A 72,089-nucleotide genomic window follows, 5' to 3' on the forward strand; every position below is an offset into this window, starting at 1 on the left:
TGCATCTATATTCATGAGAGATATTGGCCTGTATTTTTTTGTTGTTGTTCTGTATTTTCCTGGTTTTGGTATCAGGGTAACACTAGCTTCATAAAATTAATTGGGAAGTGTTCCATCTTCTATCTTCTGGAAGAGGTTGTATAGAATTGGTATTAAATCTTATTTAAACATTTGACAGAATTCTTCAATGAAATCCTCTGGGCTTGGAGATTTCTTTTTTTGAGTTTTAAAATTACAAATACAATTTCCTTAACAGTTACAGGATCTACCAAATTAAATTGACTTACAATAGGGTTATGTCCCTATAAACCTATTCTAAGTTGGAAATATTGTGAGTCAAAAATGCATTTAGGGGCCAGCCCCACGGCTGACTGGTTAAGTTCACGTGCTCTGCTCCAGTGGCCCAGGGTTTTGCCAGTTTGGATCCTGGGTGTGGACCTAGCACTGCTCATCAGGCCATGCTGACATGGCATCCCACATAGCAGAGCCAGAAGGACCTAGAACTAGAATATACAACTATGTATTGGGGGCTTCGGGGAGAAGAAGAAGAAGAAGAAAAAAGATTGGTAACAGATGTTAGCTCAGGTGCCAATCTTCAGAAAAGAAAAGCATTTAATAAACCTAACCTACCGAACATCATTGTTTAGCTTAGCCTACCTTAAACGTGCTCAGAACACTTACATTAGCCTACACTTGGGCAAAATCATCAAACACAAAGCCTATTTTGTAATCAAGTGTTGAATATCTCATGTAATTTATTGAATACTGTACTGCAAGTGAAAAACAGAATGGTTTTCTGGGTACTGGACTCTGCAGAGCGTCAGTTGGTTATTCTCATGATGGCAGTGCTGACTGGGAGCTGCGGCTTGCTGCCACTGCCCAGCATCGTGAGAGAGTATCTTACAGAATATCACTAGCCTGGGAAAGATCAAAATTCAAAATTTAAACTACAGTTTCTACTGCTTTTGAATCATCAAGTCAAAACATTGTTGTCAAACCATCGTAAGTCAAGGATTGTCTGTATCTTTTCCATATTGGGTGAGTTGTGGTGGTTTGTACTTTTGGCGACATTGGTCTATTTCATCAAAGTTGTCGAGTTTATGTGTGTGGTATTATTTATGGCACTCCCTTATTATCCTTTTGATGTCTGAAGGATCTGTAATGATACCCTGGCTACATTTCTCATATTGGTAATTTGTCTTCTCTAATTTATGTCTTCTTTCATGTTTTCTTTGTCAGTCTTGCTAGAGGTTTGTTAATATTGATCTTTTCAAAGAATCAGCTCCTTGTTTCAATGATTTTCTCTACTATTTTATTGTTTTCGATTTCATTTATTCCTGCTCTTATTTTTATTATTTTCTTCCTTCTGCTTGCTTGGGGTTTACTGTGCTTTTCTTTTTCTAGGTTCTTGAGGTGAGAGTTTAGATTATTGATGTGAGAATTTTCTTCTTTTCTAAGGTAAGCATTTGTGCTATAAATTTCCCTTTCAACTCTGCTTTTAGCTGTGTCCCACAAATTCTGATACATTGTATTTTCACTTTCATTAGTTCAACATGTTTTCTTTTAAACTCTAGTCCTGGACCCCACCCTCAGAGATTCTGATGCAGTAGGTCTAGGTGGAACCCAATAATTTGCATTTCTTTTTTTTAGTGAGGAAGATTGGCCCTGAGCTAACATCTGTGCCCAACTGCCTCTATTTTATATGTGTGATGCCTACTACAGCATGGCCTGATAAGCTGCGCATAGGTTCGTGCCTGGGATCCGAACCAACGAACCCCGGGCCACCAAAAGGAGCATGTAAACTTAACCACTACTGTACTGGGCTGGCCCTTGTATTTCTTTTTTTATTTGCAGAGAACGATTCACCTTATGGTAACACCTGTTGCCAATCATCCTCCTTTTTTCTTCTTTTTCCTCCCGAAAGCCCCAGTACATAGTTGTGTACAGTTTTAAGTTCTTCTGTTTCTTCTATATGAGCTACTGCAACCATAGCATGGCTACTGACAGATGAGCAGTTTGGTTCTGCATTGGGGAAGGGAACCTGGGCCACTGAAGTGGCACATCGAACTTAAACTGCAAGGCCATCAGGGCTGGCTCTCTTTGTTTTTAATTTCCCTTGAGACTTTCTCTTTGATCCAGGATTATTTAGAAGTGTTTGCTTAGTTCCAAGTGTTTGGAGATTCTTCTGTTATCCTGGTTACTGATTTCTAGCTTGATTTCACTGTGGTCAGAGAACATACTCTGTATGATTTCATTTTTTTCAATTTGCTGAGATTTGTTTTATGGCCCAACATATGATCTATCTTGGTATATATTCCGCTTGAAATGAATGTGTATTCTGCTGTTGTTGAGTGGAGTGCTGTATGAATGTTGATTAGAGCATGTTGTTTGATGATTTGTTGAGTTCTTCATTTCCTTGCTGGTTTTCTGTCTAGTTTGTCTATCAATTATCAAGAGACGGGTGTTGAAGTGTCCAACTATAATTGTTGGTTTTTTAATTACTCCTTTCACTTCTTTTGTTGTTGTTGTTGCGGTAACATTGGTTTATATCATTATATAAATTTTGGGTGTACATCATTATATTTCAATTCCTTTGTAGATTACATCATGTTCCCCACCCAAAGACTGATTATAATCCATCACCACACAGGTGCCTAATCACCCCTCTCACCCTCCTCCCTTCCCCTTTCACCTCTGGTACCACCAATCCAATCTTTATCGCTATGTGTTGTTTGTTGTTGCTTTTGTCTTCTATTTATGAGTGACATCATATGGTATTTGACTTTCTCCCTCTGACTTATTTTGCTTAGTGTAATACCTTCAAAGTCCATCCATGTTGTCACAAATGGCCGGATTTCATCATTGCTTATGGTTGAGGAGTATTCCATTGTGTATACATACATCTTCTTTATTCATTCATCCCTTGATGGGCACCCAGGTTGCTTCCAAGTCTTGGCTATTGTGAATAATGCTGCAATGAACATACAGGTGATGTATCTTTATGCATTTGTGTTTTCAAGTTCTTTGGATAAATACTCAGCAGTAGAATAGCTGGATCATATAGTAGATCTACTCTTAATTTTCTGAGGAATCTCCATACTGTTTTCCATAGTGGCTGCACCCCCACCAGCAGTGTATGAGGATTCCCTTCTCTCCACATCCTCTCGAACACTTGTTGTTTCCTGTTTTGTTAATTATAGCCATTCTGATGGGAGTGAGATGATATCACATTGTAGTTTTGATTTGCATTTCCCTGATAGTTAATGATGTTGAACATCTTTTCATGTACCTGTTGGCCATCTGTATATCTTCTTTGGAGAAATGTCTGTTCAGATCTTTTGCCCATTTTTAAATTGGGTTGTTAGGTTTTTTTTGTTGAGATGTATGAGTTCTTTGTATATTTTGGATATTAACCCTTTATCAGATACATGGTTTGCAAATATCTTCTCCCAGCTGTTAGGCTGTCTTTTTGTCTTGTTGATGGTTTCCTTTGCTGTGCAGAAGCTTTTTAGTTTGATGCTGTCCCATTTGTTTATTTTTTTCTCTTGTTTTCCTTGCCCCATCAGACATAGTGCTTGAAAACATGCTGCTAAGACTGATGTCAAAGAGCATAATATGTTTTCTTCTAGAAGTTTCATGGTTTCCGGTCTTACATTCAAGCCTTTAATCCATTTTGAGTTAATTTTTGTGTATGGTGTAACATAATGGTCTACTTTCATTCTTTTGCATGTGGCTGTCCAGTTTTCCCAACACCATTTATTGAGGGGACTTTGCTTTCTCCATTGTATGTTCTTGGCTCCCTTGTCAAGAATTAGCTGTCCATAGATGTGTGGGCTTATTTCTGGGCTCTCAATTCTGTTCCACTTATCTGTGTGTCTGGTTTCGTGTCAGTACCATGCAGTGTGGTTACCATAGCTTTATAGTATGTTTTGAAATCAGGGAGTGTGATACCTCCAGCTTTGTTCTTTGTTGGGGGGGTTCCTTTGGCTATTTGGGGTCTTTTATTGTTCCATGTGAATTTTAGGATTCTTTGCTCTATTTCTGTGAAAAATGTCATTAGAATTTTGATAGGGATTGCATTGAATCTGTCAATTGTTTTAGGAAGTATGGACATTTTAACGATGTTAATTCGTCCAATCCAAGAGCATGGAATATCTTTCCATTTCTTTGCATCTTTTCAATTTCTTTCAACAATATTTTATAGTTTTCAGTGTACAGATCTTTCACTTATTTGGTTAAGTTTATTCCCAGGAATTTTATTCTTTTTGATGCAATTGTAAATGAGATTGTATTCTTAATTTCTTTTTCTACTACTTCGTTGTTAGTGTATAGAAACACAACTGAATTTTGTATGTTGAGTTTGTATCCTGCAATTTTACCATATTCATCTGTTATTTCTAAAAGTTTTTGGTGTATTTTTTAGGATTTTCTATATATAAAATCATGTCATCTATAAATAATGACAGTTTCACTTCTTCCTTTTCAGTTTGGATCCCTTTTATTTCTTTTTCTTGCCCAATTGCTCCGGCTAGGACTTCCAATACTATGCTAAATGAGTGGTGAAAGTGGACATCCTTGTCTGGTTCCTGTTCTTAAAGGGATAGCTTTCAGTTTTTCTCCATTGAGAATAATATTAGCTGTGTTTTTGTCATATATGGCCTTTATTATGTTGAGGTACTTTCCTTCTATACTCATTTTATTCAGAGTTTTTATCATAAATGGATGGTCTATCTTGTCAAATGTTTTCTCTGCATCTGTTAAGATGATCATATGATTTTTATTCTTCATTTTCTTTATGTGGCCTATCATGTTGATTGATTTGCTGATGTTGAACCATCCCTGTATCCCTAGAATAAATCCCACTTGATCATAGTATATGATCTTTTCAATGTAGTTGATTAGCAGCCTGATAGACTTTGGCCTTGAATAAAACATTAGCGCTTCCTGTGTCTCTGCCTGATGGTCTTTGGTTTTGAACTGCAATATCAGCTCTCCCCTGGGTTTCCAGTCTATTGGGTCATCCTGCAGATTTTGGATTTGCCAGGCTCCATAGTTTAATGAGCTAATTCTTTAAAATGAATCTCTCTCTCTCTCTCTCTCTACATATTCTATTGGTTCTGTTTCTCTAGAGAACCCTAACTAATACAATATCTATATCTATCTGTATGTATTGAAAATTATGAGTTTATACCAATACTTAATTCCAAACAAGAGAAAATTCTAACTTTCTCTCTTTCTATATTTTAACTCCCTTCTTTGATAGAAACTTGGCTCCCACTGTTCTTAATATACGTATTTACTTGTTCAATTCCCCTTACAACAAATTTTTGAGAGATGGTAGAATACATTTTGTCAATTTTCCAACAGACAGAAGTAAAGTATCTTGAGGATGGAGTCATTTCTCTTTCTAATTCTCATCAGGTGCTGTATAGACTTGGGGTGGTGCTGACTCTGCCTCAAGGGAGATGTTCTGGGAGAGCAAGATGGGAAGCTGCCAGGGCTGCCAGGGGCATAGCACGTGTCCTTGGGGGTTTTTAAAGCTGAGTCATGGAAAGTGACAATAATGATTATAGCTGCATTTGCACAACATTTTAAGGTGCTTTAACATACTTATGTTACTTATTCCTAACTCTAATCCTGTCAGATGGTCAGGACATTCTTTATTAGCCTATTGTGGTAGGCTCAATAATGGCCCTCTTAAAGATATTCAGGTCCTAGTCCCTGGAACCTGTGAATGTTAACTTATATAGCAAAACGTACTTTCCAGGTGTGATTTAACTAAGGATCTTAAGATGAGGAGATTGTTCTGGATAGTAGTGGGCCCTAAATGTACATGCATCCTTGTAAGAGAAAAGCAGACAGAGATTTGACACAGATAGAAGAGAAGGAGGCAGAGGTTGGAATGAAGCAGCGCAGGCTAAAAGGTACCAGTAGACACCAGAAGCTGGAAAAGGCAAGGAACAGATTTTCCCCTAAAGCTTCCAGCTGGAGTATGGCCCTCCTAAGGCCTTGAATTTGGCCCAGTGATAATGATTTCGGACTCATGGCCTCTGGAACTGAGAGAGAATAAAATTCTGTTGTTTTAAAGCCACCAAGTTTTTGGCAATTTGTTACAGCAGCTATCAGAAATGAAGACACTCACTTTTACAAACATAGAACCTGAACTCAGAGAGTATAAGTGACTTGCTTAAGACCATATGTCTAGCAGGTGGCAGAGCAAAAATTCAAATCTAGGTCTGTTGACTTTAAATGCAAAGCTCATCCATAGTGGCTGCCTCCTCCACTGCTGAGCCCCTCCCCTTCAGTGAGACAGAGAGGATAGCAGCAAGACAGGAGTTGTTGTCATCCTTGGATGCTTATTAGAAACACTAGGGGGACTTTTAGAAAATACCACTCTAGGTCCCATCCCAGAAAACTGAATTGGACTCTTCAGTGGCAGGACCCAAGCAAAGATATATATATATACTTACATATATACATATATATAGACACATATATATATATATTTTTTTTTTTAAGGATTTTATTTTCTCCCAAAGCACCCCTGTACATAGTTGTGTATTTTTAGTGGTGGGTCCTTCTAATTGTGGCACATGGGACGCCGCCTCAGCATGGCCTGACGAGCGGCGCCATGTCCGCACCCAGGATCCGAACCAACGAAACCCTGGGCCATGGAAGCAGAGTGCAAGAGCTTAACCACTCCGCCACGGGGCCAGCCCCTCAAGCAAAGATATTTTTGAAAGCTCTCTAGGTGACTCTAGGGTGCAGCCAAGGTTGAGAACCAGTGGCGTAGTGATACCAAGTTCATTCCATATATTCATGTGTACGAGAAACATGACTATTTTTCTACATCTGAACTTGAATTCTATTATTAACCCTTATTACATCAAGTGCCAGAAAACTAACCTCTGTTAAATCAGGATCTATCTCTCTCCCTTCTCCTTAGATCTAGGAGATAGATGCAGAGACAGGTCAGCAGAGACCCTCTAGTCCTTGGTGTTGCCATCTAACTAAGCTGGCATCTATCGATACATCCTTCTTCCCATGTGCTCTGGGACACTGCTCCTTACAAGCCTATCCTTCCTTGTTCCTTCCTGCTGGCTCTCAGTCCTTTTTTATATAACTCTCAATGGTTCTGGACGCCCTTGCAGGCTTTCCCAGCTCTTGTGGGGTCGGTACTAATTCTGGGAATACGACTCAACTCCATCTGCAGGGGTGCACCAGCCTGCCAGAGGTTTCCACTCCTTTGCCACCCCTGTGCTCAAGGGATTTTGGGTCTCCCCCCAGTGCTCCTTGTTTTAGATTCCCAAGTCTCTTTGGAGGTGAATTGTGCTTCATCCTGGACACAGTGGCCTTGGCAAGTGCACAGCACAGGGACGCTCATCAAGAAACCATCAGACAGTGTCTTGTTTCCCTTTCACTCTCCTCTTTACATCTTCTCTAGGGGCAAAGTAATTCCAATTCTATTTCTGAGGCTTAAAGTTTCCTTGAGTCCTTCTGGACTTTGGCTTTTGAAATTCAAAGTTCAGTCTCTTGCAATTGGAAGCCCTTGCATTTGGAACTCGAAACCCGTCCTCTGCTGGCCTGCACATTCTTCCCTTTAACTAATGAATGCTATTAAGTAAATGGAGTGAAAAGTAAGTGGTTTGAGAAAATGATAAGAGGATATGAATCTCAGTTTATTGTCTTAAATTCTCATCCTGCCATCCAGAATTGGCTTCAACTATTGTGCTGGAACAACCAAGTAAAAGCTGTGACACTGGGCAAGTTACTTATTGTTTCTGAGCATTAGTTTTCCCTTCTGTAAAATGTGGTGTTATTGTGAGGATTAATAAGAAAACATATGAGTTTCTCTTTCTCTAGGTGGTCTAGATGAGTGTTTCTCTTTCTATCATCTCTGAGACTTCAAGAAAACTAAGAGAAATCTTGTGTAAACATTTAGCTGTTCCATGTTGTGTTACTGATCTTCCTTCACTCCTAAACTTTAGTTCAAAAGACTACAGAACTTCCTTGACTTATGCTGGGGTAACATCTTGATAAACCCATTGTAAATTGGAAATATTGTAAGTTGAAAATGCTAACACCTAGCCTGTCTAACATCATAGCTTAGCCTCGCCTACCTTAAAAGTTCTCAGAACACTTCCATTAGCCCCCAGTTGGGCAAAATCATTTAACCAAACCTTATTTTATAATAAAGTGTTGAATATCTCACTTAATTTATTGAATACCATACTGAAAGTGAAAAACAGAATGGCTGGATGGGTACAGAATGGTTGTAAGTGTGTCAGTTGTTTACCGTCACGATTGCGTGGCTGTCTGCAAGCTGCGGCTCACTGCCACGGCTTAGCATCATGAGAGAGGATCATACGACATATCCCTAGCTCAAGAAAAGATCAAATTTCAAAATTCTAAGTACGGTTTCTACTAAGTACGTATCACCTTGGCACCACCGTAAAGTCGAAGAATTGTAAGTTGAACCATTGTAAGCTGGGGACCATTTGTATATATATCTGTTAACTGTTTCTCTCACAGAGGTTGGATGGGTAAAATGGAATAAAGTGAAAACCAGAGAATTCTGAAGATGTCTCACGGCAAAATAAAGGATAGAAAACAAAAAAGAAATGTATGTAACAATGGCACTAAAAACTATGCGTTCAGTAAATGGCTATTCATCTCAGCCCTCAGCAGAAGTTCAGTGAGCAGATATATTGAAAGTTGTTTCTGTAGCACTTTGTAATTCTATTAATTCTATAGTTAACAATAGGACAGTTTAGCTAAGGCTTTGCTTGGGCATCAAAACTTGGAGAGTTTAAAAACTTTAATGATTTTAAAAGACTGAAAAAATTAGTCTTCTCCCCCTCAGGAAATTTCTTTCCCCTTTTTCCTGCATTCCACCCCACCTTTCATGTCTTAGTAGAAGGCAAGGTCAAGGCAAAGATCAAGGACAGGAATGCCATTGTATTTGAGGAACAGCTCTTTCCCTTCTTCTTCCCCAAGCACTCTCCCTTCCCACCCTCCACCCTCACCCCAGACATCAGCATTTATTCTACTTAGCATATTCTGCTATGCTTTACTGCTCACTACTAGTTTCTAAGGTCCTTGTAGATAGGGATTGCAAAAGTTTTTGCTGTGAAAAGAGTAGTTTCTTGGGAAAGCAATTTCATTTTTAAAGACTGATTGTGTAATGATGAAACACCCAAGCAAGTAGGAGGCCCATCTTCATTTTACCTCACTCAATTCTTTAATGAGGTATCAGGAGGTACAGAGCTCTGAACATAATCAAGAAGCGCTTTCGAGGAGGGGGGGTGTACCTCCCCCCTTGCTTAGGCTTCCAAAGGAGCTGGGCCCCCTGGGGACCTGCATGTTCTCTTTCTCACTCGGTGCTCTTATTCCATATTTCTGCTGCTGCTGTGTCTGCTTAATTTAAGCCAGGATCGCACAGGACATAGCAGTGGAGATGTTTCCCTTAATGGGTCACCTGTGACCTGGACTTGGCGTGTGAAGCAAAGTTAACCCAGTCAGGCTCTTAGCAGGGTTATAGCCTTACATCTTATTTTAGTACATTGACTTATTCTGGGTTTACCCACAAGCCCTTTAAATAACTGGCCTTGGACTCAGATGGTTGGTTGCCTGTGGTACCTCAACTACTGTGTTTACTATCAATTAAAAAGAGCTGGCTTGAAAATAAAGTGCGCAGTATTCATATCTGATGGGGTACGTGTTTCTAACAGAAACTGATAAGTCCCAGCCCCGCTTATCAGACAGAATATCCAGACTTTATATGATTGGCTCTGATGGGCAGTAGAAGGGTGGAGCAAGAGACATCTGAACTACCAATGTCTGTTTCCCCCTCCTTTTCTCACTGCGCAGAATATCTTAGTGATGAAAGAAGCCTTGAGGTCAGCCCCCCTTGAGTGCCAATGGAAAGAAAAAGTCCTTAAGAAAGTCCTGCCTTTAAGAACTCAAGAGATTTTGGGAGCTGCAAAAAGCCCCTTTCCATTCTCTAAGTTAATAGGCTGCTTGTTTTAGATTTGCTTTTTCTTTATACAACGCTATTCTGTGTATCGAGTCATTGTGCATCAGAAGTAGGTGCCAGAGGCTGGCTAATGCTTGTCAGCAATACCTACGTACTCCTAGGTTAAGATCTTGCCCACGGAAATCGCTTTGACACATTTAAAGCTTGATGTCCAGCGCAGAAGAGGTAACCAGTCGCTCGTCCAGTGGTCAATTCTTTGATGGGGCACATGTCATCTCAGGGTTTTCCTGCACAATGTGTGCATCTGACTCATCTACAGAACTCTACGAAATACAGATGTCCTGACTCCATTCCTTGGATGGGGTCTGGTGAAGGTATTTTTCAAAAAAGCTTCCCAGGCACTTCTGGTGCGTCGTATGGATTGGTACCTAGTGGCTGGCCATCTTCTCTTTGAGCGCCGGAATCGCTCTGTTTTATTCACCGCCGGATCCCAAAGGCTCAATGCAGTGTTCAGCACAAAGCAGACATCCAGTACTTATTTCTTGAGTGAACCCCATCTTACAGATGAGGCAACTGAGGCTCAGAGAAGTTAAGATCACATAGGTGGCGGCGCTGGTCCTTTTTCCACTACATCTCCCCAGGTCATGTTTAGGTTGCTTCTGGCCGTAAGTCGGATACTGAGGCTGCGGCGTCCAGTAGCAAAGGTAGCTTTGCTCTACACCCAACACGTCCACCCTCTCTTAAGTCAGTCAATTTCTGTCTGTCCAGCGCAGGGCGACTCCCAACAGCGGAGTTAACCTAAGGCCCCGCCCCAGTGGGTGGGGCCAGGAGCGGTGAGCGCGCCGGGAGCTGTTTCGTCGCCGGCCGTCTAGCGCTTCTGCGGCTGCGCGCGGCGCCCAGGGGACGGGGTCGGACTCAGAAATGGCGGCGTCCATGTTTTACAGCCGGCTGTTGGTCGCCGCCACCCTTAGGAGCCACCAGCCTCGGACAGCGCTGCGAGCCGCTGCCCAGGTATTGCGGACCAGCCCGCCATCGCTTCGAGGGTCGGCGGGAGAAAGGGTGAGGTGGGAGACCTGGCTCCTGTGGGCGAGGTGTGAGGGGCCCTGAGGCCAGGCTCGGGGTCACTTCGAGTCGGTGACATTGGGTGACATGGGGTGTCCCGCCGGGCCCGCGGGCGGCTTGCCCGGGAGTGCTCTCCGCCAGGACTGCGAGCGGGCCCATGTTGGGGCCACTCTGCTCGGCCTTCAGTCCGCGGGAGCTCCGGCGCCCCTGCTGCGGCTGGTCACCGGGTTTCCGAGGGGCGGCGGGGAGCCAGGGTGGGCTCGGTGGAGGGGAGGGGGCCAGGGCAGTGTCCGCTGCCGTTTCCGCGTCCGCCCAGGCCCCGGCCCCTCTTTGAGGAGGGGGAAATGCCCTTCGGACGTACTTTGTCTGCTTTGGGAGCTGTCATGGGTGGGACTGACTGCGCTGGAGCAGCAGGGCTTGCTGACCGGCCTTTTCTGGGACGAGGCAGGGAAGTTTCCCACCTCCCCATCGTTTCTGGGTACTGTTCTTTTTGTTCTAATTGTGTATTCACACAATTAACAAATTGTGGTAATACGATGTTACTTACTAGCTTACCAGTTGAGGAAGTAAGAAAATGATCTCCTGGATCACCTCGTTTCTGGAGAGCGTATAGCCACAGTTTTTGTTTGTTTTTTGAGCGTTTACTGTGTGCTGGGGCCTGTGCTAAGCGCTTTACATGTAGTCTCTTCTTAGGCTTTTCAGTAACACTGTAAGGGAGCCGTCAATATCCGCATCATTGATGAAGAAGCTGTGGCTAGGAGAACAAGTAATTTGGGCTAGGACAGGAAGCAGGTAACATCAAAGCTGAGGTTTAATTTCAGAACTCTGGCTCCAGAGCCTGTGTGCTTGAATCTGCTCTACACTTTTTCCAGAACTGAAGAATTGGCCTGTTCTTCCCAACGTGGACACCGAGAAACTTGTGGCATGGCGTGATCGGCTTCATAAGTCAATTCCAGAGTTTTAGGTTATATTCTTAAGTAACCTCAGACGTGCCAGAAATGAATTGATTTAGATTTTTTTTTTTAAGCTATTCATGCTTTCAACCTAGACGTAGTGAATTCTGTGAGTTTGCTTCCTAACGGGAGCAAATTGTCATGTTGTGAAAGTTTGTATGTTTTTAATGTTTTTCCCTTTTTCTTTTTTTTTTTTAAAGATTGTCTAATATGAGCTAACATCTGTTGCCAATCTTTTTTTTTTCTTCTTCCCAAACTGCCCCCAGTACATAGCTGTATGTTCTAGTTGTAGGTCCTTCTGGTTGTGTTATGTGGGAAGTCCCTCAGCGTGGGTTGATGAATGGTGCCATGTCCCTGCCCAGTATCCAAACCTGCCAAACCCTGAGCCTCCAAGGAGCTCGTGAACTTAACCACTCGGCCACGGGGCCTGCCCTGCCTTTTTCTTTCTTTTTATTTTATTGTATTTTTTAATTCTTTTTTTCTTTGGTTTTGTATGAGAGGGAGGTTAAAAAGGTTTGGTTTACAAACCTTGAACTTCCTTCTTATGGGTCTTAAAGGGTGCTGTCTGATTTTTAGGAAATAAGAAGTTGGTGAACAGATTTGTTTTCATCCTAATCATAATCTTTATACTTTTGGAAATTCCTTTAAAAGTCTTTGTCTCTCTGTATGAAGATAACCTACTATATTGTCTTAAACATCTTCTCTTCCACTCTTACCTTAAGTAATATAGCTTTAGAGTTTGGAAGGACCTTAGTCTAACCCCTTAGATGGGCACACAAAAGTACAGGGTCTTGGGAATCTTGTTCAAGATCACACATTGAGTTTGGCAAATTTTCTTAAACATTTTGTTTGGTTCTCTGACCCTCTTCTAGTTTCTCTGTATCTTTCATCCAGTGTATATTTAATAAAAATAGTTTAGGTTAAGAGCAGAGTAAATAATTTAAGGTAGTTTCTTGTTTGTTGTGAATCGCACTCCCCAGTAACTATGTTTTTCCACTTCTGAATATGTATTTTTTTAAACTAGGTATGTGATTGGATGGGTGGTGGTATAGGGATTTGGCCGGGAATTGGTGGCCTTTTTTTTAAATTAAAGTAAAGTTGACATACAAGTTTATGTTAGTTCCAGGTGTACAACATAGTAATTTGACATTTATACATATTACGAAATGAACACCACAGTAAGTCTAATAACCATCTGTTATTTATTTAGCTTAATACCCTCTAGGTCCATCCGTGTTGTGACAAATGGTAAGATTTCCTTCTTTTATATGGCTGAGTAATGTTCCATCGTATACAGTCATGCATTCCTTAACGATGGGGATATATTGTGAGAAATTCATCCTTAGGTGATTTTGTGGTTGTTCGAACATCACAGTGTGTACTTACACAAACCTAGATGGTTACCGCTATACACCTAGGCTATATGGTACTGATCTTATGAGACCGTCATTGTATATGTGGTCCATGGTTGACCTAAATGTCGTTAGGTGACGCATGGCCTTATATATACCGCATCTTTTGGCACTAAGAATCTTCTCAGTGATAATATCAAGAAGGATAAATACTTAAATGTGGGAATCCTTGTGATTATGCAGGAATTTGCATTATCAGCATAACTCAAAGTGATGATATTTCAAATTACGACTTCTAGTGGTTCAGGGAAGGGATCATCAAATTTTAAAAACTCTTTAAAGTGGTATAAAAGCTATCAGCAATACCTTGTGAGTACTGCTAATTCTTTGTAAATACAGGTATTTGAGAGAAATCATAAAAATTAGAATTTTGCACCATGGGTTTATCCTCAACTTTTTTTGGAAAAATTTCAAACTGATAGAAATACTCCAATAAGTACCGTGAACACCTGTATTGCCTTTACCTAAATCTCACCTTTTCTGTATTTGCTTTATCTTTAAAAAATTTTATGCATATATATTTATATATATAGGTGTTTATAAAATTACGTTCGTTTATTTTTGCTGAACCATTTGAGAGTAAGTTGTAGGTATCGTGGCACTTCATCCCTAGGTGTTTCAGCATATGTCTCTTGAGACTAAGGACATTCCATTAAATAACCAGAATATAGGTATTATATTTAGGAGATGTAACATTGCTATAACACTAATATCTAATATATAGTTTACATTCGTATTTCCCCAGTTGTCCCCAGAGTGTGCTTTATAGCTGTTAGATTTTTTTTTTTAACTAAGATCAGGCCTCTGTGGTGTTTTCTCTGGTCTATCCAGCTAATCAGGTGCCACCTAGTGACTGTGATTGCTCTTTTATGTGGTGCAGCTGTTTATACGTGTCTGCGAACTCTGGCTGGGACCAGTCGGCCTTATTCTTTTAATGTCCCTAGCACAATGTCTGGCATATAGGCCTTCAAAAAATGTTTGAGTGTATGACTATTTTTGCCAAGCTTATGCTGGTACTCCCCTCCCCTTATTTTTATTATTATTTTGAGGTACAATTTATGTGAAATACATAGTCTGTGTACAATTTGTGTACAACTTAAATGGGTAGCTAGATTTTTATGTATGTATACATCTGTATAGCCATGACTCAGATGAAGGTATGCAATGTTTTCAGCCCTCAAGAGGCACCTGTGTGCTCTCTCCATGTCAGTATTCCCCAACACAAGGTAACTACTAATTCTGACTTCTATCACCATATGTTAATCTTGACTGGTTTTGAACTACATAAAAAGAAATCATATAAGTATGTATTCTTGTACTGGCTTCTTTCCCTTAAAATTATGTTTGTGAGATTAATCCATTGTTGTATGAGCAATAGTTCTTTTTTGTTATTGCTCTGTAATATCCTGTTATATTAATATACTAAAGTTTATCTCTTCTCCGGTTGATGGGCACTTGGGACATTTCCATTTGTTGTCTATTATAAGTAAGCCTGCTATGAACATTCTTGTATATGCCTTTTTTAGACTAAGCACCCGTTTCTGCTGGGATTTCAGAAGGTAGATGTATCCTGAAGTTTGGGAGGTTGCTGGCTCTTAATAGTAAGGTGCCGCTAAATTAGGGAATTGAGCTACCCAGGTGAAATGTTATCCAGGATTTTAGCTTACCAGTTGAATAAGAAATATGTTGCTATTATATGTGATTGACTGTTAGACTAGTGGTTTTCAAACTGTAGTGTACTTAGGAATCAACTGAATGACTTGTCACAAATGCAGATTTCCTGGGGCCCAGTCCAGAGATTCTAATTTTGTAGATGAGAGTGGGGCCCTCGACTCTGCATTTTAGAAGCACCCTGGGTAATTTTGATACAAATGGTTCATGAACCCCCTTTAAGAAACAGACTGTTTATATGAGACTCCTTTAAATTCAGTTCTTGTGATATTGTGTGTTTCAAATGAAACATGTTTCAATATTCTGCAGTCTCTGTGGAGACAATGGAAATGAATGGAGAACACCTAAATGTGTGATTCCAGTGCAATCTTTCAAGGCTTTCATACGCTTAATTTGTTTACAATTTGCCATATAAAGTTGATCAGATTGAGGAGTTTGGAAAAAGGGAGGGAGTTGTTTCTACATGTTGTTAGGGGTTAAGACTAGGTTCTAACTTAGTGGGGCTTTGGGACTAATAGATGCCAGAGATCTTACTGATCTTCATCTTTCCTTCAACACTTCTCACTGTTGTGGCCCTGCCACAGGAAACTGAAACGCCAGCTCTCATACACCTTTCTCTTTCGGCTATGACTTAGAAGCTGGTGGAGGGACGTCTTATTTCTTTTTCCTACTTATTTCTTTTTGAAAGAATATTTCTTACTCTGCTCCACTGAGGGACATTTTAGTGGAAAAAACACTAAAATAGTACTTCCTCTTATCCTTTGTTTTCTCTCTCTTTACTCTTCTTACCATAATCTGGTGTATTATGTTTGCTTATTGTCTCTGTCGTCCTGGCCCGCCCTGCACACCCTGCCCCCCAACAAACATGCATTAGAATGTAAGCTTTAGGTATAAGGATTTTGTTGGGTTCACTGCTGTATTTCCACTGCCTAGGTGCTCAATAAATATTTGATTGAGTGAATGAATGTTCTACATAGATTGAAAAAGGGAAGAGTTTGTAGTTGGCAATGCTTTCTGGAAGCCTTAGCAGTTCAATTGTGAAGGACAAACCCCTGAACTGGGTTTGTAAAGGAGGTATCAGTTAAGGGAATCATTTAGAAGGAATGCCTTAAAGATGACGTTGCAGTTCATTTCTCTGAGATGTTGTTTGCAGACTATTAGATGGAAAGTTTCATGGAGGAAGTTTACTGGAATGTGATCTTTGGATCAATACCTGTGGGAGAGTGAAGGAAAGATCATTGAGTAGAGGGGGAAGTAGAACTGTGATGCAGTTGTGGTAGGACCTCTGTCATTCCTTTGGGAGACCTCCAACTAGGATGGTCCTTCTGAATTGTTCCAAATTGGGGTAGAGTGCCAGGTCTTTATATTCCTCCCTTGACCCTCATTGACCAGTGATTGGATGCAGGCTGACAATGGGAAGGAGGTGTGGCTTTGGGCAAGGAGGCGCCAATGAGAGAACTCAGCTGAGAGCTGTCTTCAGCCAATACTCCTGGCAGCTGGGTCTATTTATGCCCTGGTCTTAAAGGGAGGATCTGGACAGCACAGCACAACACAGCATGCACTACAGATGAAGCAGGATTTCGAGTCTTGAGTGTATGAAAGAGTAATGATACCATCTCATTCAATTATCCCATATCTAGTGCCAGGCAGTTTGTTAGGTGTTGGAAGAATGGTGAAGAGAAGAAAGTTGGGAAGGATTTTTGGTTTGTTGGAAAAGATGAGACTGATTTCAGATTTGTTGAATTTAGCATGGAGGTACAAATGCTCTGTAGGTCATTAGAGGCATGGTAGTAAAGCTCAAATGAAATACGAAGACTAGAGATGATGAGGAAATAGTTAAAACTACAAGGATAACATTTGATATTTAGCTGGAAGGTTAGCTTTTAGCTTTATGTTGTAATTTAGGTACTCTGAATATTATATTTTGAAGATTTAATTTAGCAGTTTTATTATAGTCATGAACAATCAAGTACTCTAGATAAACAGTATTTTGAGAAGGTGTTTTCAATAAGAATAACTGCCAAATGACTGTCATAAACATGTCCCCAATTTCTCTAGGTTCTGGGAAGTTCTGGATTATTTAACAACCATGGACTCCAAGTACAGCAGCAACAGCAAAGGAGTCTTTCACTACATGAATACATGAGTATGGAATTGTTGCAAGAAGCTGGCGTCTCCATTCCCAAAGGACACGTGGCTAAGTCACCAGATGAAGCTTATGCAATTGCCAAAAAATTAGGTACTAAATTAAAAAAACTTGTGACACCTTGACATGGGAATTCTGAAATGATGTGAACTTTACTTTTGGTTTAATAACAACTTTTAGCTTTTACTTTATTTTTTAAAAAATAAATTTTATTTACTTAAAGAGGAAGGTTGAACTTTAAGATTGTTGACATTCGAAAATTATTATGAGATTATTATGAGCTCCCACAGTGCTAGTAATTTAAGAATCACTTATTGGCATGAGGAAGCTGGAGTCCTATTTTTAGTTAGACAATAATGATAAGGAAGGAAATTTTGTTTACTACTCTGTAATTTAAAAGGCTGGTGGTGTGATGATTCTTCAAGGAATTGGTGAAGGAAAATCTTCACTGTTTATGTGGTTGTAAAGAGAGGTCCAATATCCCTCTGCCTTTTTTTTTGACATGAAAAAATATGGAACCAAAGGGGAAAAAAAAGAAGTTGAGTGCTAGAATGTAAGCTCCATGAGAGCAGGGTGTCTTTGTCTTCTTTTGTTCACTGATCTATCCCAAACTCTTAGAAGAGTGCCTGCATTCTGGAAGAGTACCTAGACACTTAGGTATCAATAAATATTAATATTTGTTAAGTGAATTACGTAGTTGCCCTTCTTTGCAAGGAGGTTCTTTTATTGATAACAGAAACCTTAATAGCTTTTGTTAATTTGAATTTATATTAGTCTCTTAATTAAAAAATAAATTTGGGGCCAGCCCTGTGGCTGAGTGGTTAAGTTCGCACACTATGCTTCAGTGGCCCAGGGTTTCACTGGTTTGGCTCCTGGGCGGGGACATGGCACCACTCATCGGGCCATGCTGAGGCAGGGTCCCACATAGCACAATCAGAGGCACTCACAACTAGAGTATGCGCAACTATGTACTGGGGGCTGTGGGGAGAAGAAGAAGGTGGGGGAGGGGAAGAAGATTGGCAACAGTTGTTAGCTCGGGTGCCAATCTTTAAGGAAAAAAAATAAATTTTGACTCTAGAAAGTGTGTTTCAAGTTACATTCTTAAAGATTTAATACGAAAACATAGAAAATAAGTAATGTACTAGGAATACACTGCATTTTCTTTTTAGGAGTATTTAAATCCCACCAATTTTATGTAGGTTAGCACAATCTCTCTTGTATATACATTTGTTTAATAGAGCTTTAGATGTGCTGTCTTGAAGACAGCTTTTATTAATTTTTCAAGAAAGATATGGAATATTTAAAAAGATGTTTAAAATTTTTAAAGTTTCATCTTGGTTTATACTTGTTTCTACAGTGGGTTTTTCTTCCATAAGTGAGGGCATGTGTAAGTTGAGAAAATTGTCATATATTATCAGCTATGTTTTTGAATGAGATGACCGTGACTTCCTTGACTTGGAAGCATGGTTTTTCTTTTTGTTAATCCAAGAAATTCTTTTTATTCAGATTATAAGCAAACTTCTTTTTATTCAGAAAAAGCCTTGTGTAAGTTCATACTAATTTCAGTGAAATTTTTGTTAATTAATAGTGACCTGTAGTTTGGACTTGTACATAGTAAAAGAGGTGCATAATTTTTACCTTTGAAACACCATATAGTAGAGGCTCTTAAGGGTCAAGTTTTAAAGAAAACTCATGATTGTATTTTGTATTTACGTAGTATTTCTTGTAAAGGTACTTTTTAATAACTACCTCCTTGAAATTTAGTCTTACCTATATGAACTAAAGATTAATTTCTAAAGAAGACCCAGCTATAAGGAGGAAGGAAAACTTGGAAATGTAATTGAGAAAGTATAAGTTTTTCTTGTTCTACCCTTCTTTCCTTAAGGATGAATTTCTGACCCTTTGACTTTGTTCTTTTATTTTTGTTAGTCTTATCTCTTGAGTGATGCTTTTTTTTTTGTTTACCAAGTCTTTCTGTTATAATAATGCTGAAGATATAAAATGTGTTCCATACAGATGTTAATAGGGCCTCATTTATATATAATGAAGTCAGTAAATGCTATTTTTCTATCCCCAAATTATTATAATTGGTTTTTAGTTAATTTTTCACATATTTTCTCCTTTAGTCAAATTTCATTGTTTTGTGAGAAAAAATAATTTGTGTAGAAACTTTCATAAAATGAGTAGGATTTGTTTGGATGCCAATTTCCTGATTTCTTCACTGTGTAAAAATCTTTAATGATCCTTAGCTTTGGAAGAAAGAGTAGTTATGTACAACATATATTATAACTGTGGTTATTTCTAGCAAGTCCTCTGGGACCAGGACTTATAAGTAGTAAGGAGCAGGTAGGCAGCTCTGACTTTAAGCCCATTGGAACAGAAGGCGTCTTGTTCATCTAGAAAGTGTGTTCTTGTGAAAGAACACTGCAAATGATGATTATAGTATGGGAGCAGGATTAGAGACTAATGAGGACCTTTAAATCTAGAGCAGCGGAAATCTACTTTTTAAAAGATATGTTTAGTAACAACTATGAAGACATTGAGGACAATTTTATCTTTTGTGGCAAGTCATTAATATCAGAAGATATTGATTATGGGACCTAATTGCACAAGGTGTGGTATGAGGTGCTTTAGAAATGCGCCTGGTTCTATCCATTTAGCTAGCAATTCCCAATGCTGATTTTGGCTACCTCAGGGTGATTTTTGCTGCTTGAGTTACTGCAAAATTCACAAGATGCTAATTCCCATTTATAAAAAACTCTTACCTTACCAACGGATATACAAGGGCATAAATGCATTACAAGTGTGCCAAACTATTGCTTCCCCTTAGTCCTGTGGGTGGTAGTAGAAACTGGATTAGCATGGGGACTGCACCCACTGAGTCCTACCGCTGATGAGCCTCCTGAAATAGCCCTGGCCTCTCCCAGGATTCCCTACAAATTCTGTCATCTGTCTTGATATGAAAAAAGTTGGGAAGTGCTGTCTTGGAGGCAAGTGTTAGTTGTAAATAATTGAGTTAGGGGTGGAAGAAAGATTGGAAAGAAACGTAATTCTAAAATTTTTAAAGACTGCAAAATGAAGGTTGGTGAGCTTGACTATCACAGGGAAATTTCTGGAATGGATTATCAAAGGGATGGTTGTTAAGCACAGAGGAATGAAATAGTTGTAATTCGGGGTCAGCTCTCAGAGCAGATTGCCATCTCTTTCTTAAAGTTAGTAGTCCAAGGAAATATGCTTTCTGTAAGGCATTTGGCAGAGTTCTTATAATTTCCCTATTGATTGTAGAAATGTAGTTTGGATTCTGGTATAGTTAAGGTGGAATTTCTGTCTGGTTAAATAGATATGCAAAAGGTGCCAATTAATGAATGTCAGTCAAGAGGGAGATTTCTAATGGCATACAGTAGGACTTTACTTTCTTTTTTCTTCTTTCCAACGTTTTGTTACATGACTGTGTACAAAGAATGCTTAAAACATTTGTGGATGACTAAAGCTAGGAGGGATGGTGAAAACATTTTAAAGGCAATCTTGGGATCCATAAAAGATCTTGTCTGACTAGACTAAAGGGCCAAATCTACTAAGACTGTAAGCTCTGTGAGGGCAAGTTAGGTGTTCTTTGCTCGTTGTATCTACAGCTCCAGCACGGTGTCTGGTGTATACATGTAACAGTTGAATGAATTAATGGAATTGAATAAAGTCTTTGTTTCAATCAGTTGTCCTCAGACTTCTAATCTTTCTTCTCGTCTTGATAGTTGATGAAGCTGTATGTATTAAATTTTTTTTTTTAGCTTTTCTTTTGTTGTGAAGGGCTTTTTTTTTTAGAAGGAACTTTTGAAGAATCGTCTCTGCCCTTAAGGAGTTTATATTCCTAAAGAAAGGAAATTGATACTCTGGGGGAATAGCCTCTGTCTTGTAAAATGTTTTTGAAGAAGTAGAGCTTCATTACTCTTACTTAATAGGTTAGTATGTTAAGTTCCCAGTTTAATCAGTAGGAATGTTTGAATTTAGTCCTGCAAAGCACCAGTTTAACTATTGACCATTTTAATGTTACATGTACACTGTTTGGATTACAGTTATCGTCTTTAGATATAAATGAATATTTCTCAAGTGCTAGAAAGTCATGACTTGGTGGGTAACCAGAAACAGATAAAATGGCTAGTGGCTGTTCCATTTAGTCTTGGTACAAATTCTCTAATTTGCCATAGTCCCTTAGGCTACCTGTTGTATTCTCCATAAGAAAATTATTGTTGCTTTTAAGGAAATTTCTAATTTCTAAGTTTTCTGTAATTTTCATCTAATATTAATTGTTACACTTGGGAATGGTGAGGACTGTGGCAAATTGAAAAGAGTGTCTTGTGGAGACAAGGCACTTCTAATCAGCTCTAGTTGCAGAGCCCAGTATTTCCAGTTCTGAGTTTTTTCAAGAGCAGCACAAAATCTAGATTTATAAGAATTCTCTGCATTCTTAAATGTTTTTTTATTCAGCATGCAGGAAATATATGCTAGGAACCCTCCCCGGAGCTTGTAAACATCAGTGAACACAACAAAGATTCTGCCCTCCTGGAACTATATTCTAGTGAGGGAGGCAAACAAACGATAAACATGAGAAATTACATATTATGATTGAAGGTATTGACTTCTATGGAAAAAAAAGTAGAGCAGGGTAAGGGGGATTGGTCACAGGTGGGCAGGCTGTAGTATTAAGTAGGGTGATTGGAGTAAGCCTCGTGGACAAAGCGAGATTCAAAGAAATCTTGAACAGAATGAAGACCGTTTCCAAATGGATATCTGGATAAAGACTATTCCAGGCAGAGGGAGGATTAGAGCCAAGTCCTGAAGGCAGGGGCATGCCCAGGAACAGTGGAGACTAGCGTAGCTGGAGAGGAGTGAGCAGTGAGAGGGGCTTAGGAGATGCAAAGGGTCAGGGTGCTGGGAGGATTTTATAGGCCTTGTCGCCCACTGTGGGACTGTGGCCTTTACTCTGAGTGAAAAGGGCATTCAGTGCAGTTTTCAGTAGAGAAGTGATGTGCTCACTTTGGCTACTGGTTTGAGAATATTCTGTCAGAGGCAAGGGTAATCTAGGTGAGATATAATGGTGGCTGGGGCCAGGGTCCAAACTGGAAGTGATGAGCAATGGTCAAGCTTCTCTGCATTGATTTTGAAGATAGAACTAATGTGATTTCCTGATCGAATGAATGTGGGGCATGAGAAAGAGTTCTTTTTAAAATTTGACCTGGGCATAAGGCCATCTTCTGACTTAAGTGGAAGTCTCCATTCCCAGTGTAGACTCATTTGCATTATTAATTTTCTTCTTTTTATTTTTGAGGAAGATTAGCCCTGAGCTAACATCTGCTGCCAATCCTCCTCTTTTTGCTGAGGAAGACTGGCCCTGAGCTAACATCCATGCCCATCTTCCTCTACTTTGTGTGTGGGATGCCTATCACAGCATGGCATGCCAAGCAGTGCCATGTCCACACCCGGCATCCTAACTGGCAAACCCCGGGCCCCCGAAGTGGAATGTGCGAACTTAACCGCTGTGCCACTGGGCCAGCCACCTGCATCATTAATTTTCTAAGCATTCTTTTGTAATAATTGTTTAAGTGTAAATTTTAGGTCATTTCTTATTGATTACAAGCTACATTTGTTATCTCCTTGATTAGGTGGGAGTCCCCTCTCATTCAGCTTGGTATGTGCATTAGGGGATGACTTTTCCCCAATAGTAGACTTCCCATCTTCAGCCTGTTCAACTGTATGTTTATGGAGTGGTTGTTATATTCCGGGGACTGCTTTGTGCTAGGGATACAGGAATAAGACAAGGCCCTTAACCCTGACCTCAGAGGTTATTTTGCCATTATGTAATATTACTGTTGCACTGCTACTATGGGCAAAATGCCCTGAGAAGCAGAGTGAGGAGGCTCTGACATTCTGCCTGTCTGGGGAGACAGAGAATGCCCTCTAAGAGGTATTGCCCTGGATCGTGAACGATGAGTAGTACCTAGGCTAAACAGCTAGTTTGCTGATTTTTTTGAGCAAATTAGAAAGGAGAAGAAGAGACCAGTCTATGTGTTAAAGAAGAAAAATTCAGAGTCTTTATTAAATAATTCTTTGTAAGACTTATAAGCATAACATTCTGGAATCTTTTGATAAACATACCTTAACTCCTGATAGTACTCCTCACAACAGCTCAAGAATGTATATTGACAGGGCTTTCTGTCACTGGGACAATGTAAATTGATAGCAGTGTTGGCACTTTCCCCTCAAGTCATGGTATATTTCTGCTCAAAGTAGCATTTATGGCAAATTTTCACAGAATAACAAGTTTACATGTCAATAGAAAGGAAGGGAAGTCTTCGGAAGACATTTGAGTCTCAATTTTGTACTTTTAATACCTTCCAAAGTGCTAGATATTTGAAGTGTCAAGGAAAGGTACAAGTATTTTCACTTTAAGAAATGGTTTAATGTGAATGACTGATCTTTTTAAGTTGTGGATCGTTAGATGGTAAATGCTATAGAGTTCTAATCTAGAAAATCTATATACATGGAATGCCTCATTTTTTTAACATTGTGGATAAATGAGACTTTACATTTAATAACACTGCTTAATATGTATGCTTAGTAACAAAATATTGTGTCTTGTTTCTTGCTCCTGCTCCGTGCTTCTTATCTAATAGCAGTGTTATTCTTCTAGGGTCAAAAGATGTTGTGATAAAGGCACAGGTTTTAGCTGGTGGTAGAGGAAAAGGAACATTTGAAAGTGGCCTCAAAGGAGGAGTGAAGATAGTTTTCTCGTAAGTCATGTTTTTTTTAAGGAAAAATCATCATTATTAAAAGTAAAAACCATATTGTAAAAGATGCCCCTTATTATTGAATTGATGAAAGTATTGAAGCTAATATTATATGAGATAAGATTTTAACTATCATGTGCTTGTGTTTTTCTCAATTGGAGGAGAGAATAATTTTGAGTTCTTTTTCTCATTTCAGTCCAGAAGAAGCAAAAGCTGTTTCCTCGCAAATGATTGGGAAAAAGTTGTTTACCAAGCAAACAGGGGAAAAGGGCAGAATATGCAATCAAGTATTGGTTTGTGAGCGAAGATATCCCAGGAGAGAATACTACTTTGCAATAACAATGGAAAGGTCATTTCAAGTGAGTAATTGTAGACATGGTACATTTAGGATGAATTTATTATATTCAGTTTCAAAAGTGATTATTATTTCTCTTTGTGTGGGAAAGATTAAAATGGTACGATGCATAATCTATTTTTATATGTCATGAGCACAATATTTTTGTTTAATTTATGAAACAGTGTAGTTAATGCCATTGAAATATAGTATTGTGGTTAAAAAAAGCTATAGGCAAAATCCTGCTGGAATAAAATCCACAGGATTTCCAAATAGTTAATTTGCTAAGAGCAGCTTCAATCATCTCAGATTCATCTCTAAATTCCATAGACTGAGAAAAAAATTTCTAGCAGAGTAAAATATTCTAACCAGAGAAAGTCTCTGAACCCACTAAGAATGTGTATCCCTGGCTTCATCTTTTTCTTTTTCAACCTCTTGGTATTTTTTATAGTTTGGAGTTATTTCAGTAGATAATTTAGTACTTGGTAAGTTGAAGAGTGACATTCAATAGCAAACAGTATGATTCTAAAGAGCATAATCCCAGCTCTGCTCTCCTCCGTGAAACCTCAAATGCTAGCAGTGGACTAAAGGCATCAAGTAAAGAGAAAATCCTTTCAGAGACCTGGTGCTTGGAGAAAGAATTGATAATCATTTTATAGTATAATTACCTGGCTGTTTGAGTGCATTGGTTAAGTTTTATGAGCTGAACCAGTGTGGTAACTAGATCGTCTTGAAGCAAGCTGGGTACATATTTTGAAGCCCTGGTAAGGATTTGATGTAGAATATTACTAATTACACAATTAGTAATGTAACAGAAATTGTAAGGGTCAAGAAAAGAGTTTTCTTATGTAAAACAGCTTTTTAAGAAATAGCTATTTTCTGTATTGTGATTTTTTTTTCCTACAGTTAGTTAAATCTCCTAGTAATATTTGAGTGATAATATAAAGTGTCTTTTGTAACTTTTAATTTTTGTAAGAAAGTATTTCTTAAGGTATAACACTAGATGGTAGTAAAAACCCACTCAGAATCTACGATTAAAAAAGCGTTGTTTTATTCATAAGTGATGTTTTTACCTCTATAGGTTTGTCTGTATGGTAGAAGTCAGTAGGTTGCTTTAGAAATCCCATGACAGTAACCTTATATATTACACTATATATTACACACATTTGCAAAAATTATATTTTACAAATTCACTTATTTTCACTACATTTTCTTTTCCTTTTCATTGATGTTGTATATCAACATCTATCATTTTGTCAGTTATCATGTTTTTACTTTTTGTTATAGCCAGAAACAAGGTTTATATGCCTGGACGATTTGAGTCCTGTAATGTTGCTCATTCAGAGTAGCTCATCTTGATTGGAGTAAGTGTAGCAAACTGGATGTGTGTTATTAAAGATACAACCATAACACATTGAATATATTTTATTAAAGATATGTCAAAGCATTAGGGAAAAGGATCAAGTTTGAGTTCATTATAAGAACTTGAATTTTCGGAGAACTATTTGATTTTCATTAAGGAAAAAATGTTTTTATTTCATTTGCAAAAGTAATACATAGTTGTAATAATTCAGACTAAAAATTCTATCGTACTAATAAAACCATTTGGCCAAAGACATTATAGTGTTCTTTGATGTTATCACCTTAGGCCAATGTGGAGTTGGTTGGTGTTACTTTTTAGGGTATAGTAAACTTTTTTGGGAATCCCTGTGGACACGTCTCTATTAAATAATAATCAATCAGCTGTTTAAATTAAAAAGAAAAGAGCATTTTTGATTGAATTACAGTCCTATGCATAAGAGTTAATTGATCATTAAAAATTGCTTCTGTTGCTTGTTTTTAGGAGATAGATTATAGGCTCTGCTGGTCTTCTTTAGCAGGTGTCACAGGAAGCCCGGGTGGTTATCTGCCGTAGGCTTGGTGGGCCAGAAAATCAATTTAAGTATCTACTCTCTGTTTTGGCACTTTTTAAAAATCAGATTTCTTAACATTTGCCCAGCGGCTGTTGGGTACTTTTGGGCTGAGACAAATCTAATTTAACAAATCACATTTGCTACTTTATTTTTCTAGTAAAACATTACATTCTGCTGTAAGTGACTTGTACGTTTAACTGTGTCAGTTTTTTGCTTTGCCTGGAATAGTAGATATGAAATGTGCTGGAAGAATTCCAAATTTTATTTTCCATACTTTTATTTTTTCAAAGAGGTCTTTATTAAGTGGTTGCTTTGTCATATAAGTTTAAATTCAAATCTATTTTAAGGCAGAAACCTTTTGCAAGACAGACAAGACAAGAGGAATTTAGGTTTAGAAAGTGAAAATAACATTATTAATTTATTTGAAATTACGCTATTTGCTAGAACTTAAATTGTTCTGAAAGTTTATTACTAAAATGTAAAAGTTAAAACCAAATTGTTTAAACAGAAACAGCTATTCATTCAGCAGTCAAGACCAAATGCAAAACTGTAAGTCACTGTTTTAACTGATCTCTAGTTACTCATGTAAGTTTTCTTCTTACCTGCCAGCTACCGATTTTGAGGTTCCTTTCTTATTGGTCAGGGAATTAGTACAAAGAGAGGTATTCACTTTCTTTTGCATATTATTATTTCATATGTATTTTTAGCCTTTTCTCTAACTTGCAGCCAACTCTTGAAGACTTAATCGTTATACTTTAGTGATAACTTAATATTATCTTTTTTCCCCCAGTACTGCTGCCTTTTATGTGGCTCTTCATTTCTCTTATCAGTAGATATAAAAAGAAAAGGAAAGAAAAACTAAAAAAGTTTAGATACTTTTTAAATTAAAAAGTTTGTTGGTTTCTACCTCTTATGTTGAATAAAATTATATTTTGGGGTTATTTATAGATTAATTTATCTATATTCTAGTTCAGCAGCATGACAGTAGTTGAACAGGCTCTTCTTAAATCTGAGTTTTCTCCCCTCACTTTAAATCTTTGTAAAAACTTATGAACTCCCTTACTAGAGAGGAAATGAAGAATACCTTTTCATTTGAAATTTATAGAGGAACTAAAAATTAGACTATAGTTTCAAACATTTCTCTTTACTTAGGCTTGCTACTATTCTCTTCCGAAGTCTCAGAAGGCACAATGAATTCCTTTATTAAAAAAATTTTGCATGTGTGTTGCAGTGCACTCAGCATCCACCTGAGTCATCTTCTTTGTGTTAACTATCTAGGGGCCTCCTGTGAGTCACCTCGTTAGCCTGGGCTCTCAGATGTAGTGGAGGGTTTAGAGGTTGCCTCCCAGACAATGGAGACAAAGGCCAGCCATATTCTTTCTTACACATGTATATTGAAATCTCCTCACATAGTACAAAACTTATAAGGTACAAATACGTACAGGGAAATATAAATCTCCCACCCACCCCTGTTTGTCAGCCACCCAGTTTTTCTCCTTGGAGGTTACTACTTTTTTTTTTAAACCATTTATTGCCTAAATAACAGTTACCTCTCTTAAAAACTAATAGATTTTCTTTTCCTTTGGCTATTACTTTATTTTGAGGATTTGAAGGATTATTTTGTTCTCCAAATAGAGTGAATACTATTCCTTTACATTATACCTTGAAATGAGTTTGTTATTGAAACACTAGGTGCTGGGATAGAAAAGTGAAATTAGTCTTTTGGGTTTTTTTTCTTTTTTTGTGGAAGTCATACCTTTCTTTTTGGATTAAGAATAGTTCATTTGAAAAAAATTTTTTTGGAAACTAGTGATGCATAAAATAAAAGTCTTAACATTTAATGTTTTATTTCTCATCTTTTTTCTGTTTGAATAGTGGGTGGGTGCACATTTAAACATACTTATAAAAAACAAACACAATTCAGAATAGAATCTAGGGTTTTATATCATTGTTTTCCCACATAACACTACTGAGATCATTTTCTTATGTCATTATATCATCTTTAGTAATACCGTTTTACCATTTCTTTGTTTTTGCATGTTAGGATTGTTTCCAGTTTTGTGCATAAATTAGCAGATCTATTACATAATTTGCTGTAATTTTTTTTCTTGATTTATTTTAGGGACTTAAAAGTTAATAACTTAGTTATTTAGTGTTTATATCTTACTTCTTTATATTGTTCATGATAATAGCCAGGGCTATTCTTTCAAGGTAGGTAGCTTTCTTTTTTACTAACTTGCTATAGGGCTAGAGCTTATAAAATCTTATAGACTTTCCCTTTTAAATGTGAGTAATCTATTTTTATGATTTTCTAATGTTATTTAAACAATCCTTTACTGTCCCTTCAGTTCTTATGAAAAATGCATAGATTATATTTCATATATATGTATATATGCTTATATTAACTTATTTGGTGTAAGTTTTGTGTATTTTTTAAATCTTTTTTCTTCACAGGTTAGCCATTGTCTTCCTTTTCATTTCTTTTCCATCATTTCAGTTCAGCATTTATAAGGGGGTACTGTGCGGGAGATATAAGAATAAATTCTCAAGGAAATTTTAAAATAGGAATGGGGAGTGATAGATGAGTAAGTCTGATAATGGGCACAAGTAGGTTTTAAAATTTTATTGATGGGTCCAAAATAAAATCTAGACATTTTGGCTGTTTCCTCTCCTGGTAGGGTCCTGTATTAATAGGAAGTTCTCAAGGTGGTGTCAACATTGAAGATGTTGCAGCTGAGACTCCTGAGGCCATAGTTAAAGAACCTATTGATATCGTAGAAGGCATCAAAAAGGAACAAGCTGTCCGGGTATGCTGTATTCCGAAAAATGTCTAGCATTTGATTGGATAATTGTAGTACTTAAAGAAAGAGAATTAACTTTGTACAAGTGAAGTGATTGATAAAACTTTCAAAAAAGTTTTTTGAGTGTCAAGGCATGTTAATATCTGTTTGAAATGGAAACTTTTAGAAGTATCTATAATATTATTCTTCGTATCCTCCATAAATATTTCAATATGTATCCTTAAAAGATAAAGATTCTTTTAAAAGAGCCACTCTACCATTGCCATGCCTAGTAAAATTAACAATAATTCCTTAATATTATCACTTACCCAGTCATTTAAAATCTCTAATTGTCTCAAGTATTTTTTTCTTTTCTTTTTTTTTTTGAGGAAGATTAGCATTGAGCTAACTACTGCCAGTCCTCCTCTTTTTTGCTGAGGAAGCCTGGCCCTGAGCTAACATCCGTGCCCATCTTCCTCTACTTTATATGGGGGATGCCTGCCACAGCATGGCGTGCCAAGCAGTGCCATGTCTGCACCTGGGATCCGAACTGGCGAACCCCAGGCTGCTGAAGTGGAACCTGCGAACTTGACTGCTGCGCCACTGTGCCGGCCCCTCAAGTCTTTTTTCTTTTACAGTTTGAGATGGGATCCATATAAGGTCCATCATTACTATTGGTTAATATATCTCGTAGGTCTTTTTCTAATTTATAGGTTTCCTTTCCCTCACTCTCCATCCTTTTCCTTTCATCTTTTGAAGAACTGGGGTGATTATTCTTTATTGTTTTTCATAGTGTGAATTTTACATCCCCATGATGGCATTTAACATCTTCTCTCTCTCCCCTTTATTTCTTGTAAATTGTGTGGAATGGTAGGGACACTGGCTTACATATCCCTATGATAGATCAGTGATTTTATTTTTTGAGGGGAAGGTTTATGGACACTTTTAAGAATCTGATGAAAGTTATTGGCTTTCAGTGTATGCACATACACAGTAAATTTTGCCTGCAATTTTGCTAGTTTTCTGTACTGTCCTTCTTGTGTGCTTCTTCCTTTCCTTTTGGTTCTGCCTGCCTCCCCCTCCCAGAAACAACCCACCAAGCCTGTGAGAGTTGCTTGGTAATGTTTACAATACTGATATTGAATTAAATTGTTTAGTTTGAATATAAAAAATAAATGACTCATTTTAAAAGAAAAGTTTGGATGTTAAACTTTGAATGAAATTAACCTGTGTTAGTGGGAAACTGTGTCAAAGTAAGCTTTTGGTATTGAAGTACAGTAGGGCAGGAATTTTGACTGGCACAAAGGTTTAAAGGAGATAGAGAAATTTCCCTGATAAAGCATGAAGCAAGTCATTTAGCCAAGTGAATGGTATAAATGTTTAAAGGGACAGAGATTTGATTCATTAGGTAGTTATGTGAGAGTGATGACTAGAGAGTTAAATTTAGATAAGAAAGAAAATACTTGATTTACAAGAGCACTTGAAGGAATAATCTAAGATCATAGCTTTTTTGAGCAATGAACAGAAATAGTATCTAGCACAGTGCTTGGCAAATTAATGTCATACGAGGTTGATCAGAATTATGTTGCAATTCTCACATGTTTGAATCTAAAACAGTGAATTGTGACCTGGTGAAAATCTTTCTTAATGAAATAGTACTTTATTTCTTCTTATTATTTATTTGAAATGTCTTAACCAAAAATGGCATTTCTTAGCTTTATTGTCCACTTGATGCATTAGCATCTGACTTTGCAAAAATCATGTTCACCCTTAAATAATTTAAGATTTCTGTTATTGAAAGTCACATGTATTACAGCCTTAGATAGCAGTTGGAAAAGAGGAAAAAAACTCCCTCCGTAGTGCTCCTGAGCAGTGGCAGCAGTTAGAATAAACATACAGACATGTCACTTCTGTACCAGTGGTTCAGGATTGCTTATGGGACTTTAAAAATTATGGATGCTGGTCCACTATAGAACTTGTGAACCAGAACTTCTGCATTGGGATCTTGGTATATATATATTTTAAAAAGCTCTACAGGTATAGCTAGTTAAGAATCTCTGCTCAAGACTGTGAACTACTCGACTAGATTAGAAGCTTAAGTACCTGTATCTTTTGGGCCTAGCACACTGCATATATTAGGTGCTCAGTAGATTTTTGAATGAAGGGGATAATACTTGTTAACTTCATGTGTCCTCGCTGCTTGCTAGACACTCTTCATAAATTACCTAAAAGGTAAAACAGGGTCATTTAATATTTTGGCGATTGTTTGGACCATTGGGATTGTCAGTCCACCCTTCATATGTAGTTTAATGAAATAGAAGCCTCTTCTTCTGGTTTAAGTTGACCATAAGGTTTGGAGGCAGTATGGAGGCTATGGAATAAACACTAGAACTGGAATCTAGGTGAATGGCAAGTCACCTGCCCTCTCTGAATCTCTTTCTTGTTTGTAAAGTGTGCATACTACCTGCCGTGTAAGAATTTTGAATAAAAAGTTTTTTTTAACCATTTATAATAGTAGCTGCTACTTCAGTGATTAATGTTTGACAACAGATGATTCGTACTTATCATTTAAATGATAAATTACAAGGTTTTCTTATTTACAATAATTCAATGTTGACCGGACATATGCAACATACCCATAATAAAGAGCCAAATTGCTTTCAGCTTGCACAGAAGATGGGATTTCCACCTAATATTGTGGATTCTGCAGCAGAAAACATGGTCAAGCTTTACAACCTTTTTCTGAAATATGATGCAACCATGGTAGAAATAAATCCAATGGTAGAGGATTCAGATGGAGCTGGTAAAGTATCTTCTTTTATCAAACATTGATTATGTATTTATCCACTTATTGTATGGTTCAGTAAGGAAGTTGAACTCATAAGGAAGTGAACTTATTCCTATTAGAAGCTTGTTTTCTAATAAGTAGAATGAATGTGAACAAATATTAGAGACCCATTAAAACAAACGCCTTAATATATATTCATGTACACACAGAAGGGTTAAAGCTTTACTGTCTAATATGGTGGCTACCAGTCACAGGTGGCAATTAAAATTAATTAAAATGATCAAGATTAAAATCTTCATTCCTCAGTTGCACTAACCACCTTTCAAGTGCTCAGTAGCCACATGTGGTCACTGTATTGGATGGCACACGTGTAGCACATTTCCATCACTTCGGACAGTTCTATTGGCAGTGCTGGATTAGAGTATCCAGTGTGGTATGAGTAAATAGCTCACTATTTGGGGAATCAGCCGTCCTACTCTCCACAAGTTTCAGACTTTAGAGACATCTTGGATCTTTACAAAGGGTATATATTCTGATACTAGAGCCACTAGAGAAGTAAGATTAGCTTATTACTTTGACAGCTGTTCTTTTGCCTATGTTTGAAAGGTAAATAAGTTTCTGAATTATGCTTTCCATGTATAGTTTTTAAAAGAAATATAAGTTGCTTTATTATAGCCTAAATTTTTCTTGATATTTCATATTAACTACTTCTATTGCTGTAATTTATTTGATTTTGTTTCCAATGTCTTTGCACATTTCTAATCTTCTTAAGCATTTGTAGATCATCTTTCACTTTTATACTTCTAATTAGTTATATTCTTTATTATAGAAATCAATTTTTGGTTGGTCATTTGTATGGTTATACAAAGAAGAATGAGTAAATTCTCTTGTGATAATGGAAGTAGTTTGTAAAATGAAAAATAATTCAATTTTTTTGAAGAGTGAGGGCTGATGCACATTTTAAAAATGAAGTGTTCAGTGAAGGAGAATTATCTGTATAAATCAGATATTTTTTGTATTATATTTTTGATTATATAACTTGATAACATGAAAGCAAGATCCCTGAATTTTTTTCACTGTGAAATTCTGCAGCTGTATTCTATTGCTTAGGGAATGTCTTCATTCTCTTAATTTAATAAATAATTTTTTTTCTTCTTTTGTATTCAGATATTCTTTGTATGCGTTTATATATGTTTTGAAGGAGTTTGTTTTTTTCCCTGATTGTGGGCATTGTATATTTATTATAGAAAATTTGCAAAGTGCCAAGAACTATAGATAGATAGGAAAAAAGAACTCCTAGAACCTCATTACCCAACTCCCTTTTAATATTTTATGTAGTTCATTTCAGTCTTTTCTGTAATTAGAATCATGCTCTCTATTCAATTTGTATCTTTCCCTTTTTAACTTAAAACTATCTAATTCAATTTTATGGTAAATATTTTTCAAAAATAGAATTTTTAAAGGCTCATGTTTTATTCGTATATAAATCTTCGCAACCTTGGTTATCTTTCATATAGATTCTCAGAAGGAGAATTTTTGGTTCAAAGTGTAATAATATTTTTATTATTTGTTTTGATTATTAGGTCAGAATAATAACATGTAGAGATGTATTTTGCCAGATTGTTGTCTGGAAAAGTTGTTCTCATGTATGAAGTGTTCATTTCATTGCTTATTTGTGCCAGAAGTGAGAAGTTATATTGGATTTAATCCCTGTCAAACTGATAACCAGGAAATGGTGTCTTATTTTTTAATTTGATTACTAGTGATGTTGAGGATTTTTCATGTTTACTGGGCATGTTTTCCTCAGTAGGCTGAGAATTTTCTCTTGACGTCCGTCGGTACCTGTATTAGTTTCCTATGGCTGCTGTAACAAATTAATTACAAATTGCAAGCTACCAAACCAGGTGGCTTAAAACAACAGAAATTTATTTTCTCACAGTTTTGGAAGCCGGAAGTCCAAAATCGTTATCATGTGAGTTCAAGGCGTCTGCAGCTCTTCACCGTCCAGAGGCCCTAGGGAAGAATCCATTCCTTGCCTTTTCTAGCTTCTTGTGGCATTCCTTGATTTGCGGCCACCTCATTCCAGTCTTGCCTCTGTGGTCACATTGCCTTCTCCTCTTTTGTATATCTAATCTCCCTCTGCCTTTCTCTTATGAAGATACTTATAATGTCATCTAGGGCCCACCCAGATAATCCAGGATAATCTCAAGATCCTTATTTTAATTACATCTGTAAAAATTTTGCTATGTAAGGTAACATTCACAGGTTCTGTGTGTTAGGACCTGTTATCTTCAGATGGCCGTTATCCTGCCTACTATAGCATCCAAAAAATGTGGATAGTTTTTCTTTTTTTTTATTTGCACCTGAGCTAACAGCTGTTGCCAATCTTTTTTTTTTTCTGCTTTTTTATCCCCAAATCCCCCCCCACTATATATTTGTATATTTTTAGTTGTGGGTCCTTCTAGTTGTGGCATGTGGGATGCCACCTCAGTGTGGCCTGATGAGTGGTGCCATGTCTGCGCCCAGGATCCGATCCAGTGAAACCCTGGGCCACCGAAACTGAGTGCGAGAACTTAACCACTTGGCCACGGGGCCTGCCCCAGTTTTTCTTAATTAATTTGATGAAGTCTTTAATTTTTGAAAATTTATTTACATGCTTCAAAAATCAGAACAGTATAACAAATTATATTTCTATCAATCACATCCCTTTATCCTGAAATTTTGGTCTCTCTCCCCATCCTTATCTACTTCTGTTCCCCTCCTCCTAATTTTTTAGTTTCTTGTGTTTTTTCCAGTGTTTCTTTCACAAATAAAAACAAGAAAATATGTTCTTTACTACCCCCTTACAGAAAAGACTGCATACTATGTACATTCTGCATTTTGCTTTATTTGCCTAATATTATATCCTGGTAGTCTCTCCATATGTATGGCCTCTGTATATTAAGGAAGTTAATCTCTTGTCTGACATTTGATAGGAATATTTTACTAAGTTTGTCCATTGTCGTTTAGTTTTCTTTGCTTTTTTTGGACATATTGAAGCTTTATGTTTTATCATGTAGTCAGATCTCATTTTGAGTTCCACTGCTTTCATGCTGAAAGACTTTTTTCCCCTAAGAAAAAAATGACTATTTTCTTTACATAGGTATTTTATTTTTTCTTAGATTTATTTGTAGAAATATATTTTTGGGTGCTATTTTGAATGGGATCTTTTATCCTGTTGTGTAAGATCAGTAAATATTCATCTGCAATATTTTTTGTTTCACTTTTAAATCTTTAATCAATCAAGATTTTATTTTAGCTTCGCTTCTTTTTTCCAAATAGTCAGTTTTCCTAAATTCATTAAATAAAACATCCTTCCCTAGTGATTTTGGATATCCCTCCATATCATATCCGTATCAAGTTCTGATTCCATGGATCTCATTGTTCTGTATCAGTAATTGTAAGTTTTAATAATGCGTGAGGTAAGTCTTCCCTTATATACTTGTTTAAAAATACTTTTTTCAGGGAGGCAGTTCTTACCTATTTATTCGTTTAGATTTGTGTTATTTAACCCTCTATGGGTCAAGGACCTTTTGAGAAATGCAGTGAAAATTGCATGAAAGCAAGTAACCTGACCCGAGGAAACTGCACTGGTGTTCCCATATGGGCACTGTTCGAGTCGAGAAGATCACAAACTCCCAGAAGTCTTTGGTCCTGGTGTTGGTACTTGGATGTCAAATCACTAACTCCTGTTGCTAGGTAACCTTTAGAATTCTTTTGTCAGGGTTTCAGAACAAATCATTCTTGAATTTTCCTGGACTTGCATGAATCCTATAAATTGTTGGGGAAAAATTAATATCTTCCTGGTAGTTTTTCCAACTAGAAATATATTATTTTTCCATTTATGTAGGTCTTGATTTATATCTTTTTAAGTAAAACTTTTTTTATGTAGGTGTTATATTTCTTCTTAGATTTATTTGTAGAAATAGATTTTTGGTTGCTATTTTCAATGGGATATTCTCTGCTATTATATTTTCTTACTGTTTATTGCTGGTGTACAGACTGTTGATTTTGTTCTTAATTCTTAGATTTTAATTCTATTGTTGTATTTATTTTCCTTAGTCTTAAAAATACATTTACTGCATTTTAGCTTTCCTCCTGTGTTTTGGTTTATTTTCAGTTTCTTTTCATAGTACATAGTTTTGAATTTTGACCATGCAAAAGAGACATTCTGAGTATACATTGGTTTCCTTTAGTAAATTTTTTTCAAAAGTATATATTTTTTCCCTATTTAACAAAAACGTAACAAATACTGTGTGCCAAGCATTATTGCGAGCACTTTACAGATATGAAGCCCTTTAAGTTAATTTAATGCATAACAGTCCTGTGAGGTAGGTACTACTACTATCATTATTTTATAGGTTAGGAAACTGAGTTACCAAGAGGTCAAGTGGCTTGCCCAGGGACACGTGACTTGTGATGGAGATGGGCTATGAACTCAGTCAGGTGCAGAATTTATGATACAGTGGTATGACAGGGGTATTTTTGGTGGAGAGTAGCATATAGGCAGTATTAGAGTAGGAAGAGGTTAGTGGTAGGAATCTTTTAGGTTAGGAAGCTGTAGCAGTAGTCCAAGCAGAAGGTAACAAAGGCAGTAAGAATGGAAAAGAGAGGACTTTATCTTACAGAAGAGTCTCAGCTCAGGCTCTGTTAGCACATCTGCATTCCTCATAGTAGCTTCTTTGTATATTTTGAATGGAGGCTTGGACCAGTGTTGACTGTGTGGTTGTAAACATCTGCACATTGATAGGTTTCATATTTAAGGTACATGTTGACTTTCAAAAGTAATATTTAAAAAATATAGGTATTCGTCTCCTTTAGTACTAAGTTGCCATATGACAAGATAGAATATAAATTTGGGGAAATTACCATAGTATTTCTAAAAATAGTAGTTTAGGACATTTTGAACAACTAAATTTGGAATTATTTTCTTTGTGCACAATTTTTTTGGGAGCATATCTGCTGCATAGAATGAAGTCTGCCTCCTAATTTGTACTAGTTTAATTGTTTGAATAATTGTAAGATGAAGGCTTATAGTCTCCAAACTTATTTTGCTAGTAATGGTCTGAAAACATAGGGTAATAGAAAAATGATATCTTTGAAAATAATTGCCTAAATAGCTTATTACGTGATTGCTGTCGTTGGGGTTTCTGAGAGGTCCTCCAAAGATTACCCCTCTTCCCTGCCAGAGTTCTAATCAAATGGATCCGGCAGCTAAATGGCAGAATTAGAACTATATATATATATATATATATATATATATATATATATATTTAAATAATATACCTATTCAGATACTAGGCTGTAACAGGGCAGTCCTTTCAGGGACAGACTGTGCCCTGGGAATAGTGGTTGGAAACACTTGCTCCCTGCGGGAAGCTCCCTCCCTGGAAGAAAGGTTGTGCTGAATTATGCGTGCCTGGTTTTATAATATTGAGATTAACTAGACAGGTAATTTGCTTCCTTTTCTCTGGGAAGAAGTGAGTAAAGAGGCAGTGAGAGGACAGATTGTTATACTAAGTGAATCCTTTGAATGGTAAACATCAGAACTAGGGAAGATTTGATCTCCTCAACATTCCTCAGTGTTTTCTTTTTTTTGTGTATGAGGAAGATTGGGCCTGAGCTAACATCTGTTGCCAGTCTTCCTCTTTTTGCTTGAGGAAGATTGTTGGTGAGCTGACATCTGTGCCAGTCTTCCTCTTTTTGCTTGAGGAAGATTGTTGGTGAGCTGACATCTGTGCCAGTCTTCCTCTAATTTATGTGAGACGCCACCACAGCATGACCTGATGAGCTGTGCTAGGTCTGCGCCCAAAATCTGAACCTGTGAACCCGCCACCACTGAAACGGAGCACACGAAGTTAACCGCTACACCACTGGGCTGGCCCCAGTGTTTTCTTTTCTTGACCATTTTGCTTAACCATTAACCCTATTATCTATCAGGGTGGACGTGGAGCTCTTGAGGGAGGAGATATTAGCTGCCTGTTCGAGTAGTTCTGTTGTGGCTTTGAGGCTGCCATCCTAATTCCAGCCATTGTTCCTTTAGATATTCTGGAGCACCTGTAGGTAATTTGGATTTTTGCCCCCAGAAGCTTCTAAAATGGGTCAAAATAGTATACTATTATCAGCTCTAAGAAAGTGTTATACTCAATTCTGAAAATTCTCTCTTTTCTGTTTCCAACAGCAGATTTTGCCCAGTCATGTTGTCTGTTGGAATATCAGAGGTTCTTCAGTGAGGTTAAATTATGGTATTAAGATACTCTAAAATAGGAAACTGCATAATGACATACCTGCAATTTAAAACTGGCATAACTTCGAGAACTGAAGTCCCAAGTCATATTCTCTTTTCTGAGTTAGAAGTCCAAAGAAATTAATATTCTTTCTAATTTCTTGAATATTTTGACTGATTATTGGTTAGAGAGGTTATGAATTCTAGACAGAGTTTGGGTTCTTTCAGCCATGGCAGTTTGGACTGTCTCTCATGGGAATGGGTAGAGTTTCTTCATGGTCTCAGAAGTTATAATTCGGCTCTTTTATGTGCCTCACTTTTAAAGGAGTACAAAAATGTTAATAACGCATACAGGTTTATCACAGCTTTGACCCCCCAGTTACCAAATTTGGGAAAAAACCACCAAAAATCCTAGCCATTCCTATTGCTGGGAACAGTGATCCCAGGTACAATTATGTTCCCAGAAGCCTGTACTCAGTTTTATCAAAGATCACAGCAGAAGCTGCGTAGTTGCTGAGTAAAGGAGAGTGCAGTGGTATCGATCTCACCAGGATGCCCGTTGTCCTGATTATTTTACCTGTGGACTTCAGATCAGTTGGGAGAAATCTCCCAGCAAGACATTGATTTTGGCACAGTGCATTTGTGATTTCTAGGGAGAAAAAACTACCAATGTCTAATCTCTTAAAAATTTCCTCCCTTTTGAGCACCATGATTTTGGCACTCCAGTATGAATTGAGTATGGATTCCGTTTACTGATATAACACCTGCCCTTGCTTGTTAGCAGGCATTGTCAGTGGCTGGTTCTACTGACTGTTATTGAGCTCAGGCCTAAGAAATCTGCTTCCTAGGGATTCACCCCAAGTATGCTTCCATTGGAGAGTCACCCTCAGCTACTTCCTGAGTGAACCTGTCTTGATCTTCTAGAGTCTGTATGCCACAGGCCTAAGTGAGGACTAATACCTTTGCTGTGTGTTCCTCATTATTTTTTGAACAGCACATTAAATTTTTAATTTAGTGGATATATATACAATCCTGCACCCTATAGTTAGAAAAACTGTTTTTTTCAAATACCAATTGAAAAATGAAATCTTGGGGCCGGGCCTGGTGGCACAGCAGTTAAATTCACATGCTCCGCTTTGGCAGCCTGTGGTTCACGGGTTCAGATCATGGGTACGGACCTGTGTACTGCTTATCAAGCCATGCTGTGGCAGACATCCCACGTATAAAGTAGAGGAAGATGGGCACGGATGTTAGCTCAGGGCCAATCTTCCTCAGCAAAAACAGAGGAGGATTGGTGGCAGATGTTAGTTCCGGGCTAATCTTCCTCAAAGAAGAAAAACAGAAATCTTGAGCCACAAAGTAAAAAGTCTCAACAAATATCCAAGAATTAATAACACAGATCATAGACTCTAAGCACAAAGCAATAAAATTAGAAATTAATATGAAACATTATTCATCGTCATGGTTTTTAAACTTTAAAGAAAATACTTTAAAATAATTCACAACTTAATGAAGAAATCATAATGGAAATGAGAAAATATTTAGAATTGAACAAACTGCCAGGTATGTAGTGCTTATTGGGAGGAAGAATTATCAAAAGTTGTCAATTGTCTCTTAGTTAATATGTAACTTAAATGTAATTATCCAAGAATTTCAAACATGAAAAATTTATCATTATACAATTCATATGGAAAGTAAAAGTATAAGAATTGCCAATACATTTTTTTCTATTCAGTAGCATTAATTTAGTATGATTAGTGATGTTTTGCTGAACTAAATCACTGCTTACTGTGAATATGGTATGGTGTGGGCTTTTTCCTCCTAACTTTTTATTTTGATACAGAAATAAAATAGTACAAGGAAGTCACAAATATCCTTTATTCGGAATCACCAGTTTACATTTTGCCTTATTTGTTTTAACATTCTCTTTCGCTCTGCTGTGTGTAAAAATATATATTGTTGGAACCATTTGAGAGTGAATTGGAGAGATGTTCTTTTTTACCCCTAAATATTTTGATGTCTAAGACAAGAACATTCTCTTACATAACCTCAGTACATTTATCGAAACCATGAAATTTAATGTTGATAAAATATTATTTTCTAATCCATAATACACACTCAAATGTATGTTATGTGTCCCAGTTATGTCCTTTATACCTTTTCCCCGTTTCCCCCTCCTCCTGTCCAAGATCCTACTCCAGGATCACATAATGAATTTAGTTATCATGTCTGACTTTAAACAGTTCTTCACTGTTACTTTGTTTCTTGCCCTTGACACACACACACTTGTTTTTGAAGAGATAGGGTCATTTATTTTGTAGAATGTTCTTCAGTTTGGGTTTCTCTGTGTGATGTTTCCTTCTGATGTTGTTTCTTCATAGTGCATCGTATCAGGAGGCACATTATGTCGGTTTGTTTCAGTATTAATCATATTAACTTGGATCAGTTGGTTAAGATAGTGTCCATCAGATTTCTTGATTATAGAATCACTATTTTTCCCTTGGTAATTATTAGGAAATTTGTGGGAAAATATTTTGAGACTACGTTCCTCATCAAACTTTTGCTCTTTAGTTTTGACATCTGCCGATGATTTTCAACTCCATTCCTTCTGTATTTCCTAGTTGGCATTATATTGTAAAGAACAGCTTTCCTGTCTTCCTCATTTGTTTCTTCACTTATTTGTTTGCACCAGAATGGGCTTGTGGATTCTTATTTTGTTTAGTGAGTTATAATCTATTTTAATCATTATTTTGTTTCTTAGATTGTCCCACATTTGGCTAGTAGAGGTGCTTTCAGACTGGCTCCTGTAGCCTTTTTGTTTTTTTAACTTTTATTCTTGAAATAAGTATAGATGATAGGAAGTTGTAAAAACCATACGAAGAGTCCCATTTCTCCTTCACCCAGCTTCACCTGGTGGTGACATCTTATATAGCTGTGTGTATCCAAGCAGTTAATTGGTACTGATATATTACTGTTAACCAAACTAAATACCTTATTCAGTTTTCACCATTTAAAAAAAATCTGTAGTCATTTGTGTGTTCGTGTCTATCTATGTGTATGTATAAATTTATTTAATTTTATCCCATATATGGATTTGTGTAACCGCCACCACAATCAAGATACAGAACTTTGTGGTGTGGTGTTCCATCACCACAAAAGAACGCTCTCATATACCTCTTTGTATTCACATCCTCCACACTATTCCCTACCCTGTCCCTGTGCTCTGGAAACCATTAGTCTGTTCTTGATCATTCTGTCATTTTGAGGATCTTATATAATTGGAATCATACAGTATGTAACCTTTTGAGATCGACTTTTTTTGCTAGACATAATGCCTTTGCACTCCAGGTTATTATCCAGGTTATTGTATGTGCCAGTAGTTCACTCATTTTTATTGCTGAGTATAGTATTCCATTGTCTGGATATGCCCGAATTCATTCAAAACTATTCATTCTTTGAAGGAATTGGGTTGTTTTCAGTATTTTGCTATTACTAATAAAGCTGCTGTGAACATTTGTATATAGGTTTCCAATGACCGTAAGTTCTCCCTTTGTGCTTTTCATATATCCCTTTTAATATGTCAGGGAAGTGTTTTTTGAGCATTTCTTTCATTTTTGTGCAACAAAATGTTCCAGGATTATCTTTTACTTACTTTCTCATAGTTCTGGAATCAGCTTTTTCTCTTAGGGACCCTGGTTCCTTTAGTGAAAATGGTCTTTAGAAGCCAAGATATGCATGCTACCTATGCTTGTTGCTACTGATGTGTCATTGCTTCTAAGCCTTTTCAGCAAACAGAGCCTAGAAAAAAGAGAGAAAAAGAACACACATACATAAAATACACATGTATTTATATCTATGTCTATTTTTAAAACTCTCTGAATTTATACTAATACCTCTAATTCCACTCCAATACCACAGAATTCATTCTAGTTCTACCGCTTTCCATATTTTTAATTTTTTTGGCCAGCGTTTAGAAAGCTGGCCCTCATTATCCTTAATATATTTATTCATTTACTCATATATTTCTGTTGTACTTTCCCTTTCTGTAGGTCAAAGTTTCTCAACCTTCGCACTGTTGACATTTTGGGACCAGATCATTTTTGTTATGAAGGGGCTGTCCTATGCATTGTAGGATGTTTAACAGAGTGTTTTCCCAATAGCACTCAGATGCCAGTAGCAATCCCCAGTTATGACAACCAAAAATGCCTCCAGACATTGCCAAGTGTCCCCTGTGGGACAAACAGCCCCTGGTTGAGAACCATTGCTGTACATCCAAGTTTCTACATGTTATGTCCCTTGAACCTGAAGAACTTCCTTTAGTATTTTTTCTTGGTGTAGGTCTGCTAGTGATGAATTTTGCTTCTGTTTGTCTGAGAATATCTTTATTTTGTCTTCCATTTGGAAGTATATTTTCACTGAATATAGAAATCTGGCTTGATTTTTTTTTCATCACTTCAAATATTTTTTCTTTTCTTCTCCCCTTCTTCCAGTATCACATATGCTAGATGACTTGATATTGTTCAACAGGTCACTGAAGTGCAGTTTTTAATTTTTTCCCCCAGATGGGATAACTTCTGTTTATCTGCCTTTAGGTTTACTGACCCGTCTTCAATATGTGGTTAAGCCCATCCAGTGAATTTTTTATTTCAGATATTATACTTTTTAGTTCTAGATTTTCCATTTGGTTCTTCTTTACAGTTTTATTTTCCACTGAGATTACCTGTCTGGTCCTTTATTAAGGCTGTATTTTCCTTTAAATCCTTAAACATGCTTAAAATAGCTGTTTCATAGTCCTCTGGTAATTCCAAATCTGAGTCATCTTAGGTTTGGTTTCTTTTGACTTTTTCTCTTTACTGTTGTTTAGGATAAATGTAGAACTAGTAACTTTAATGGGGCAGTTTTAATTCCCAAATATTCTTTTACAATAAACAGTTTGAATTCATTGTGAACATAAGTTGAAATACTTTCAATGAGTAACACAATGTTTTTCCCCAAACTAAAGAACATTTGGTTATTGAATAGTTTATTGTGTCTACCTTGAAATTAAGATGACTTTCTTTTTTTCCTTCAAAGTGCTGTGCATGGATGCAAAGATCAGTTTTGATTCTAATTCAGCTTATCGCCAGAAGAAAATCTTTGACTTACAGGACTGGACCCAGGAAGATGAAAGGGACAAAGATGCAGCTAAGGCAGATCTCAACTATATTGGCCTAGATGGAAATATAGGCTGTCTAGGTACCATATGTTTTTATGTTAGAGTTGGATTGGCTAAGCTTAATTATTTTCCTTGTGTTTGCTGCTTATACAAATCGTTTTCCTCTCTTGATAGTAAACGGTGCTGGTTTGGCTATGGCCACAATGGATATAATAAAACTTCATGGAGGGACTCCAGCCAACTTTCTTGATGTTGGTGGTGGTGCCACAGTCCATCAAGTAACAGAAGCATTTAAGCTTATTACTTCAGATAAAAAGGTAAGAGCAAGGCTAATGTTTTAGAGTTTGAAATGAATTGACTTGTGACTGGAAATTGAGGGATTGGAGACATCCAGGAGAGATTACTCTGTCAGGGTTTTTTTTTAACGAAGGCACAGAAGGATGTAGTGCTAGCAGTTGAATGGAGGAAGGGTTGCAGTGAGCTGTGTAGTGTATGCTTGCTTGCTTGTTTGGTTAGAAGACCAAGAAGACAAGCTGTTTCTAGCTGGAAGGAGAGAAGAGATTTGAAGATAAAGAAGAGATTGAGTCTAGCTAAAGGAGAGACGACCTGGAGGAGATACAGTATAGCAAATAGGTTAGCTTTGGAGAGGAGGTTACTCCTTCCTTGACATGTTAGTGGAGAAAGGAAGATCATACATAAAAGTTAGCTTGAAGTGGGGTGGGAGGCTTCTGAAGAGAGTGAAAGGTATGAGGCAGACTGCTAAGGAAAGAATTGCTGAGGAAGAATCATTTTACTGCTCTTCAGGTTATGCTAGTGCTTCAGGGTTTTGTTTGTTTTGATTTTTACTTTTTTGCTTTTCCTCAAAGTTGGAATGGATAAATTAATTGGCTGGAATCACCCAAGAATGCAGTATTTGAACCGAATGGCAGAGGTAGACTGAGTATCACAGAGGAATGGGGATGAGAGAATTAGCATGTAGGTGACATTATCATTGAATTGCTCAGCCATCGGTTCCAGGCTCAGTAGTACAGAAAGTCAGATCTGTTGAGAGCACATAGACTGGGAAAGTAGAATGAGATTGAGGGAGTAGAGGCTTTTAATAGGAAAAGATTGGGTTTGATGGAGTTGGAGATGAAAGACGTTAAAGGTGAAAGGAGAGGAGATTGACATGAGAGTGGGATTTATGCATTTAATATTCTAGAAACATTCATTCTGGTCAAGCCAAGTACTTGTCCTTGGTAGTAATTAGTTGAAATGGGCTGGAGGTAAAAGTGACATGGTAGAGATCCAGTCACTTTGAGGCTAGAGTGTTAGATGATGTCTTGTGGTGCATATTGAAGCTATCCAGAGTGAGATGGAAGGGAAGGAGATAAGAAGGTGCCAAAGTCCACCAAGAATTCTAGTTTATCGTAAATTCTAGACCTTCATTTCTTGAAGGGGACATAGGAGGTAGATGGAGAAGGTTGCTTGTAGTTAGAGGCCACTGGCCCAGAGGCTCCAGCTGTTCTGGAACCTTCCTAGCTGCTTGATTGAGGGAGACAATATCTTGGTGTGTCTCTAACCCATTTGGATCTCACTGGTTGAGAAGCTTATGTAGCTAAAGAAACTAAGGTTCTTTTTAAAAAATAAAATAGATTTTTTGGTAAAGGATAGAAAAATAGTGATTCAGACTATGAGTATGATGATGTAAGAATGCTGACCCAGACAGGCGCTGAAGTTTGGATGTGAAGCGTATGCAGGAGTAGGCATACAGAAGTTGAGTGCTTTTGAGGTCCCGGTTTGTGTAAAAAGTTGGTTGAGTTGATCGCAATAAATGAAGAAGAGATGATAGTTAATGAGCACTAAATTGGAGATCTTGCATGTGACACTGTCGTGTTATAAACATGATCTAGAATAGTCATGTTGGTGAATGACTTCGTTTAATAGGAAACAAGTAAATGGAATCAGATCTTGTTCATACGGGATAGGCGAGAAGAGAATATGAGCCAAGTGTTGAAATTACTCAGGGAAGGGAAAATAAGATCTGACGGGTGGTAGACTGCGCAGACTTCAGTGATGAGAGTTACAGAGAGTAGGGTGGTTTCCATGGAATTAATTTTTATCATAAGGCATAGATACTAGTATTTCCTTGAGCAGGAAGGGCAAATACTCATTCTTTTAAAATTTTAATCTACCAAAACCATTTTATTCACAGGTACAGGCTATTCTGGTCAACATTTTTGGAGGAATCATGCGATGTGATGTTATTGCACAGGGTATAGTCATGGCAGTAAAGGATTTGGAAATTAAAATACCAATTGTGGTACGGTTACAAGGTGAGTGTAAAAGATATCTTGTAATTGTTCCATGGACTCTAATTGTTTAAAAGTTCGTAATTCCAAGGAATTCAGTTCACTTAAAATATAATTTTCAAATAGCTGTATCTTTTAAATGAAAGTATTATATAATAGGAAGTTTTAAAAACATGAGTTTAGAAAAATTTTCTAATGTTAGGGCAAAATTGTTCATAGTCTTGCTTGGTATAATTTGATATAGTGTTTGTTGTGCTTTGTCTTAAATTCTGAATTGCCTCAATTACCATTGATATAATAAGGCGGAGTGTTTATGAGATAATTCCAAGCTTTTACAGTATTTTCTTTGGGTTAGAAGCATTTATATTAAATGATAGAGGTACTCCTTTGATGAAATTTCATGCTTGTAGCGTATTGTGAGAAATATTTTAAATGGTTTTGTGTAGGTATTTAAAACATCTTTATATTTGCATAAATTATTTCCAGGTACACGAGTTGATGATGCTAAAGCACTGATAACGGACAGTGGACTTAAAATCCTTGCTTGTGATGACTTGGATGAAGCTGCTAAAATGGTAAACAGGCTATGTTAATCTAAGGACAAATTTGCAAAGTGTATAAAGGATTTATAAACATTTAGATTCTAAAATGAACCAGCTAATATTGCTAATAATTAGTGTTTCAGCTAAATACTTGGAGTATTGAAGGGGTTCCTTATTCCTATTGTCACTTTGTGCCCAATCTTGTCTCATCTCTATTCTTACCTACTTCCTTCTAAGCCTGTGATTATTTTGAAGCATATCTCAGACATTACAGATATACCTCATTTTATTGTGCTTCCCTTATTGGGCTAAGCAGATACTGCGTTTTTTACAAGACTTTCCACAAGCAAAAAGCTGTCATGCTGACAGCTCAGATGATAGTTAGCATTTTTTAGCAATAAAATATTTTTTAATTAAGGTATGTACCTTCTTTTTTAAAACATAATGCTATTACTCACTTAATAGACTAGAGTATAGCGTAAACCCGTAACTTTTATATGCACTGGGAAGCCAGAAATTCCTGTGACTGGCTTTATTGCAGTGGTGTGGAACTGAACTTGCACTATCTCCTAGGTATGCCTATATATCATTTCATACATGTCATCATGTATCTATAAAAGATAAAGGTATAGATAATGATATAAGGGAATTATTGTTATTTGTTTCAGGTGGGATAGAAGTTATTATGTTTGTCTTATAAAAAAAGAATCTAGTCAGCATTGAAGTTTCCCTGATTCTTTCAAATGTTTTTTGTCTAGGTTCTTTGTTAGGATGAAAATAAGCCTGTGCATTGCAGTTGGTTAATATTTCACTGTTTCTCTTAATCTATAGATTCTTCCTTGCTTTTTCTTTTCAGAATTTTATTTGTTGAAAAACCAAGTTGATGGTCTTACAGTGTTTCTCATGGTCTGCATTTTAATGATTGTATCCCTGGGGTGTCATTTAACATGTTCCTCTGCCCCTGTATTTCCTGTAAACTGATAGTTCATTCTGTAGGTTTGATAATATTTGGATTTGTATTTGGGGAGTAGGGAGCAAGAATATTTTATAGTTGGTGTTGTGTAATTCCATAAGGAGGGTGTAGTTAATGTCAGATTATTTCTCTTTTTGTGATGTTAGCAGTCATTGACAGTCATAGCTGAGATCCAGTATTTTGTTTATGCAAAGTGGTGATATTCTGTGTCATTATTTTATTTATTAAATTGAATGCTTATAAAAAGCGAAACTTTCTTGTATCAGCTATTTGTTATCACGAAGTACATTGTGCTTAGGAAAAGCATGATAACTGCTTGATTCTTTGCTTTTATTGATTGGTTTTCAAAATAATAAGTTTGTTCCATTAGGTCCTGCAAAGGTGACTCAGGCTTTTTTCTTGTTTTTTGTTTTTAGGTGTGTGTATGTGTGCACATGCACTATTTTGAACTCATGGATTTAAACATACGAGATGTGATTCAATCCATTTCAGTTATTTTTATTGATGCTCAAATTGTCCCATCTTTGGTCAGTGGGAACCTCTTCACGCTGACTCCTGAGTCCTTTTTACATGCCTTGTGGTATGCTTTCTGGTATGATGAGATGTTTCAGGCACATCTTCACATTTCTTGCTCCAGACCTGGAATCAGCCAAATCTTATTTCGAGACCACAAGTTGGGCTCTAAGGGTACTTATGGCTACTGGATTGTCCATTGTTTCTAGGCTTTTTAAGTGGCAGATCTAGGAAAAAACGTATTTTCTAGAGGTAAAATCATGAGTACATACTGATATTTCCAGTGCAAATCCAGGTGTACAGGTTTTTTCCTATCTGATATGTTTCTCCTTTCTCCTGAGCCATCTAGCATAAATATTCATTTGCTTAGTCCCTGAGTACAGACGTGACAGTTTGACAGTAATAATACTAACAATATGATTACTGAAAGCAGTTAAGACTTGTATGTGTAGCTCGCTCTATCCTTTGGAGTATTTTCCGCAACTGATTGGATGTTAAAATTTGTGTGAAATAGTTACCTGTGTGTTTTATCTGAGCTCAATATACAGTTAGTTTCATTTATTTATTTTATGTTTTTTAAAGATTGGCACCTGACCTAACAACTGTTGCCAGTCTTCTCCCCCCCACCATCTTCTTCTCTCCCAAAGCCCCCTAGTACCTAGTTGTATGTTCTAGTTGTGAGTGCCTCTGGTTGTGCTATGTGGGACGCTGCCTCAGCGTGGCCTGACGAGTGGTGCCATGTCTGCACCCAGGATCGGAACCAGCAAAACCCTGGGCCCCCGAAGTGGAGCCCGTGAACTTAACCACTCGGCCACGGGGCTGGCCCCTATTTATTTATTTTTTAAGGAATTTCTTTTTTAAAACTACTTTTGTTTCATACTGTATAAATATTTGCATGGTTCCAAAGTCAAAACTATAAAACAGGGTATATTCAGAGAATCTAGCTTTTATACCTATTCCTGTTTTCTTCTTCCAGCTTTTTTTTTTTTTAAGAAGTTTTTGGTTCATCCTTCTCCCTTTTTGAAACACAAGGAAATAATGTGTGTGGTGTGTGTGTGTATATATGTATGTATGTGTTTATATATATGCATATATCTTTCCACTTTCCCACATTATATGATGGGTAGCATGTATTTTACCTCATTTCTTTTAGTTAACAGTATATCTTGGAGCACAGTCTATAGTAGACCTAGTAATGTTTTTAAGTGAGAAATTTTGAATCTTCCCCACCTGTGTTTATAGACATTTCATGAAATACCTTTTGGTTTAATCAATAATAGGCTTTTGAGATTTGCTGAAGTAATGTCATATTGTTTCTTAAGAATAATAAAGGTCTTACGTCCTTCTTTGGGACCTACTTTGGGAAAGTACCTACTAGTAAATAAAATTCAACAGCAGTTTAGGGATATAAGAAGAACTTATATTCAATCCTGAGTTTGAATTAAGATTTTGAGTAAGGGAATGGTAGAGAGAAGGTGTTTCAGAAAGCCTGTTTTGACTTGGAGATACGGGAGAAATTGTTGAAGGAAGAGAGTGAGGGATAGTAGGAATCTGCTAGTGCAATACTTAGATGATGCGAGGTGAGGTGAAGGTAACGGATAGGTCATAACTTGTCTTTGAAAATGTGTGCGTTTGCAGTGAGAGCCTGAATTAAGAAAAGCTCTGTGTGCATGGAGAGAAAGAAGAATCAATATGACCTTGATCAAGTCGACCATGAAAGATGGAAGTAAACAGTTGATTTAAGTTGTGACTGCATCTTTTTGTACTGAGTAGGAGGTTATGGAAATCGTGACAGTATTAATAATATGATGATGATATTAGCAACTGCTACCATTTATTAAGCATTTTTTATACATGCAGTGCTAAGCTGTTTTCTTCTAGTATTATTTCATTTTATACAAGTTTGGTGATATAATCTCCATTTTTATAGGTGAAGAAACAGAGGCTAAATAAATTATTTGGGATCACATGTCATAAACATCAGAGTGAGATTTGAACTCAGGCTGCCTAAAACTTTAAAATCTTCTCTTAACTACTCTGCTGGGGAGGAGAGAAGCTAAATTTGTTGTTTGGTTTTAGATATGTTTAATTTGTATGATATTTTGTATGGTACCAGCTGGATGTTCTCAGACAGATTATAGAGAGAACATTGGAATTCAGGTTGATAATTGTTAATTTACTGATAGAAGATAAAATTTGACATTGTTAAATGTTAAGATTAACATTTTTTAAAACAAATTTTTATTTAGATATGCTTTGCATTGTGTAGTATACAACTAAGACACTGTTTCTGTCTTTAAGATACATAAAATTTAGGCAATAAAAAAGAAGTATATACATATATCATTCATGTATATTTTATATATATATAAAATCAGAAGATACTGAATTGAAGTGTGGCTTATGCAGAGTGTCAGATTTGACTATCCTTTGAGAGTGGAAAGCCTTATAACAGTGTGAAATGATTTATAACAATGTCAGAATAGCACAGATGTCTTAAATGAAAAAGACTGAATGTGCGTTAATGTCACATTGACCAATATTTCTGATTTTATGTGTTTGTGAAAATAGAGACAAAAATGTTTTGTTTTTTCCTTTCAGGTTGTAAAGCTCTCTGAGATAGTGACCTTAGCCAAGCAAGCCCAGGTGGATGTGAAATTTCAGTTGCCAATCTGATCTGAGAACCCAGTGGGCGGCTGAAGGTGTTAAATGTGCTATAATCGTTCAAAATACTGTGTTCTGTATTATTATTGTTCCTTTTCTCTCTCGTGTGTGGAGATTGTAATTGCCATCTAGGCAGAAAAACTTTTAAAAGCATTTGGTCTGCATTTAATTCTACTGTTCAGAATGGACTGTTTGTGTAAAGAATGTGTAATGCAGTTATCTACTTTCTTTTGTTGCAGCCGCCTTTTTCACTTCTACAGAATGTCACTTGCAATATGCCAGTTTATTGTTGGATATAACATTCTTCATTGATGAGTCTTATGAAATAAAATAAATATGAATATAAAGCTTTATTCTTTAGTGTTAGAAATATATCTAATAACTAGCCTCATGAGTAGAGCAATGTATTAAAACAATGTTTTATAAGAAGTGTTCATCTTCAAACCAATACCTAACTAAATGTATCAGTCACTATTTATAAACAGAACTTTCAGACACTCCCCAGAATATTCTTTTAAGTATTTCAGTGAAGTAACTTGTTAATTATTTGAACATTGTTTTAATTGTTACAAAACACTGTTAACTGCAAGTCTTCATGATCCTGTAGTATTGAGAAGAAACTGTAGGTTTGTATCAAATAAAGGTATATTTACTAAGGACTTGGAAGACAAAATTAACTGTGTCAATTTAAATTAATAAAAATCTCCCAATGTGATTTGGATTACTGTTTTTTTTCATTTTTAAGTAAACACAGTAGAAGGTGATGTGTTCATCATGGCACCAAACACCTCTAAGGAACTCATTTGTAGATTATGAACTGGGGCATGACATTACACATTATAAAGCTTCCTACAAACATTTCACTGAATTCTGTTTATGTGTGTGCCATCTGATACCTTCTCTAAGGAAACCACACCATGGGCCAGCCCTGGTGGCCTAGTGGTTAAGGTCACTGCACTCTGCTTCGGCAGCCCAAGTTTGGTTTCCTGGGCGCGGACCCTAAACCACTCATCTGTCAGGGGCCATGCTGTGGCCCCAGCGGCTCACATACAAAAAGAGGAAGATTGGCAGTGGATGTTAGCTCAGGGAGACTCTTCCTCAGGAGGAAAAGAAACAAAAGAAAGAAAGAAACCACGTGACCCTTTGTGTCCCTATATGTATTTGTGTGTATATATGTATGTATATCTCGATCTTTTGTTCACAACAGTTGATATTTAACTGTTAACAGTGTAAACACATAGCATGGAAGAATATTTCAGCCAGCAGTAGACTATGTATCCATATTGGTGAATTTGAGAACTACCTCTTTTCATGTTCGTACAGTGTGAGCAGATATGTACACTCGGAGAGGCAGCGTAGCATAGTGACTGTGAGCGCAGAATTTGAAAGTAGGCTATCTGGCTCCACTACTTACTAGCTGTATGAATTTGGGTGAGTTTATAAATTTCAGTGTACCTCAGTTTCCTTAGTTCCTTTCTCATCCTCGCTAGAATTATTTAGTGGGGACAGGGAGACAGAGAAATGATATATAGGGAACATGTAAAATATATATTTAAACCAACTATACATATATCATTACTTATTTATCAATCAGTCTGTCTTGCCTATACATTAAACGACCAAATCAGAGCCATTAAACCATTTAAAAGCCTTTATAGCTTTTAATTAAAAAAAATTTATTCCAAAGAAAGCCAGCCAATAATCAGTTCAGAAAAGATTGGCGTTTGTGTTAGTTGGCGTCTAGTCAGGAGTTAAAAACAATTTTTGGTATTTTGGAGAGGATATAATACAGGCTGTTGGTAATACTAGTGTTTTAGTTATCTAATCTTGCATAAAACTTAGTGATTTTCAAACAACATTTGTCGTCTCATAGTTTGTGTGCATCAGAAATTTCGGAGCGGTTTAGCTGGGGGGTGGTTCTGGTCCTGCAGTCACTTGAAGGTTTGGGCTGGAGGACCTCCTTACAATATGGTGCACTCACGTGGCTCTTAGCCAAAGGCCTCAGTTTCTCCCCATGTGGGCCTGTCTCCAGGCTACTTGAGTGTCCTTGTGACCTGTCAGCAGGCTTCCCCCAGAGCAAGTGATCCAAGGGAACAGGGAGGAAGCCACAATGCCTTTTGTGTTCTAATCTCAGATACTTGTGTTCTCATCTTATTGTCACTTCAGCCATATTGTTTATTAGAAATGAGTCACTAAGTCTAGCCCACCAGAAGAGAGGAATTCAGCTCCCTTCTTGAAGGGAAAAGTATCAAAGAGATTGTTGATGTATTTAATTTAAAACCATCACCACTTGTGCTGGGAAGCTGAAAGAGCAAAGAGCGGATACTGAGTTAGCTCAGAGATTAGTAATGCTAGGACTGAGGTGGTAGGAAGAATCCAGGAGTTTGGAAGACTTCTCGTGCTTGGGACACTGAGAGGGAGAGTGCCTGGGCTGCTGACGTTCAAACTCTGCTTAAGTGGTGGACTGGGGACAACTACAAGAACATGGAATTAGGGAAGGCAAGGAAAGACTTTAGGATAGCGTGATCAGTAGCATTAATTCCAGCTGAGAAGTCAAGTAACATGAGGACTAAATAGTGCCCAGTGGAATTAAAACAGGATATAACTAATTTTGGTAAGAATACTTATGTGTAATGGTGGAGGAGGAAGTCAGAGTTTTGTAGAGAATGGACCGTTAAGACAACTGGCTGGTAGCTCCTTAAACACCCTGCTGTCTCATCCTGCAAGCACACATAAACCCGTGAATACTCTTCATACAGGCTTGATATTTCCTTCCCTACGGTCCTATCTGCTGCTTGTGGAAAAAGCCTGCTTTAACGTTTTAATTCTCCAAGTTAAAGTTGAGTAAATGCATTTGAACAACTCCAGTTTCTACATAGAATATAACCAATTTTGACTATTATATCAACTTTGCAGAACCTAGGACAGTAAGCCTGATAGATACTGGTACTTTGTAGCAGATGGGATTGTAAAAATCCACACGTTAAGGGAAAAACAAGCAAAAACCAAAAAGGAGAAGCCAACACTCACAGCTCCAGTAAAACACTGAAGGTGTTAATATTTTGGTGAGTTTCTGTCTGGCAAAGAATTCTACTTAAAGACATTTTAAAATCATGGGAGTAAATGTTAGCAGGCCGTGGGTCAGGTGTGCAGAGCTGTAATTAGCATCATGCTCTTTGGTCCTGTTGAAAGGTAGAAGGGTGAGAAAAATCCTGTGGAAAAATCAGTTTTCAGATTTATGTAATCTATCGTGTGTGGTAAAAAACTGAAATAAGATTCAGAGGTTAGCAATAGAAAATGAGGCAAGATAAAAGGTTGGTAAATCAATTTTTGTTTAAAGTTCGATTTAAAATGAAGAGGTGAAGTGAAGGGATAAAATAATAATGACTTAAAAGTTGGTGTCCAAGTGACCTCCTGAAGAGGAGAAGACTGGGGAATGAAGGAGCGCCCGCAGAGATGTAGAGGAAGCTCGAGACAGTAAAGCCTTGTGTCCTTGAGCGCCAGGACTTGACCTGCTGTCTCAATATCCTTGGGATTGAGCCTATGGCAGTCTTTGTTCTCCTTTTCAAAAAGCCAGCTCTGTCAGTGTCTTTTTCCATCCTAAAGAAATTTAAGGGCCTTTGTTATTCATAACTTTGCCTCATAAGGAGATAAGACCACGGGCGACTTTTTCTTTCTTCACAAGTAACCAGCTTCTCTCTCTTTTTCATTTCTTTCAGTCTTGTGTGTACGTTGTTGTTCTCCTGCATGTTGCCGCCCTGTCATCTTTAGCGGGGAGGGAGCCCTGCCATGCATGCCGCCCCCACTTGCCTCCTTCAGTTGACTTTCTCACTGCTGGTCTAGTCAGAAGCCAACTGTTATACAGCAAGCAGCCATCCTGGAACAATGAGACATGAAGGGCCCACCTCAACAGCATCCTGTAGGAGAGTTGTCCCCCACGTCACCTCCACTGTCTGTCATTCCCTCATTACACCCTTCATTCCTTTGACTTTAGCCTTAGGTTTCCTACATGAAGAAGCAAATAAGTGAGGACTCCTGGACCTCAACTTACCCGGTCTGTGGGAGGCAAAATAATGGCCCCTTCACAGGTGTCCACCCACACCCTCATCTCTGGTGTTTGTGCATATGTTACATTACATAGCAAAGGGACTTTGCAGATGTGATTGAGGCTGCAGACCTTCAAATAGGGCGATTATCCCTGGAGGCCTGTTTTAGGCCCTTTGGGCTTCTATAACAAAATGCCATAGGCTGAGTGGTTGATAAGCAACAGAAATTTATTTCTCATAGTTCTGGAGGCTGGGAAGTCTAAGACAAAGTACCAACCGGTTCAGTGTCTGGTGAGGGCCCACTTTCTGGTCACAGAGGATGCCTTCTCACTGTGTCCTCACATGGTGGAAGGGGCTAGGGAGCTCTGTGGGGTCTCTTTTATAAAAGTAGTAGTCCCATTTATGAGGGCTGCACCCTCATGATCTAAGCATCTCCCAAAGGCCCCACCTCCCAATACTATCACATTGGGCATTAAGTTTCAACATAGGCATTTTGGAGGAACGGTCTACAGCAAGGCCCAATCTAATCACATGAGCCCTTAAAAGCAGAGAACATTCTCCAGCTGGAAGCAAGAGAGATGTGGCCGAAGGGGAAGTTGAGAGATGCCAAGCATGAGAAAAATTCAATATGCTATTGCTGCTTCTGAGATGTAGGGGTCCTCGTGCAAGGATCAAAGAGAGGCCTTTAGCTGAGGGCAGCCCTAAGCTGACAGCCAGCAAGGAAATGGGGATCTCAGCTTGACAGCCCAAAGGAACTGGATTTTGCTAACAGTTGGAATGCATGTGGAAGCACACTCTTCCCAGAGCCTCCTGAGGAAAGCATAGCTGGCTGATAACTTGATTTTGGTTTTGTGAGGAACCAGACAAGCCCACCCGGACTTCTGACCTACAGAACTGCGAGGTAATAGATCTGTGTTGTTTTAAGTCGCTAAATTGGTGGTAATTTGTTGTGAGAGCAATAGGCAACTTAATATACTAACATTGCTGTATATTAGTCAAACTGAGGTGAAGGGCCATTTTTAAAAAGTTAGAAATTTAAAAATTTCTAATCTGTCATGGACTGATTCTTTTATAAAATACAATAAAAACTATTACTAGAAAATGAAATTTTAAAAAAGCATACAAAATATAAGCCTCAATTCTGTTTTTTTTTTTTTCCTTATTTAACAGCATAAAAGTCCTTCCAATTGCTATGAAAGTTTCTAAAGACTTACTCTTAAATATCTACCCATCTCTTGCAGATTTGTGAGCTGTCTGTGGATCGGCATCAGTCCACAGATCACATTTTGAGCAGGACTGAGAAAAGCTCCACCACATCCAATTTGTGAGGCTGTAAACACACAAATTGGAAGTCGGATGTAAACAGACATCTAGGGTTGAGAGGCTCAGCAATGAATAGTTTCTAGTCAACATTATGGTACGCACAGCCTTGTAAATTTGTGAAGCAATTGCCATTAATCAAAAAAGCCACATGGCTGCTGTGTGCCCCAGAGCGGTCAACTCTAACACAGAAATCAATCAGTTTAGCAAGTTGGGGGATGCAGTGAAACTGACAGGGGTAACCTGAGCTTCATGTCTGGTTTTATGTTGCTAACTGAACACTAACATCGTTAATGTCTTTGGTAGGGGTTGACTGACCACCAGTTGAGACTTTGCAGTCAGGCCGTTCAGGGTGACAGTTCCAGAGTGATAGGATGGACATTGTATAGGAAGGAAACTGGGGGCAAACCTTGAATAGTTCATGATTATTGCTATTATCACTTCTAAAAGTGGAAAGGCATCTTTTTATTGTCTTTGATGTATGTATTGGATGAAACTAGCATCATTTTAGTAAGAGATGTTTGTTTTAGTGAAAATGATACAAACTCCTTGCAAAAACAAATAAAAACTCCAATGATACAGAAAGTGCAAAGACAAGTAAAAACAAATTACAATGCCGGAAGTAACTACAGTTAACAGTTTGGTAAACATTCTTCTGGTCTTCTTTACATAAGAGCGTATGTGCACAGATATATGAGTATACTTTTACATAAATGGGATCAAGTTCTATATAATGTTCTACAATGTGCTTTTCTTCAGTAAACATGTAGGCATCTTTCCGTGGCATCCGGTATAGGTCTATATCATTCTTAATGGCTGCACACACAAGAGAATGTATGTACCATCGTTTTACATAACCCAGTCTCACGTTATTCACATTTGGTGTCTACATTTTTAACATTATAAACAACAGGGGTGAATGCTCTGGTGCATGTGTTCAGCATGTGGTTAGTTTCTCCTTTGGATAAAAACCTATACGTGGAATAACTGTGTAAAAACATGACTATACTTAACATTTTCATGGCAGTTGCTGAACTGCTTTGCAGAAAGTCTGTACTGGTTCTCTTCCCTTCGCAGGGCATGACAGTTTTTTTATACCTTTGTCAACAGAGCATTGCTAATTCCAACAGGCAAAAACACATCCTCGCTGTTTAATGTTGGTTAGGCCTTTCATCTCTTTACCAGTCCTTTGTGGAAGAGCGTGTGTGTGTAACTTCTGTTTCATGTTCTTTGACTATTTTTCCAGTGATTGTTCATTCTTATTTAAGAACTTTTGCATATTTGAGATTAACCATTTGTCTATTCTGTATTACGTATGTTTTATCATACATAATTTTTTTTGCTGTGGTAAGATACTTAACATGATATCTATCCTCTTAACAAATTTTATTTATTTATTTTTTTGATTCCTGTATAAACTACATTGTGTTCACCACACAAAGTCTAATTACCATCCATCACCATACACATGTGCCCTTTTATCCCTTTCTCCCGCCCCACTTCCCCTCTGGTAACCACCAATCTATTCCCTATATCTATTTGTTGTTGTTGTTTTAACTCTTCCACATTCGAGTGAATGGTATTTGGCTTTCTCTGTCTGACTTATTTTGCTTAACATAATGCTTTCAAGCTCCGTCCATTTGTCGCAGATGGCAATATTTCATCTTTTTAATGACTGAATAGTATTCCATTGTGTATATATACCCTATCTTCTTTATCCATTCATTCATTGATGGGCATTTAGGTTGCCTCCAAGTCCTGGCCACTGAAAAAAATGCTGCAATGAACAAAGAGGGCACATATATCTTTTCAAATTAGTGTTTTCATGTTCTTTGGACAAATACCCAAAAATGTCATAGTTGCATCATATGGTAATTCTATTCTTAATTTTTTGAAGACTCTCCATACTGTTTTCCATAGTGGCTGCACCAGTTTATATTCCCACCAAGCAATGTATAAGGATTTCCTTTTCTTCACATCCTCTCCAACACTTGTTATTTCTTGTCTTTTCAATAGTAGCCATTCTGATGGGTGTGAGATGATATCTCCTTGTAGCTTTGTTTTGCAGTTCCCTAATAACTAGTTTATTTATTCCCTAATAACCGTTTATTGAAGAGACTTTCCTTTCTCCATTGTATGTTCTTGGCTCCTTTGTCAAAGATTAGCTGTCCATAGATGTGTGGGTTTATTCTGGGCTTTCAATTCTGTTCCATTGATCTGTGTGCCTGTTTTTGCACCAGTACCATGCTGTTTTGATTACTATGGCTTTGTTGTATATTTTGAAATCAGGGATTGTGATACCTCCAGCTTTGTTCTTTTTGCTCAGGATTGCTTTGGCTATCCGGGTCTTTTGTTGTTCCATATGAATTTTAGGATTCTTTCTTCTATTTCCGTGAAAAATATTGTTGGGACTTTCATAGGGATTGCACTGAATCTTTAGATTGCTTTGGAAAATATGGACATTTTACCTATGTTAATTTTTGAAGTGCATATACCGTCTTGTTAACTATAGGCACAGTGTTGTACAATGGATCTCAAGAACTTATTCATCTTGTATAACTGAAACTTTATAGCCGTTGAATAGCAACTCCTCATTTTCCTCACCCCTCAGCCCCTGGCAACAATCATTCTACTCTCTGTTTCTATGAGTGTGACTATTTTAGATACTTCGTATAAGTGGAATCATCTGATATTTATCTTTCTCATGTGCAGCTTTTAACATAATCAAATGCACCAGTCTTTGTGGTTTCTGATTTTCATGACATGCTTTGGAAGGCTTAATTTATTTTGGTATAAGGTCTGAACTTGAGTTATGAATGCAGATTTTTATTTCCTCCAAATGGCCAATTTCCCAAACACTATTTATTTACTATTTCATCCATTCCTCACTGATTTTGGAATGCCATCTTTATTATATATCAACTTCTAGTATGTTCTTGGGTATATATGAAACTGGCATTTACAGGGACACTTTCTATTTATCTTTTACTTGGGGTAGAAGGTAGGAAACTGTTGAAACCATGACAGAGGGTTTCGCAGGCTAAGCACTGTTTATTCCATCAGTCATTCAGCTATCAAAGTTATCACTGTTTCCCTGTGAAAAATTGAACTTTCCTCTTTCTGATGATTCATATTCTATTAGAGGAAAAATAAGCTATAATATTTGACAACAGGTATAAGACAGTGTGGGCTGATAAGGAAGAAATGGAAATACTGGTTTGAGCGATGATCTACTTAGTGTCTGATGTGCCACGATCCTTGTGAAGGAGGAAAGCACATGTCTGAATCTTTTTATCTAATCCTTTTTCTTCCTTTGGAGGAGGTCATCAAGATGATGTAACCGCTGGTTGACCTGCGAGCTGAACTGAGCAATCAGAGGCTCCCCACCGGCTCCCCCGTCCTTGGAATGTTCATTCTGCCCACTTTTCCCTCAGTGGGAGGCATTTTCAAGGACGTGGCCTTGAGGGAGCGATGTGTGGTTGAGACCATCTGGACTGAACATGTGACTGAACCCGGTCAAGGCCTCTCGAGAAACTTTACAAATTCTGGCAGTTGGGTGAGGGGATCTACTTGTCTTGTGGCCGCCCGAGACAAGCCTCAAATGTAAGTTCCCTTGCTCATTAAGCCTGCCACCTGCTAATTGGGAGTGCTCCGCCTCTTTCTTCCGTCTTTCCTTGACCTCTGTGTTCGGGCGCCAGTTTGCAAACCAATACTCTAGGAGCGATATCGAAGAGTGACGGCCAAAGGAGTAGTTTAAACAAATTGGTCAGGGCTTTCTTAAAAATTGTGATTCAACTAATATGGACTATTTTTCAGCTTGTGGGAACCTTTTCATTATGGGTTAACTTTTTAAAAACCATAGACTTACTTTGCCCAGGCTGTTGATTCTCATGTGTTTGGTATCACAGGTCGGTGGGAGCCATTTGGCAGAGATGTGGAACACGTATGGAGCTGTATTTGACTCCACTCCTGGCAGACACAGCATGCCAGACATTTGGTGTCTGTCATGGCTCCTTTCCATGGTGTTGACTCCTGTGGTTAGATTCTGCCCTTCCATGCCTGTTCTGCTGTATTGACTGTGTCCTGAGATCAGTTGCTTGACTTAGCCTTAAAGCCACGCCAGACAAAGGCTGTCTTTTGTGGTCCAGCACTTGGACTCATGCCCATCTTATAGAGGTATCATTGTTGACAAGGCAGTGTAGAAAGAGGAAAGTTCATACATTCCATTGCATGTGGTCACTGGGAGGTCACATGAGTTAACTTCTACTGGTGCCACTCAGCCTGCTAACTTGAGCGGGGTTTGGCAAGCCAGTCATTTAGGGACTTGTGAGAGAAATGCCATTTGAAAGAAGTCTATTGTTTTGAAATTTCATTCAGTGAGAAAAAGGCTGATTGAATTCCAGGCTGGTTCTCCAGGTGAGAAAGTTCTATCAAAAATAAATAAATAAATAAAAACTAAAGGATCTATTGTTTCTCAATTCAATGTAATCAAATATGCAGTATCTTACTGAGAAGCGGGCTACCCAGTGTCAACATCCTATGAGGTTAATGGCAGTTAATTATGGGCCAGGCAATTACCATACATTCAGTTTGCTTAAACAGTAAATGGAAGGCTATAGGGCAGTCTATTTATAGTATAAATGGTGTTTGTATCAGTTGATCAGCTAAAACGTACTAACATACTTTCTGAAATAAGTGTGGCAGGCACAAAAAGTTCCTACTTGATGCCCTGTTTTGGTTTTTATTTTTGTTCCTATTGCAGGTATAAAACTGTGTAAGCAACGAGATCTTTTCTGCAGCCTCAGCTGACCTAGTCCAGTGGTTCAGTGTACATAAAAAAGTCTTTTGGATCCCTGTTAAGCATTCAGTTCCTAGGTCTCCTAGATTCTACGTCTAGATTCTAGAATCCAGGTCTAGATTAGAATTCAGTTGACCTGGCGATGCATGTGTTTAATGAACTCCTTAGGTGATTTTAATGCAGATGGCCCTTTGGAAAACACTGGATTAGGGCAGGGGGCAGGAGAAAATGCATCTATATAGTTTTATGCACCTACTACATATGAGACTTGGTCATGCCAGGATACCTCATTTCAGTGGTTCCTTCCCAAACCTCAAGTACTGTTCTACTTGCTCTAGAAATAATATTTGTGTGTGTGAGAACCCACACTGAGGGAATTGTTGCTTTGGTTTGAAGCTTCTTCTTATCCTTTAGATCTCCAGGAGGAGATACCATTTTATGCCTTAGCACAATGCTACTCAAAAGTGCCAGTCTCCAAAGATGTTTGTTACTGATTTGCAACCAGGTAAAGATCTTCTGCCAGGATGGAAGTCAATTTTGTCAATAAGCACACTGTTTAGTTCATCTGATATATGTTTTTATTTTGGTAGCAAGATTTTTCCAATAAGGGAAGCTTCAGTGCTTTCCTTTATGTTCTAGGGTAGGTTCTCATCTTGTCACAGACTGGTAACAGATGGATTCAGGGACCACTCTTTGAGTAGCACTGCCATAACAGACATTCAAACTTTTGGGGGTAAAAATAGAACAGCTTTGAGTGGAGGGCTGATGAAGAAGCTGAGTGGAAAAGCTCCAGGGAGATAGTATTGGAGCTACCAAATACCACCCTGCTCACCAGGCCTGGCTATTTCTAAAAACTGCCGTCATTCATGCCCATAATTTGACTTGGTTTCTTTTCTCTGCCTAGCCTGTCCTCTAGTGGAAGTGGCAATGAGCAGACAAAACCACCTATATTGCCTGAAGAAGAGGACTAATTTAATTAATCTGCAGCCCCTGGATTGATTGTGAAATCTGTTTGAAGATGGAAGTGTAGACTAGTAAAATGCTTCCCTTGAACTTGAAGCTGAGTCTTTGCTGGGACTGTCATGAGCACTTCCGAACATCAATTTGGAAGAAACATCCTTCACTTTACTATTGCATCTACTGTTACTTATGCAGATTCAATGGCTTCAATTCTTAAATTGTTCGATCTAAATGGGCAGACTTGAAAATAAGTAACTAAAAGAATTGGTAAGGTTTCTTCCAGCTGAAAGATTCTATGATTCTAGAATTCTTTCATCTACACAATTGTGCTGGGGATTTACTTCCAGTATGCATTCAGTTCATTAGACAAATATTAACAGAGCTCCTCTTATGTGCTATACAATGTACCGGGATACAGTGGTAGGCAGTGATGAATAAGAGATACCATCCCTCATGGTGTTTATAATGTTACTGGGGAGATAGACATTAAGCAATTAAATCAAAATAAGCATGTGAATAAACATAGAACTGAATTGTGAACCTAATGAGAAATGAGATGACAAATAGTTTGATGATTCTCAGACATAAATTTCAGTTCAACTGAATTCAGCAAATGGTTTTTGAGCACCTACTCCGTACCAGGCAGTGTGCTGAGCCTCAGAGACACAGAGATGAATAGGAGAGCATTCCTGACTGCAGATCCACTTGGAACTGTGCCTGAATAGCACCCACATCCCTCTCCTCAACTCCCATTTGATTCGTCGGTTGGTTTGTGTCACGTTGGCTATTTCATCTGCTGTTTACCCCGCACTCCTCGTGTAGCCGTGAGATAGGGCCATCTGGTGCCCATTTGTCTGAAGATGTAGAATTACCCTCTTGTGTTGTGAATTTGACCTACGGAAAATCTTTAAATGAGCATGGCCTTTGAAACTCCCAACTGAGCTGCTGAACTGACACAGACTCAGCAGAACTGAGAATTATTGTTGTACCTCTATCATAAAATCGTAGCCCTACATTCAGAGTGATTACAGGCTATGCTCATTCCTTTATTCAGCATGTCCTGGTGACTTCTGTGGGCCAGGCACTGTTCTGGGCACGGGGGGACATCAGTGAACAAAACAGATACGAGGCCCTGCCCTCTCGTGTTCCTCTCAACTTAAACATTTTCAATATTTCATTGAATATGAGGAAGCTCATTCCCTTACTGGGAGCCTCTCATTTTCAAACAGTTCTAAATATTTGAAAGATCTCTATTATATTGACCCTAACTCTATCTCCTTGCGGCTTTTACTGCTAGTCTAAGGTCTTATCTTTGAACCACTCAAGATAGATCTAATCCGTCTTTCACAGGCTCCCCTTTGAAAAAAAAAGTATTTGACATTTAACAGATGAGGACCCTGAGATGCAAAGAAGGTCACACAGCTTCTCTATGCCTTGCTGGTTTTAAAGCAGAAGTGATGTTAGGTTTTAGAATATTTTGTCATTTGATAGTAGTTGCTGGAAGAATCCTGAACCCTATTCAGCAAGGTTCTCCTTCCTAATATTAGGAGAACTGGAGAAGGGGCAGTTCCTGTGGCCTCCCACTCCTTACCACCCCACGCTATTTTAGATCTTTCTCTTCCCATCTTCCCTTCTGGTTGCCTCCCTTTCCTCTCTGTCCTTTAGTTTTCTCTTTGCTTTTCTCTTCTGCTGATGCACCCGATTTATTCTCCCAGACTGCAAAGTCAATGACCTCAGAGCTACAGCATTCTCTGTCCATTGGGGGGCAGACCCAAAGTACCTCTGAACCTGCAGAGGGGGGCGCAATGACAAGTGTACCCTGTATGTAAGCTGCCAAACTGAAATGTATTTAGGGGAAATTGCTCCAGCAATAGATTTTATGCCTCAAGTTAAGAGGTGGTGAGAGAGAGTGGGGGGAGCAAAATGGCGGGGTGAGCTGACCCAAAATACAACAAAAGATTGGAAGAACTGAATTTCAGAGAATAAACATAATGCCAGCTCGTTAGAGACCTACAATACCAAGAAGGCGGAGATCATAACCTTGCTTACACCTTTGGAGGCGCTGGAACGGTAGGTGAGAACATCGTTTCCTCCCCTAGAGTCTGCGATCGCTGCGGCGCGGGTCGGGAAGTAGCGGGGGAAGGGCCGCCCGACCGGGGGATCATCCAGGACTCCTGCCGCTGATTCAGTGGAGACCCGCTGACCGGGGGAAAGCTTCCGTCCACGGGGACCCTATAAATCAAGGGCCTTGGGAGACCAGAGAACAGAACTGATCTGAACCCAGACCGGCGCGTGTAACAGCCCCTCCCCCCTAACAAAGCCAGTGGGCGCAGCCATCTTGCCCCAAGGCAGAGAGCTAACACGCCGCTCTCGACCCCCATCTAGTGGCGACAGGCTGTAACTGCAACTGAATTCTACCACCATGAGAAAAAACCGCTCCTCTACCATCCAGCAATTTATAAAAGCCCCAGACCAGAAGGAAAACAATAAAAACACAGAATTAAGTCCTGAGGACTTCGAATTAGGTAAACTAAGTGATAATGAATTCAGAGCAGCTATAATCAAAAAACTCAATGAGGTAGAGAGAAAGATAGAGAAACAAGCTGAGTTCTGGAGTTACTTCACAAAAGAGATTGAAATCATAAAGAAGAATCAAACAGAATTACTTGAGATGAAAAACACAATGGACCAGATAAAACAGAATACGGATTCCTTGAATGCCTGTGTAGACAACCTAGAGGAGAAAATCAGCATAATCGAGGACAGACAGGCTGAATGGCGCCAGACAGAGGAAGAAAGAGAACTAAGAATTAAAAAAAATGAGGAAAATCTCCGAGAGATAATGGATTCAATGAGGAGTAAGAACATAAGGATCATAGGAATTCCCGAGAATATGGAAAAGGAAAATGGAGCAGAAAGTGTGCTTAACGAAATTATTGAAGAGAACTTCCCAAATCTAGGGATCAACGGAGAAATGTGTGTAGAGCAGGGTTTTAGATCTCCTAGATTTGTCAATGTAAAAAGACCCACCGCAAGGCACATAATAGTAAAGATGGCAAATAGGAATGATAAGGAGAGAATACTCAGGGAAGTAAGAAAAAAAGAAGAAAATAACCTATAAAGGAGCCCCTATCAGACTGTCAGCGGATTTCTCTACAGAAACCCTACAAGCTAGGAGAGAATGGAGTGATATATTCAAAGCTTTAAAGGATAAAAACCTTCAGCCAAGAATACTCTATCCAGCAAGAATTTCCTTCAGATATGAGGGAGAAATTAAATCTTTTCCAGACAAACAAAAGTTAAGGGAATTTGTAACTAAAAGCCCTCCACTACAAGAAATCCTCAAGAAGGCTCTCATACCTGAAAAAAGAAAAAAGGGAGAAAGGGGACACAATCCACAGACTAGGGAGACCGATGGATAGAACCAGAACAGGATAGCAAATATTCAACTATAGCATTAGGGTAAAAATAAGGAAACTACCAAAACAAGGACGATCTTAGCACTCTCACTACAAATTAATAAGACGAGTTGGAATCAAAAATGAAAATAATTATTTAGGAGGGCAAGAGCAAAGGGTCTAAATCAGTATTGGTCGAGTAAGTAAGAGACCACCAGAGAATAGACTATATTATACACGAGATTCTAAATACAAACTTCAAGGTAGACACTAAAATAAAGTACAGAACAGAGTCACAAATCATAGATAAGGAAAAATCTAAGAAACCCAGCATAAGAAATTGCAGTATTAAATGGGTAGTCTAAAGCACACAGGAAAAGAAACACAGGAAAACAAGATAATGAGCGACAGATTGACAGCATTAAGTCCACATGCATCAATAATCACTCTCAATGTGAACGGATTGAACTCTCCAATAAAAAGACACAGAGTGGCAAAATGGATTAAAGAACAAGATCCAACAATTTGTTGCCTCCAGGAAACACACCTCAGCCCCAAGGACAAACACAGACTCAGGGTGAAGGGGTGGAGGACAATACTTCAAGCAAATAGCAAGGAAAAAAAGGCAGGTGTTGCAATTCTCATATCAGACCAAGTGGATTTCAAAATAAGATAGGTAAAGAGAGACACAGAGGGACAATATATAATGATCAAAGGGACACTTCATCAAGAAGAAATAACGCTTATAAATATCTATGCACCCAACACAGGAGCACCAAGATTCATAAAGCAACTATTAACAGACCTAAAGGAAGATGTTAAAAACAACACAATAATAGTAGGGGACCTCAACACCCCACTCACATCAATGGACAGATCATCCAGACAGAAAATCAACAAGGAAATAGTGGAGCTGAATGAAAAACTAAAACACTTGGACTTAATAGACATACATAGATCACTCCACCCTGAAGGAGCTGAATACACATTCTTCTCAAGTGCACACGGAACATTCTCTAGGATAGACCATATGTTGGGAAACAAGGCAAGCCTCTACAAATTTAAAAATATTGAAATAATAACAAGCATCTTCTCAGATCATAGTGCTATAAGGCTAGAAATTAATTACAAGAAAAAAGCTGAGGAAGGCACAAAGATGTGGAGACTAAACAACACACTACTGAACAAGCAATGGATCATTGAAGAAATTAAAGAAGAAATAAAAAAATACCTGGAAACAAATGAAAATGATAGCATGCCATACCAACTCGTATGGGATACAGCAAAAGCTGTATTAAGAGGAAAATTCATCGCAATACAGGCACATCTTAACAAACAAGAAAAATCCCAAATAAGCAACCTTAAAGCACACCTAACTGAACTAGAGAAAAAAGAACAAATGAAGCCCAAAGTCAGCAGAAGGAGAGAACTAATAAAAATCAGAGCAGAAATAAATACTATTGAAACGAAAAAGGCAGTAGAAAGGATCAATGAGACAAAGAGCTGGTTTTTTGAGAAGATAAATAAAATTGACAAACCACTAGCCAGACTTACAAAGAAAAAAAGGGAGAAAGCTCAAATAAACAAAATCAGAAATGAGCGAGGAGAAATAACAACAGACTCTGCAGAAATACAACAGATTATAAGAGAATACTACAAAAAACTATATGCCAACAGAATGCATAACCTAGAGGAAATGGATAAATTCCTGGACTCCTACAATCTCCCAAAGCTCACTCAAGAAGAGGCAGACAATTTGAACAGACCAATCACAAGGAAAGAGATTGAAACAGCAATCAAAAACATCCCAAAGAATAAAACCCCAGGACCAGATGGCTTTCCTGGGGAATTCTACCAAACTTTCAGAGAGGATTTAATACCTATCCTTTTCAAGCTATTCCAAAAAATTAGGGAAGATGGAACACTTCCTAACACATTCTATGAGGCCAACATCACGCTGATACCAAAACCTGACAAGGACACCATGAAAAAAGAGAACTACAGGCCAATATCACTGATGAACATAGATGCAAAAATTCTAAACAAAATTTTGGCAACCAGAATTCAGCAATTCATCAAAAGAATCATACATCAGGATCAGGTGGGATTCATACCAGGGACACAGGGATGGTTCAACATCCGCAAATCAATCAACGTGTTACACCACATCAACAAGCTGAGGAATAAAAACCACATGATCATCTCAATAGATGCAGAGAAGGCATTTGACAAGATCCAACAGCCATTTATGATAAAAACTCTGAACAAAATGGGCATAGAAGGAAACTACCTCAACATAATAAAGGCCATATACGACAAACCCATAGCCAACATCATACTCAATGGGCAAAAACTGAACCCCATCCCCCTGAAAACAGGAACAAGACAAGGATGCCCTCTATCACCACTCTTATTTAACATACTACTGGAGGTCCTGGCCAGAGCAATCAGGCAAGAAAAAGGAATAAAAGGAATCCAAATAGGGAGGGAAGAAGTGAAACTCTCGCTGTTTGCAGACGACATGATCTTATATATAGAAAACCCCAAAGAATCCATTGGAAAACTCTTAGAAGTAATCAACAACTACAGCAAAGTTGCAGGGTATAAAATCAATTTGCATAAATCAGTAGCATTTCTATACTCCAGTAATGAACCAACAGAAAAAGAACTCAAGAATACAATCCATTCACAATCGCAACAAAAAGAATAAAATACCTTGGGGTAAATTTAACTAAGGAAGTGAAGGACTTATATAATGAAAATTACAAGGCCTTTCTGAGAGAATTGGATGACGACATAAGGAGATGGAAAGACATTCCATGTACATGGATTGGAAGAATAAACATAGTTAAAATGTCTATTCTACCTAAAGCAATCTACAGATTCAACGCCATCCCAATCAGAATCCCAATGACATTCTTTACAGAATTAGAACAAAGAATCCTAAAATTCATATGGGGCAACAAAAGACCCCGAATTGCTAAAGCAATCCTGAGAAAAAAGAACAAAACGGGAGGCATCACAATCCCTGACTTCAAAACATACTACAAAGCTACTGTAATCAAAACAGTATGGTACTGGTACAAAAACAGGTGCACAGATCAATGGAACAGAATTGAAAGCCCAGAAATAAAACCACACATCTATGGACAGCTTATCTTTCACAAAGGAGCTGAGGGCATACAATGGAGAAAAGAAAGTCTTTTCAACAAATGGTGCTGGGAAAACTGGAAAGCCACATGTAAAAGAATGAAAATTGACCATTCTTTTTCACCATTCACCAAAATAAACTCAAAATGGATTAAAGACCTAAAGGTGAGACCTGAAACCATAAGGCTTCTGGAAGAAAACGTAGGCAGTACACTCTTTGACATCAGTATTAAAAGGATCTTTTCGGACACCATGCCTTCTCAGAGAAGGGAAACAATAGAAAGAATAAACAAATGGGACTTCATCAGATTAAAGAGCTTCTTCAAGGCAAATGAAAACAGGATTGAAACAAAAAAACAACCCACTAACTGGGAAAAAATATTTGCAAGTCATATATCTGACAAAGGCTTAATATCCTTAATATATAAAGAACTCTCGCAACTCAACCACAAAACATCAAACAACCCAATCAAAAAATGGGCTGGAGACATGAACAGACATTTCTCCAAAGAAGATATACTGATGGCCAATAGGCACATGAAAAGATGTTCATCATCGCTGATCATCAGGGAAATGCAAATCAAAACTACACTAAGATATCACCTTACACCCATTAGAATGACAAAAATATCTAAAACTAATAGCAACAAATGTTGGAGCGGTTGCGGAGAAAAAGGAACCCTCATACACTGCTGGTGGGAATGCAAACTGGTGCAGCCACTATGGAAAACAGTATGGAGATTCCTCAAAAAACTAAAAATAGAACTACCATACGATCCAGCCATCCCACTACTGGGTATTTATCCAAAGAGCCTGAAGTCAGCAATCCCAAAAGTCCTGTGCACCCCAATGTTTATTGCAGCACTGTTTACAATAGCCAAGATGTGGAAGCAACCTAAGTGCCCATCAACAGACGAATGGATAAAGAAGATGTGGTATATATATACAATGGAATACTACTCAGCTGCAAAACAGAACAAAATCATTCCATTTGCAATAACATGGATGGACCTTGAGAGAATTATGTTAAGTGAAATAAGCCAGCAAGAGAAAGATAATCTGTGTATGACTCCACTCATATGAGGAATTTAAAACTATGGACCAAGAACAGTTTAGTGGCTACCAGGGGAAAGGTGGGGTGGGGGGTGGGCACAAAGGGTGAAGTGGTGCACCTACAACACGACTGACAAACATTAATGTACAATTGAAATTTCACAAGATTGTAACCTATCAATAACTCAATAAAAAAAATATATATAAATGAGAAAAAAAAAAAAAAGAGGTGGTGAGAAAAGCTCAGGGAAAGGAACACATGCTACTTGGTAAACTCCAGCAAAGTCGGAGTGAGTATTGGGTAAGGATGCAGACCCCAACTGTATAATGGGATGACGCTTTTATAACCACATTCCAAAAAAGCTGTTAACACTGCCTGGGAGGAGGAAGAACACCAGACCTGGAGAGAAGGAATGAGACATGAACTCCTTAGAGGTGGCAAGATCAAAGGAACATCTCACCCCTTAATTTGCGAGGATAAGAAATCGCTGGCTGAACATACCTCAAACAGTTCACGGCTACTTTAATCAGTACCTTTAATCAGCAAAGACTCAAGTCGGGTTAGTAAATAACTTCTGGGGAATATGATTTGTGCTTAAAATTTGCTTTAATATTCTTATCTGCTTTCTCTGTAGGTAAACAAAACTCACTATACTCTTCTTCCATTTCTAGACAAGACAGTGCCATAATTAATCACCCAATAATTAGCTGCTTTTTCTCACAAAATCTCAGTCACCCTGAAAGGCAGCACCAGAGGTTTATTTTCCACAAGTCAAACCAGCTAGTTCGTATCGGTTATGATATGGGTCCCTTCCTTATTTTCTACTGTGACACCTAATATTCACAAAAGGGCATTTGCACCAAGGACTGTTCATTTTTCTGAGAGGCAGACCTACTGCCTACTACCCACCGAATTTCCTATTTGTTTACACTCTTCTTTCCACGCATCACTTTGGTGGCCTGTAACAAAAGACATGCAATTCAGTTTATTCAACAAACATTTGTCAAGTGCTAGTCTCTTTAGCAGGAACTGGGGATATAAACATGACTGAGGTCGCTGCCATTTTAGGAGCTTAGAGGAAAAAATGGGGGAAAATGTTGCTACGTTTACTAGAATGCAGTTTCCACATGATAAGGGTCTTCTCAGGGTGTTGGGGGAGAAGAGATGGTGCGGAGACGGGGGCCAGCACTTCACTGCCCTGGGGACATCCGGCCAGGTTTAGATTTAGATGTAAGCAAGATCAATACGCTTTCAAAAGTCAAAACTAAGGCCAGCCTGGTGGCCTAGTAGTTAAGTTCAGCGTGCTCTGCTTCTGCAGCCTGGGTTAGGTTTCTGGCACGGAGCTACCCTGGGCTGTTAGGGGCCATGCTGCGCTGGCAGCCACACACTAAAAAATAAAGGAAGATTGTCATGGATGTTAGCTCAAGATAAATCTTCCTCAGCAAAAAAGAAAAAAAAAAGTCAAAACTATACTTGAAGGTGTACTCAGAAGCACCACTCTTCCCATTTCTGCCTCCCCCCTCCCTGCTTATAGGTAACCAATTTCATTGATTAATTTTCATTTCACTTATTATGAGCGAAGTTAAACATCTTTTCATTTTTTCTCAATTTTAAAGTTTTTAAAAAATAAACTGGGGATGTTAGCTTTTTATCTCTGATGTATGTTGCAAATACTTATTCTCAGTTTTACATTTGTCTTTTGACTTTGGTTATGGTATTTTTGACCATGGAAAAGTTTTTATTTTTTCCTTTATGGAGTCAAATTTATCAGTCTTTTCTTTTATTGCCTCTTGATTTTGCACCGTAGTTATAAAGCCTTTCTCTACTCCAAAGTTAAAGAGGGTTTCCCTCATGTTTTCTTCTCATGCTTGTACAGTTACATTTAGATCTCTGATCCATTTGCAGCTTATTCTTTTCTCTGGTACGAGGAATGGATCTAATTTTTTCCAAATGGCTACCCAGTTGTCCCAAAACCATTTTCTACAAATGACCACCTTTGCTCCAGTAATTTGAGATACCTCCTTTATCATACTCTTGATGTTTATATGCAGTTGGGTCTGTTTCTGGACTTTCCAGGCTATTTCTTTGATTTGTTTGTCTATTCATGTGCCAATGCTACACCGTTTAATTACAGAGGCCTTGTGGTATGTTTTATTATCTGGTTGGACTGGTTCTCCTCAGAACTCTTCCTTGTCAGTCTTTTCTTAACCATTCTTGTGAGTTTATTTTTTCCTGTGAATTTTAAGATCGTGTTTCATCAGACATTTAATTCTTGATTCTGTTTATTCTGGAGGGTGTTCCAGGTCTCATTGTTAGAGGCTCTCTCTCTAGGACTCTCCCTCCCACTGCCCCATGAAAATGGCTGCAGTCATGAGAACCTGTTACTGACAGCATACATCACAGCTTGCAGGTATCTTGGGGCATTAGAACAATAATTCTTAACCTTGGCTACCTATTTGAATCACCTGAAAGCTTTTAAGTATTACCGGTGTCAGGCCAGCCCCAGTGGTCTAGAGGTTAAGTTTGGTGTGCTCTGCTTCAGTGGCCCGGGCTCAGTTGCTGGGCGCAGACCTATACCACTCATCTATCAGTAGCCATGCTATGACAGTGGCTCACATACAAAATAGAGGCAGGTTGGCAACAGATGTTAGCTCAGGGAAAATCTTCCTTAGCAAGAAAAAAAAAAAAGAAAGAAATTATAGCTGTCAGGGCCCTTGATTAAATTAGAATCTTTGAGGTTGAGGCCTTGGCATTTGCATTTTTAAAAAGCTTTCCAAGTGATTCTAATGTGCAGCTGGGGTTGAAATCCATGGCTTCAGAGATGTAACGAGGAATATCCTTGTTAACATTATAGAGTCCACAAGGGAACTGAAGATCTCATGTAATAGGCTGTGATGCAGGCTTACAGCCAGAAGATTAGTCCCAGAGGAGAGCAGAGGTGACTGAGAGCTGGTGGAAATGATAGAACGCTGATATTTGGGAGGGAAAATGATGAGAAAGAGAAAATGGTGACTGTCAAGGTAGTCCAAGAATTCTCAGAGTGGATATAGAGCATGAACTTCATGCCTCACATATATATCAAAAAGTGTGCTCTGGAATTACACTTCTTGAAATCACTCAGGTACAAATGTTCTTTTTAAAAC

General features: G+C 38.0%; 1 protein-coding gene across 2 annotated transcripts; it reads left to right on the forward strand.

The window, feature by feature from the left end:
- The first annotated feature begins 10,794 nt into the window (after positions 1 to 10,794).
- On the forward strand, positions 10,795 to 50,935 carry SUCLA2 (succinate-CoA ligase ADP-forming subunit beta). Of its 2 annotated transcripts, none has more exons than XM_014838914.3 (11): positions 10,795 to 10,987; positions 17,133 to 17,313; positions 23,906 to 24,005; positions 24,199 to 24,361; positions 28,928 to 29,056; positions 31,694 to 31,832; positions 43,156 to 43,317; positions 43,412 to 43,554; positions 45,432 to 45,552; positions 46,015 to 46,103; positions 50,158 to 50,935. In XM_014838914.3, exons 1-11 carry the CDS (start codon positions 10,898 to 10,900, stop codon positions 50,230 to 50,232), a joined length of 1,392 nt encoding a protein of 463 aa, XP_014694400.2. In that variant the 5' UTR covers positions 10,795 to 10,897; the 3' UTR covers positions 50,233 to 50,935. The 2 variants fall into 2 exon arrangements, with proteins under 2 accessions (XP_014694400.2, XP_044635924.2); XM_044779989.2 differs by having other exon boundaries at positions 10,807 to 11,035.
- Positions 50,936 to 72,089: the final 21,154 nt, after the last annotated feature.

The sequence above is a fragment of the Equus asinus genome, chromosome 11 (assembly GCF_041296235.1).
Source record: "Equus asinus isolate D_3611 breed Donkey chromosome 11, EquAss-T2T_v2, whole genome shotgun sequence".
NCBI lineage: Eukaryota > Metazoa > Chordata > Mammalia > Perissodactyla > Equidae > Equus > Equus asinus.

Bases quoted from the DNA above. Each gene is read 5' to 3' on its own strand.
- SUCLA2 (XM_044779989.2), top strand. From the start codon at position 10,898: ATGGCGGCGTCCATGTTTTACAGCCGGCTGTTGGTCGCCGCCACCCTT. The intron at 11,036-17,132 runs GTGAGGTGGGAG...CAATTTCTCTAG, and splicing joins GAGGGTCGGCGGGAGAAAGG to GTTCTGGGAAGTTCTGGATT. The intron at 24,006-24,198 runs GTAAGTCATGTT...TTCTCATTTCAG, and splicing joins GGAGTGAAGATAGTTTTCTC to TCCAGAAGAAGCAAAAGCTG.